The sequence below is a fragment of the Lichenostomus cassidix genome, chromosome 12, assembly GCF_008360975.1.
Source record: "Lichenostomus cassidix isolate B80296 chromosome 12, HeHo_3.0, whole genome shotgun sequence".
Lineage (NCBI taxonomy): Eukaryota > Metazoa > Chordata > Aves > Passeriformes > Meliphagidae > Lichenostomus > Lichenostomus cassidix.
This window is the reverse complement of record NC_139493.1, coordinates 18,565,202-18,635,756: the sequence shown is the minus strand read 5'-3', so window position 1 is coordinate 18,635,756 and position 70,555 is coordinate 18,565,202. Positions and strand designations below refer to the sequence as shown.

General features: G+C 45.8%; 4 protein-coding genes across 5 annotated transcripts in view; 3 read left to right on the top strand and 1 right to left on the bottom strand.

Moving 5' to 3' along the window:
• Window positions 1-1,067, top strand: part of LOC146431904 (uncharacterized) — a 32,150-nt gene extending 31,083 nt beyond the window's left edge. The window contains exon 7 of the mRNA XM_085073128.1: window positions 218-1,067. The gene's annotated coding sequence lies outside the window, so the exon portion shown is untranslated. The remainder of the gene's footprint in view (window positions 1-217) is intronic.
• The window catches only part of LOC146431903 (uncharacterized), a 70,080-nt gene extending 55,355 nt beyond the window's left edge, over window positions 1-14,725 (bottom strand). Inside the window, exons 1-6 of the mRNA XM_085073196.1 lie at window positions 14,522-14,725; window positions 12,524-12,595; window positions 12,364-12,435; window positions 11,616-11,723; window positions 10,906-10,977; window positions 10,188-10,259 (exon numbers count right to left, since the gene is read on the bottom strand). Of these exons, the coding sequence (XP_084929322.1) occupies window positions 10,188-10,259; window positions 10,906-10,977; window positions 11,616-11,723; window positions 12,364-12,435; window positions 12,524-12,595; window positions 14,522-14,618 (493 nt within the window). The 5' untranslated portion in view covers window positions 14,619-14,725. The remainder of the gene's footprint in view (window positions 1-10,187; window positions 10,260-10,905; window positions 10,978-11,615; window positions 11,724-12,363; window positions 12,436-12,523; window positions 12,596-14,521) is intronic.
• The window catches only part of LOC146431902 (uncharacterized), an 83,396-nt gene extending 57,499 nt beyond the window's left edge, over window positions 1-25,897 (top strand). The window contains exons 1-6 of one of the 2 annotated variants that reach the window (XM_085073125.1): window positions 21,332-21,509; window positions 21,868-22,002; window positions 22,542-22,640; window positions 23,055-23,159; window positions 23,773-23,947; window positions 24,472-25,869. In XM_085073125.1, the coding sequence (XP_084929251.1) occupies window positions 21,413-21,509; window positions 21,868-22,002; window positions 22,542-22,640; window positions 23,055-23,159; window positions 23,773-23,947; window positions 24,472-24,706 (846 nt within the window). In that variant the 5' untranslated portion in view covers window positions 21,332-21,412 and the 3' untranslated portion in view covers window positions 24,707-25,869. Of the gene's footprint in view, window positions 1-21,331; window positions 21,510-21,867; window positions 22,003-22,541; window positions 22,641-23,054; window positions 23,160-23,772; window positions 23,948-24,471 lie in introns of those variants that run through there. The other variant, XM_085073126.1, reaches the window with a different exon arrangement.
• A 7,641-nt stretch (window positions 25,898-33,538) lies between these two features.
• Window positions 33,539-69,916, top strand: EFCC1 (EF-hand and coiled-coil domain containing 1). The gene is made up of 3 exons (XM_085073096.1): window positions 33,539-34,267; window positions 35,570-35,980; window positions 69,796-69,916. Exons 1-2 carry the CDS (start codon window positions 33,623-33,625, stop codon window positions 35,978-35,980), a joined length of 1,056 nt encoding a protein of 351 aa, XP_084929222.1. The 5' UTR covers window positions 33,539-33,622; the 3' UTR covers window positions 69,796-69,916.
• The last annotated feature ends 639 nt before the right edge of the window (window positions 69,917-70,555 follow it).

The window sequence follows — 70,555 nt, the reverse complement described above, 5'->3', positions numbered from 1 at the left end:
ATTCAAACAAGGAGCAGAGCAGTTGAACAGAGTCTCTTCATAACTAAAGCAAACTGCCAGCTTGTTTGTTTGGTTTCTTTTCCTGCTCTGGACAGGAATATAAAGTCTATCAGTAGCAAATACTCCTGTAAAGTAACTGAGAGAAATTAGGGATTTGGTCTGTTTGCTCACTAACCCCTGAGTTCCTAAGAGCTGTAGCTCCCTGTTCTCTTTGCAGACAGAGCTGGCTATGCTTGGCAATCATGTGTCTGGCCTGATAACACACCAGGTCCCACATGAGCTTGAACACCCCATCCTGGAAGAACCGAGTTCAGTGATAAATCTGGTACAACTTTATGGCATGACAGCAGAATAAGGCAAAATAAAGGTTTGAATTTGTACCACAAAATACCATTTCAACCACTTTACATTGTTCTGTGTGTAATGGAGATAGTAACTACAAGTTTCCTATTCATGCACAATTTGCTTTCTGAGAGCACTCAGTGCTCAAAGTCATAGGGGTTTTTAGGCCTGAGATCACTTCAAAAACAAAACCAACCCTAATGTGCAATGCTTGTGCTTCATAAACGTTTATGATACAAATCACAAGCTGATTCCTACTGTTAAATGAAAAAAAAGCCAAAATAACGAAATCCAAAGTGTGACCAACAAAACAGGCAAACAAAACAGCAACCAAGAAAGAAATAAAAAATGCAAAAAACCCCACAAATCCAGGAAAACATCTAAAAACCAGGTGAAGGAGGCGGTGATTCAAGAGAGACGAATGGGCAGAGGCACTACAGCATAAGGAAGTGCAGATAACAGGAAGCAATGGCGTTAAACTAGCCAGCGAAGCTGAGATACTGTCCTCACCCTTCTGAAATGAATCTGACAAAAAATAGGCAGAAAACAAATGATGATGATTGTGATACTGGGAACTCTGCATGTTTAGCTTCAATATATACATTGTGTGTAAGTTCTATATTCCTTGTTAAGGCACATCGTCTGGCAAGGGTGTTTTTCTGAAAGAAAAGCACTGCAGTGGAAAAGGAGGCCAGCTTGGAAAATATTAAAAGCAAGAGCTAAAAATACAGTACTTTTTTTTTTTTTAATATGTTGTTTGGTTGTTTTGCTGTTTGTTCATGGGTTTTTTGTCTGTCTTTGAAAGCAGCCCCTCAGATGTTAATGCACGCAACGAGTTCTTTGTAAAGGGCTGTCTTTGCAAAAAAGTGCCAGTTTTGTGATGCAAGACAGAAACAGCTTCCTCTGGGCTACAGCTGGAAGGCTTGAAAATGTGTTCAAGAAACTTGTGATATGACAGAGTCTGATTAATACAATTTAATGTCATGAAGTGCAAGATGTAAGTTGTCTAATAAAATATTCAGAGTATTTCTATGCCAAGCAGCAGAAAAGGGCTGTGCATTGGAATGACAGGAAACAAGCACAGAGTGCATGATGGACAAGCTTTCCAGCCAAACCAAACCAGAAGCACAGAGAGCACAAAGGACACACTGAGGAGGCCCAGCAGCTTGTTGCTGAGGGCTCATTTCATACAAGGACTGGCACGCAGAATATCAAATAAATTAAAAATAAAAGGGCAGGGGGAGGTGGCAGTGAGGTAGCCTGAAAGGTTCAACTCTGCTTTTGTCACCAACATTCTCCTAGTTCCTGTGTTTATTTTTCTAGAGAATTTGCACTCAACAGAGCTTCAGTCCCTTTGATCAAATCAGTCTTAAGGGCAGCTCTTTGCTGGGTCAGTCATTTAGATGCGAGCGCTGACTGGGGTCCAGCCAACAAAAGAACATTAGGTGCAGGCCACCCATATAGCTTTTCATATTAATGAGCACAAAGCCTTTAGTTTTGCAAACTGAGGGACGTTGGGGGGATTTTTGATCCAGCAGGCTGATGTACAAGGCTCTGGATCTATACAGCACTCCGGTAAAGAGAGGAACACATGTGGGGACAATCCCGGCTGTAGCAGTGCCCCCACCCCCACATTAGGGACACCACAATTGCTTTTAGAGCTCCTAAACCAGCTGGTGAAAAACTGTTCTTCTTTTCTCTGCACACTGAAAGGCAAGTTGAACAGAAAATCTGTCCCTTCTTTCATTATCTCTGAGCACCAAAGCAAAGAACTAAAAAAAAAAATTAAAAATTTTTGTTAAAAAATCATTTTGTGCCCAGGCTGATATTTTAAAGAGCTTTATAAGATTGATTCAGCCACTGCTATCAACACTAATTTTAACAAATATTTTTACTTGCAAAAATATTGTGCTGAATTAAGAATGGCACATGTTGTGTGCCTTTCACAAAGCATGGGGTGGCTGCTGCCATGCAAAGGTGGGTGCAGGGTCAGACCCTTTACCTTCAGAACTGGTCCTGCCTTCTTGGAGGGACAGAGATTCATCTGTCAGAATCCCTTGGATCTTCCGGAGCTGCACCCTGGCTCTTGGCTTACCTGTGGATAACTGGGCTGCTGTGGGGCACCACAGAACTTTCAGCTTGGTACCAACACATAGGGACTGCAGAATGTAAGCAACATCTTCATGGGGCCAGCAACAGCCTGGGAAGGAAAAAACAGCATCAGAAACGTGTGAGATGGAAAAGTTTTGGCTGTTTGAGCTAAAAAATGTAGACTAAAAATCTCTATGGCAAAGAACAACCTTTTTCACGAGGATTCCAGCAGAATAAATGACATAGGTGTTGGAATACCAGCCAGTGCCCACAGCAAAGACAATTCCCTGTCCTGTGGGCTCCATACACCACACGTGGACATGGCACTATCCTGACTGCTTCCCAAAGCACTTCTCTGCAAGAAGCACTGGAGAACCACACAAGGCAAGAGTTCTGTAAGTGCCAGATAGTTTTGCAGCAGAAAAGTTGTAAAATATGAAGGATTCTAGCAACCACAATAAATCAAATATTCATGGCTTGTAATATTCCAGTGAATCTCTAAGTTACTTCTGGGCAAACACAAACACAGGGCAAACTTTCCCAAGTATCGTTTCATAACAAAATTTCAGATTGTCTGTTATTGTTTGTGGGAGAACATGAGGTTACAAGCTGCCCAGCTTAAGAAGACAAGGAGAATCTACACCTCCCTGTCATATTTTTCTACTGACAAAGAAATTAAGACCAAGAATTTGGGTACATGGAGGGGTAAAATTGAAATATGGATGAGGTCTTACCTCCTAGGACACTTAATTTGCTAGAGTACAAACAGTTTTGCTGTGCATGGCTCTCCTTGCTAAACCTCTTTGTTTTCAAACTCCCTTCCTCCATGGCAGAACTGAGTAAGTTCCATATGTCAGAGCTTTAGGTTAAAAGCTTTGTGATGAGTTAATTTTAATGGATCCATTACCAGTCTGTTGGGCTGTTGTCATGAGGAGCTCAGGTTGCTTCTTGTTAAGATCAAAAGCAATGTGCCATTTGTCCCAGCTCCATCTGTCCTGTGACAGCACTGGCTCCACGTGAGCTCACAGAGTGTTTTCCTGCCATTTCTAAATGAAAATTGAACCTCTTAGAGAAGCCAGGCCAAAATCACCAGAGACCAGTCACAAAAAACAAGTTAGCCAGTTTGCTGGGTACTGATCTAACAGCTACCATCTTCCCAAAGTCCAGACTACACTAAACAAGACTCTTTTCCTCTGTAAGAAGCAATTCAGTTTGCTGTGTTTGATACACATGCAGAAGAACAAAAAGCCAGTTGGTGAGCAAACTGCTGATGCTCCCACAGGGGAATTCAGGTTCGTGTTCTGTCACCTTTCCCTGCAGTAATATAAAGGGTCTGACACACTTTCCTGTATTTCATACCCAGCTGTTAAACTCGCAGATGAACCTGAACCTTCTCACTTGTCCAGGTCATTCCCCTCCTCTGCACAACGAGGCTGAGAACACAGAGCCACAAAACCCAAGCAGGTAATTACCTTTCCCCAGTGGTCAGAACACTAAGAGCTTTACAGCGTCTCAAGGGTCATCTTAAAGAACAGTGCTTTGGGAAAGCAGGAGCTGTCCTGGTGCTTCTGCAAATACAATCAGTTGTATTAAACTCTCAGGGTCAAAAGGCCAGATGTCCCCAGGAAGCAGGTGAGAGGAGCAGCATGGCACGAATATTGACCATCACAATTAGAAAATACAGTTCAGCTTCTTGTGGTTCTCTGACCAGCCACTGCTGAGATACCAGTTACATTTCTCAGACAAAACTATCGTTCCTGAGCTATGAATTAATTCTTGCTGTCTCTTGGTAGCCCAGTATTTCCACTGATGTGTCACACATCGCCTGCTGCTCCTTTTTCAGTTTGTCAGTGTTTGATCCTGTGCTGCCTCACACTCCTCCCTCTTTTTTGTCCCTTCTTTGTTGTGTGATTTTATAAATGCAAGCATCAGGAACAATTACGTAAGATTGTCTCCTTTTCTAGCTTCAGGTAATACTTTTATCCACAGACTGAGATTGAAAAAGGAAATACTTAGGAGTTCAACTTCCTTCACTTTTTCCAAGACAGTACCCTTAAACAGGAACACAGATTTCTACATATGTGATAAAATCTCTTTGTATTAAAAGATGTACTGAAAAGAAACATTCAGAACTATCTGCACAAAGCACAGGATGGCTAAAGTCCTTACCTAAGCCATAACTCCAAATCCCAATTCAGGCTCCCAGGAAACAGGCAGGATACCCTTTATGTGATGTCCATATTAACAGGAAAAGGTTTAGTTATGAATTCTCCCGGAGGCAACAGACTAAGTGCCATGGTGGTGGCTCCAGGGAATGCAGGCCTTTGGCATAGCAAGAGCAGAAAGCACAATTTTCACATAAGCTGGGCTCACATGGACCTCCACAAGCACCTGAATTCTGGATGCCAGGCCAAAGGACAGTGCAGGAGCTATGGAGAAGAAAGATAACAAGGAAAATAGGAACTAACCCCCCCCAAAAATTAAGTCATTAGATAATTACAAATGCTTTAACTCCTCCTGAGCTTCATCAAAAGAAAGGTGGTCAGCAGGACGAGGGAAGTGATAGTCCCCCTCTACTCTGCCCTCGTGAAACCCCACCTGGAGCACAGCACCCCGTTTTGGGGTTCCCAACACAAAAAAGACATGTAGCTGTTGGAGCAAATCCAGAGCAGGGATATGAAAGTGCTTTGAGGGCTGGACCCCTCTGCTCTGGAGCCAGGCTGGGAGAGCTGGGAGTGTCCAGCCTGGGGAAGAGAAGGCTCTGGGGAGACCTGATGGCACTGTTTCACTCTGCTCACTTTCCCTGGTACCAAATAATCACCAAAAGGAAAATGAGAGCAAATGAAGTTTCAGAGTGAGGAGATGCTCAAGGGAACTCCACAGCTGTGACTTAAGACTGTGATCATCTCTGCTGAGGGCAGCAGATCCCCAGGAATTACATTCCTCAACCTCTTGTAGACCCTACAGATAAGACATCAACATTTTACTAGTTTACAAAACTTTTATCACGATCAAATCATCACAGCAATGTTACTGTGGCAAAACTACACAACCTTCCTGAAACATCTCTTTATTAAGAGATTCAGGTTAGTTCACGTGTACTGGCAGTTAACAGCAATAGTTCAGCAGTTTAAAAAACCTATTAAGAATATTCTAGGAATGTTGCTGTCTCTAGATTTAGTTGCCAGTTAATGATTACTTGCTGATTTTCTCTAGCCTCTAGCTGGGAAGGCATTAAAGGAAACTCCCTCCATGCACTGTGGCCTAGTGCATGACCGACATTTGTGTTGAATGCTCACCTTGTGTCTGCTTTTGTTGCCTTGTCTCTGCTTTATGTCTCATTTGGATCCATTTCCATTCCCAATGCCATTCCTGAAAATGCTCAGCTCACGTGGGACTGCTTTTCATTCACTAAACTTGGCCTGAAAAGATGGGTGTCAACACAAACCCAGTTCTAAATACACGACAGCTCTTGAGCACCACACACACTGCACCCATGCACCTCACTCCACTCCAGCCCCTCTACACCGACTGAGCTTGTATTGGGATGGCAAAAATTAAATTGGACTTTGTGCTTATGGATCACATGCGTTAGTTTTTCTACAACTGATATCCCTTTCCTGGCTAATTCTAGCAGAAATAAAGGTATCAATAAGCAGCAGTTTCTGTTGAGCACACATGAAACCACTGACTCTGTCTCAGCCAATAAAGATGCTTCTACTGATGTTCTCTCTGATTTTACATCCATGAATACTAGGACGTATAGTAGTCCTTCTTGCAGCTTTACTTCTCTCTAGTGGAAAAATAATCCCCTGCACTCAAAGTTATCCCAGCCATTCCAAACCCTCCACTTCCACTGCAGAAACCTGAACTGCAGCTGGCCTGGCCCAGTAGCTGACCTGCTGATTTAGTTTTGAGGGGGTTTTAGACACAAGATACTACAATAAAATTTCACAAGTAAACTATTAAGTATCTAAAATAGGCAGTATTATCTTATTTTTACTTCCAATATCACCAGCACATAGCTTAAGGAAGAAAGCCATCATAGAAGGAAAAAAGGACTTTGAAAGATATCACAGTGATGACCATCAGTCATTTTCCAACTTTCCAGCTCAAAGTCAATCTAAAAAAGCCAGCATATTTCTAGCAAGAAAGCAAGAAATCACAGTTCATCTCTGCTTCTAAACCCAAGCTGCTCGTATCAAAGATTTATGGTATCATTTTCCAGCTTTCAACAGATGAGTCATAATTTACAAATAAACAAACAAAATATCATGCATAGAAATTTTTTCATAGATTAGTAAGATAGATAGATTGATAGATAGACAAGGCAGATAGAGAGATATGGATGCACTTGCCTGTATAACTTTGTATAGAAAGGGACGGGAAAGTGAGACGTTATGTTCTTTCACACATGGCAAACAATCTTTTTTCCGGGAGAATCAGCTTCCTTCTTCAATGACCACCAGGATGCCTGAAGACAGCACCAAGAAGGCTCTCTGACACCAATGGCCTGCGTGTGCAGCACTTCAAGAAAGTAATGCCTGCCTCTTAATACTACAGTGATGTTAAGGAGGTTTGTACCCAATTTTTGGTGACAAGATGAATGACCTGAAGCCATTTACTGTAAAATTGCTGCACAAGCACCATGGAAAATCACAGCCAAAAGAAGGAAGGAACCAAGGTGTCCAACAACCATGGCCCAAGCTGCCAGAGAGCCCCCTTTAAGCCTGGCTGCACTGCCGCCCCAACGAGCACCAAAAGCAAAGGGCTCTACTGAGAAGAAGCAAATCTAACTCACTGCCAGCATATAAATTTAAAGGGTGAAAAATTAGAAAACCCTGCACAGTCAGCCTGGATTCCCAAGGAGAAGCATTGGAAGGCTCTGCCGCTCAACACTTGCCCAGCGTGTTCACAGAGGTAACTGGTATCTACGCTGTGCCCTCTGAACGAGCAGAGCCAGCCTCCCTTCAGTGAGAGAAGCCATGGCCTCAGCCGTGCCCCCGGCTGCCTCCTGTGCCCCAGCAAAGGGCCTTGGCTGAAAATGTTGGAGTGTTTGGCTGCAGCACAGGCCCAGGGTGTAGCGAGGCCCTTGTTGTGCCTCCCAGCGCTGCTCGGCGGCCCCATGGGGCCCCACGGCCACAGCCCTTCCCCGCCGGGGCCCTCAGCAGCCCAGCCCAGCCTGGGCCCTGCAGCCCCGACTGGCCCCACGCGATGGGCTCTGCCCACTGTGCCCGCTGTGCCCGCAGGCCTGGCCCAAGGCTTTGCAGGATGCTTCCTCTCTGCTTTGCACAACCTCAGCCCAGAGCGTCCCCTTAGCTGTGGGGGCGGCTTAGCTGTGCTGAGAAGACTAAAAAACCCCCTGAAAGTTAATTCTCCCGTGCAATTCCCGAGCAATCCCTGCACACTTCAGCAGAGACCCCAAAGTAGCTATGTGGGCCTCACAAGGTCCAGGCCCAGATGATCCCACCAAAAGAAATGTGCCTGAGCCCAGGCACCCCCAGCATGGGCTCCCCCAGCCCCTCGGGGCCCCGCTGCTGGTTCCAGCAGCCCCATGCCTGGCTCCTGCCCACCCACACCATGGGCATCCACGGATGCTCCCGGACATGGAGCTCAGGCAGTGCTGGTGCTGTGTGGGCTTTGCTGGCAGTACCACCCGGACACTGGTGTGAAAACTCCAACTCTTTATTTGAACATAAAACATGGCCCAACATACTGGGGAAGATGTGGGGGCCCACCTTCAGTCCTGGCCAGAGACGAGGGGGCTCTGGGGCAGAGGGTCTCGGTTTGATAGCATGGGCAATGGGGTGATGTCAGCAGCGGGGTTTAGCTGAGGCAGGGCATCTGGGTACAGACGTGAAGAGCTGTGATGACAGGACAAGTTTCCCTGGACTGAGCTGTTTGGTTGCTCTTGTGAGTGTGCAGAGCGGTGCCTGTGAAGAGAGGAGGTGGCTGAGGCCCCCAGTGCAGCTGGGACACAGGGAGCCTCCTGCACAGCAGGGCCCAGAGCTGGCAAGGCTCCCCAGCATGGCTGGAGCTGCTGGCACACCTTGGCCCAGGTGGACAGCTGCCCCTCAAGGCCCCAGCTAGCAGGGGATGGCTCCGGGCAGGGTCCCTGGCCAGCAGTGGCCCCAGAGCACGTCTGCCTTTCAAGGGCAATCTTGTCCCCGCTCTTTCTCCTCCCCACTTTGCTTTGCCTCTGCCCAGTGCTCCTGGGGCTGCTCTTGGCCTGGCAGCCTCAGTTGGAGCCAGCACTGGCTTCAGCCCAAGCAGGCTCCCCAGGAAAAGGCCCAGCAATGAAGAGGCCAATTAGAGCACTGGACAGCAGCAGAACCCTCAGCAGAGTTATTTGGACAACTCGCCACAGCTCCACAGCAGCCTCACTGGGAATGTTTCTTAGTTTGAGCAGCCTTTAAAGGAAGCTGTTTGAGGGAGAGATCAGCAAAACACTCACGATTTTCTCTTCCAGCAATACCAGATTCCGACGGAGCACAATATGAAGAAAGCTGCACCACCAACCAGGATGCCCATCAACTTAAGCAAACAATATGTTCCCCAGCAGAAAACTTTTCTCATGCTTTTCCGGATAATGTGAGCACTTGTTGTGGTGCTAGCTGTGTCTGCAGGAGCAATGTGGATGGTGAGCCTGAGCTGCACACTGCTGCTGAGCTGGCAGCATGCTGGCTATGGCCAGGACACACTCTGTTTCCCCCAGTGCTTGGGCCTACAGGCCCTCTCAGGACACACTGGAGCCCTGCACTCCCCATCTCCATTTTCCTCAGCATTGGACACCCTCTGCAGCCCCTCCCAGGTTTCAGGACCCATCTGCCACTGAGGGACCCCAGCAGGGCTGCTCACTTCCTGAGTACCCTAAACCTGCTTGGGATAATGCTTCTACTCTGTGCCAATCGTCTCCAGGCAGTATTTGTCTAAGGTATGGATAAGGACAAGCAAAATGTTCAGGGTTTTGGAACAGCTCCAGGACCCTCCCTCCTCCAAATACCCTCCAATCCTGATCTACCCCAAGATGGAAATTTGCAGGGGATCTCAGGGTCAGCATTGCCCTTGGTGCAGTTTGGACACCCTGTCAGCTGATGCCAAATGCCTTCCTGCACAGGCTGGGGAGAAGCTGCAGCCAGACCAGGCTGGGAAACAGCCCTGCAGGATGTGAAAATGGCAGCAGGGCAGCAAGGCTGCAATGGATCCCTTCCTGCTGTGCTGGGCACAGTGTCCAGATGTGCACCGAAAGGCCCTGGCTGCTGAGTGTCAGGAGAAGGCTGAGGGAAATGCACCCACCATGCTGTGTCTGCAGTTCAGTCAGGACTTGGTCCAGATGTTTGGATGCCTCCAAGGATTCCTTATGTCCTATAGGTTTGTTCTTCCCTCGTGGAGGACCTTGAGAGAAAGTATTTGCATTTCCCATTAATGGATCACACCAAAGCAGTACTCAGCCTGTGGGCTTGGCAGAGACACACTACTCACCCCTGTAATGGGAGCTGGGCTCAGGCTCAGCATCCAGCACAGGAGCTGGAAAAGTCCTCTCTGCAGACACACCTGTAACTCAACAGCCAGAGAAGCTTCTGTCAGCTCTGCTGATGTGCATGGGCAGCACTGAGCTGCAGGAGCAGTGAGGGGATCCCGCAGGGCAAGGGCACACACATGCAGGGCTCTGTCCTGGCACCTGCAGCGATGCCCCACTGGCCAACTTTGAGCTCTGAGCTTGCAGCTCTCCCAGGGGAAAGGCCTTGACCTACCCTCACCATCTCCCAGAGGCTCAGTCATGGACATGGGTTGGGAATCCAGATCATCTTCATCAACAGGCTCAGCTGCAAACAAAGGCAGGACAGAACAGCTCCCATGACACTGCTCAAGATTCTCCATCAGGCTGGAGTGGCAGCGAGTGCAACTCAGCAATGGGATCCCTCCTTGGCACTCCCTCACCCCTGCCTGCCACTCAGGAGCAGAGGCAGAGGCACCACATGCCTGCAATGGCCCCACACTGGGATGGAAGGAGCCCCTTGCAGGGCAGGCAGGGCACAAAGGACTGCCGGGAGCTGCCAGCTGCTCCAAACTCCACCCCAGCCAGAGCCAGGGCTTGGCAGCAGCAGCAGGAACACCTCAGGCTCCCTGGAGCCATCAAAGGAGCCACATAAGGCACAGAGCCCTGAGGCACATCCCTGGGCCCAGAACCTTCCCTCTCTGCTCTTCTCTGTGCCTGCACAGAGCACGCGGAAGGAGCAGCTGGCATTTCGCACGGGAAGAAGACTGACAGCTAAATGCTCCTTCCTCCCACTGACAGTGATCCTGTGGGATGACTTTTGGGGACAAGAGTAGAGATTTACAGGCCAAACTTTCCAGAAACCATCAAATTTCAGAGTATTTTATGGGAAATGGCACAAGAATATTACTCTGGATAATGATTACACAAGGACGATGATTACTCTATGAGGGGAAGGGATTGTGAGAACATACCTCCGTTAAGCTCCAAGATCCTCAAACCGTCATTCACCACCCTTTCCAAATGCTGCAAGTTACGTTCCCAATCTAGAAGAGAGCACAGATGAGAATTATTTCCATGATGTGCTGGGATCCCTTTCTGCCTTAGGTCACTGGGCACTGCAAGGGGGTTGGGTAAGGCTGTGGGAGCCAGATGTCAATGGACATGGCCAAAGCTGCAGAGGGGCCTGGGAAGCTCTTTGCTGGCTCCTGGCAACTGTTTACCCTCCTTCCAGGGCCAGTGAGACATCCCTGGAGGGGCAGCTGGATCAGCTCGGGGTCCCTGGGAGCTCTCTCACTCCCACAGAGGGAAAAGCCCTGGAGAAAAACTGTAGGTGGCAGGGCCACAACTATCCATCCCTTCCTCCATCTCTCCCTCCCTATCCCAGACAGCTCCCACAGCCCAGGGGGACAGAGTCAGGGTCCCCTGGGACACACTGCAGCCCTGCTCTCCCCCTCTGCCTTTTCCCCACCATTGGCACCCCTTGCCGTCACTCCCAGGTTTCAGGACATGTCACTGACAGAGAGACCCCAGCAGGACTTCTCAGTACCTGACACCCCTGAGCCCTCTCGGGATAATTTGTCTGTGCTGTGCCTGTCTGCTCCGGGCTGTGCCTGCGCTGCCAAGCAGCAGAGATGGCAGCTCAAGCCTCAGCAGGGCTCAGGCCCAGAGACACAGCAATTACCTCCTGTGGCTGTGCCTGGCATCGCCTCCCTTCCTTCAGCAGAGGCTGCCAATGAGCCACTGCTTCCTCTGGGAAACTTCACCTTCAGCATAGTCTCTCTGTCCATCTCTTAAGAAAGGAAGAGGCACAGCTGGATCAGATGGGACTGTTCCCCACTGGGAAGGTGGCATCATCAGAAGGAAATACTTCTCAAAATCATGGATAAAGTTCAGGAAGTCACCCAGGCGCAGCAGAGCTGTGCCAGGGCCCTGTCTCCTCCCAAGAACAGCCACTCCTGTTCTACTCAGAGACCGGGAAGTTGAAGGGGATCTCAGGGTCTGCAGGGCCCATGGGGCAGTTTGGACACCCTGACAGCTGATGCCAAATGCTTTCCTGCAGAGGCTGGGGAGAAGCTGCAGCCAGGCCAGGCTGGGAAACAGCCCTGCAGGGTGTGAAAGCAGGAGTGGAAAAGCAAGGCTGCAATGGATCCCTTCCTGCTATGCTGGGCACAGAGTGTCCAGATGTGCAGGAAGAGGCCCTGGCTGCTGAATCTCAGGAGAAGGCTGACGGAAATGCACCCACCACAGCATTTCTCCAGATCACTCAGCATCTTGTCTATATGTTTGGATGCCTCCAGGGACTTACTGTCTCCTGTAGGTTTGTTCCTCCTTCTTGGAGGACCTTGAGAGAAAGTATTTGCATTTTCCCATTAATGGATCACACCAAAGCAGTGCTCAGCCTGTGCGCTCAGCAGGGACACACTACTCACCCCTGCGACGGGAGCCAGGCTTGCGCGCAGCATCCAGCCCAGGAGCTGGAAAAGTCCTCCCTGCAGACACACCTGTAACACAACAGCCAGAGAAGCTCCTGGCACCGGGTTCTTGCCAGGTTGCCAATGATTATTCTCTGAGGGGAAGTTGAGAATTTACCTGCAGGAGGCTCTAGGGGATGCAAATCTTCATGAAGCCAAGCTGCTGGAGATGTCTTCCCAGCACCCTCATCTAGAAGAGAGCACAGATGAGAACTATTTCCATGGTGTGCTGGGATCCCCTTCTGCCTTAGGGCACTGGGCACTGCAAGGGGGTTGGGTAAGGCTGTGGGAGCCAGATGTCAATGGATATGGCCAAAGCTACGGAGGGGCCTGGGGTGCTCTGGGCTGGCTCCTGTACACTTTGCTCTGTTTGTAGGGCCTGTGAAACATCCCTGGAAGGGCAGCTGCTCCAGCCCCGGGCCCCTCAGGGCTCTCTCGCTCATGCAGCAGAAAATCCACCCTCCCTCCATCTCTCCCTCTCTATCCCAGACAGCTCCCACAGCCCAGGGAGATGGAGTCAGGCCCCTGAGGACACACTGCAGCCCTGCTCTCCCCCTCTGCCTTTTCCCCACCATGGGCACCCCTTGCAGTCACTCCCAGGTTTCAGGATGAGTCTCCCACACAGGGACCCCAGCAGGACTGCTCAGTAGCCGAGTCCCCTGAGCCCTCTTGGGATAATTCATCTGTGCTGTGCCTGTCTGCTCCGGGCTGTGCCTGCGCTGCCAAGCAGCAGAGATGGCAGCTCAAGCCTCAGCAGGGCTCAGGCCCAGAGGCCCAGCAATTACCTCCTGTGGCTGTGCCTGGCATCGCCTCCCTTCCTTCAGCAGAGGCTGCCAATGAGCCACTGCTTCCTCCGGGAAACTTCGCCTTCAGCACCGCCTCTCCATCCACCTCTGGAGAAAGGAAGAGGCACAGCTCGATCTGATGGAACGATTCCCCATAGGGGAGGTGGCATCTTCAGGAGGCAATACTTTTCAAAATTATGGATAAAGCTCAGGAAGTCATCCAAATTTCGGGAGCTAGGCCAGGGCCCTCCCCTCCCTCCTGGTGTCTGATCTGCCCAGACACCAGGAAATTGCAGGGGATCTCAGGATCTGCAGTGCCTGTGGGGCAGTTTGGACACCCTGTCAGCTGGTGCCAAATGCCTTCCTGCACAGGCTGGGGAGAAGCTGCAGCCAGGCCAGGCTGGGAAACAGCCCTGCAGGGCGTGAAAGCAGCAGTGGAAAAGCAAGGCTGCAATGGATCCCTTCCTGCTATGCTGGGCACAGAGTGTCCAGATGTGCAGGAAAAGGCCCTGGCTGCTGAGTCTGAGGAGAAGGCTGAGGGAAATGCACCCACCACAGCATTTCTCCAGATGACTCAGCATCTGGTCTATGTGTTTGGATGCCTCCAGGGACTTACTGTCTCCTGTAGGTTTTTTCCTCCTTCTTGGAGGACTTTGAGAGAAAGTATTTGCATCTTCCCATTAGTGGATCACACCAAAGCAGTGCTCAGCCTGTGCGCTCAGCAGGGACACACTACTCACCCCTGCGACGGGAGACAGGCTGGTGCGCAGCAACCAGCAAAGGAGCTGGAAAAGTCCTCCCTGCAGACACACCTGTAACACAACAGCCAGAGAAACTCCTGGCACCTGGTTCTTGCCAAGTTGCCAATGATTATTCTCTGAGGGGATGTTGAGAACTTACCTGCAGGAGCCTCTAGGGGCTGCAAATCTTCATGAAGCCAAGCTGCTGGAGATATCTTCCCAGCACCCTCACCTAGAAGAGAGCACAGATGAGAACTATTTCCATGGTGTGCTGGGATCCCCTTCTGCCTAAGGGCACTGGGCACTGCAAGGGGGTTGTGTAATGCTGTGGGAGCCAGATGTCAATGGATATGGCCAAAGCTGCACAGGGGTTTGGGGAGTCCTGAGATGGTTCCTGTCCACTGTCCACCCTCTTTGCAGGCCCTGTGTTACATCCCTGGGGAGGAAACTGGACCAGCCCAGGACCCCTCGGGGCTCTCTCAGTCCCGCAGAGGAATCCCTCACTAAACCCCTGGGGAAAAGCATTCCCAACACGTTCCAGGGAGAAGAGGCCTCTGTCCCAGGAAAGGGGGAGGCAGGCCGCTGGCTCACCTGCTCTCCACGCTCCCACCGGAGCAGCCTGGGCAGCCCTGGCATGCAGGGCCACTGCCAGGAGGAGCAGGAGGAAAAGGCGCAGAGCAAGGGCCATGGTGCCTTGCCCTCAGCCAGTCCCACAGCTCTTGCTGCCACCACTGTCCTGACACCGCTGTATCAATGTCAGCACCGCTGCTGCCACCGCCACTGCTGCTGCAACAGTTGTGGTCAAGGACTGACTGGTCGGTCGTTGTGGTGCTGTGCAACCACAGGGCTCTGTGGAACCATGGGGTGCTGTGACCTCTGTGACCTCATGGCCCTGCTGTGACTGGAAGGCTGGGGACCAGAAAGACCGGAAGGATTGTGTGGGAACGGATATCAAGAGCTGCCCTCCCAGTGAGGAGAGAATGTTTTGTAGGCAGCTCCATCCAATCTAGTTATTTTCACAAGAGCTGATTTACATGACATTGGACAAGTGAGACATGTCATGGTTCTTCCTGCAATATTAATGTCAAGTCCAAAATTCAACTCACGTTGGTGTTTCCCACTATTGCAGGCGGCACCAGCCCTGCTATGCTGACACTAAGTGTGTGCTGTGCACTCAGTGCTGGCGTGTGGCCCATATTTAAATAGTGAAGGACTTGGTGTCATAATTTATAAAAGTAATGCAATGCAGGCCATCAGGGCAGCTGCATAAATGTGAGCACCATGGGCTTGTGATCTGTCACTGCCTGCTCCATCCAAATGATGTGCCCTTGGTACCTGCACAAGGCGTAGCCAATACCTCCAAGGAATTAATGCATTGCTATAGTGGACTTCCATGAGATTCAAACAAAAAGGTTGGGTGTCCTTATATCGCAATTTAGGCTACAAGTTCCCTTGATAGATGCAGTAACATTTGCATGGAGGCATCCATGGGCTTCCAGTGACTGAGATGGTAAAGACAAGGAATAGAGAAATACTATAATTGGAATGAGATAACAAACACCATTGCAGGGAAGGGAATGTATTAAATATCAAGCAGTGAATATGTAACTTCTTATTTTTGAGACCACTTGCTGTTTCTAGACTGTCTGTCTATCCCCCTTCCTGAATTACAGGGGACCCAATCCCTCTGCATGCTTTAGGGGAGACCTAAACCCATTTCACATCTTATGGGTGTCCCCAGCCACACCAAACCCCCACTGTGTGCCTCATGAGAGAAACCAGACCCCTGATCAACTTACAGGGGTCCCTCAGCCCTTGCACACCTTCGGACATATTCGACAAACTCCCTGCACATATTGGACAAACTCCCTGCACAACTTAGGGGTGTCCCCAGCCCCCTACACAGCACAGAAGTGACCCAAACCCCCTGCATGCCTTTAGAGGGACTCAAACATGACAGTTGAGGAGCAGCAACCGAGTTGCACCATATTCCCAGTGTGTGTTCACCAAACATCCCTGAGGGAACAGATGAAGCCTGGGGGGCAAATCCCCATCCACTCATGAGGGATCCTGGGGTGCAACAGGCCCAGCCTCTGTCGGGCTCTGAGCTCATCTCTTGGGCTGTGAAGGGCTTCCAGATGATGCACAGTTCAGTCCCATACCATCCCATTTTTTCCAAGGCAAGCACTTACTGATGGCTTCCCTCTTTTCCTGGGCAGGCCATTGGAGGAGGTCCAGGCCCAGATGATCCCACTGAAAGAAACGTGCCTGAGCCCAGGCACCCCCAGCATGGGCTCCCCCAGCCCCTCGGGGCCCCGCTGCTGGTCCCAGCAGCCCCCTGCCTGGCTCCTGCCTGCCCACACCATGGGCATCCACGGCTGCTCCCGGACATGGAGCTCAGGCAGTGCTGGTGCCGTGTGGGCTTTGCTGGCAGTACCACCCAGACACTGGTGTGACAGCTCTGTCCCTCTTTATTCATACGGAAGAGCTTATCTGGGAAGCTCTCAGTCAAGGTTCACTTGAGCATTTCCAAATAATTTCCTGGTGGAAATGGATGGCCAAGCTTGCCATTACCACAAGCAAAAAGCGTGTTCCCTCATAGAAACCTTTCCAATTCCCATCTCTTCATTGGGAACACATGTTGTGGTGCCAGCTGCATCTCTGTGAGCAACGTGGATCGTGAGCCCGAGCTGCGCACTGCTGCTGAGCTGGCAGCACCTTGGCTACGGCCAGGACGCTCTCTGTTTCCCCCAGTGCTGCGGCCTGCAGGCACCTTGCCGCTCCTTGGCACAGGCTGTGGCACCCAACAAAGCCCACAAGGCCGGGAGGAGAGCCTGCGGGGAGCACAGCTGCTTGGGCAGTCGCTCCTTCGAGGGACACGAGCCAAAGCCATCCCTGCAGCGGCTGCTGCCAGCCCCGACCCTCCCTGCCCTGCTGGGACAGCTCCCACAGCCCAAGGGGATGGACTGTGTCAAAAAGTCTACAGCCAGGAAAGAGAATGTCACAATAATTGTGCACTGCTTTTCTTCTCTGCACTTGGTCCCAGAAGCATCCATCACACTGCTCTAAAGGCCTACACATGGTCTGACAGCCCTTATGCTTTTCCAGTCTGCAGTCAGGAAGTTTGCTAAGAATCCACCAATAAATTCCACATTACCTCTGTGAATTGCACACTACAGTTTCCTTCGTTTATTCCAAATACCTGGAGGTTCCTGTATATAGTAACGGTCTTGAGGATCTGTGATTCTTCGCAGTGATTTCCTTTTTTATTGAGACAAATGGAACAACCTTATTGTTTTTGGTTTTAGCAGGTCCAGTTTTTTCTGAGCATGATGGTTTACTTACAAAACTGTGGGTAAATTTCTTTTTATTTAGATTTATTTGTTCCCCAAGCAATTGTTTTGACAATCTGCCATTCACTTCTTAGTTCCATATATGAAAATTTTTGACTCTGTTTTTATAGGAGTATAAAGATCTCAGAAAGCTTTATTTTTAATTTTGATCACATTCTCTCTCCCCGCTCCCAACTGTTACTAAGATCCTTTTTGTAACATCCCTGAGGATAGGTAGAGTTATTTGGGAAATGCTTGGTTAACCTGAGAAATGGATTATTGTTTTTAGTGCTATAAACATACATTGCTTCAAGCTTCACAGCCGCAGTCCTGATTTGTTGCTCGCTGCATGGATGCTTGTCTCTATTAAAACAATGTTTGTGAGGCAGCTGAAGAGCTTGGACCTCAGAGATTAAAATTCCTGGGATGAGCAGGAGGAGGAAGAAAGGATGTTGAAAAGATTTAACACTGAGAATAAAGGGAAGATGTTGCACATACTAATATATCTGGGAGGAAATGCTGTAGATTGAATATGATAATCTGGAGACATATTCAGCACCAGGAAGCCATCGTGGTGAGAAACTGTGGGGGCAGCAATCAGGGAGGGGTGGACTTTGTGTCCCAATCCTGTGACAGCAGTCACACTCAGAGATGACTGGATGATGGGCAGTTCTTGTAGTTGATGTCACCAACGATAAAATGTTTGTTACATTAAACGAGTGTCATCATATTGTGTGGAAGAATATCACATATCTATCTACATGTATTGAACCACAGTTATTTCATTATTAAATGAATAAAACATCTCAAAACATCATCAAGTGCCTCAATTTTCAAACTGCTGTTATTAGAAATTCCACCTATAAAGCCAAAACAGAGACCAGGCTTTGTGACTATGGATGGAAAGATTTCTTGGGCATACATTGTATTTCTCTGAGCTGCCTATAAAAACCTACCACCAATTCTGGCATGGTATTGTAAGGACTCTTTAGGGTTGAAAGTGCTCTTCACAAGCAAAGAATGTTGCTGTGGTATGTCCTGTGCTACTGCTGCAATGTATAACTGGCATCTGAAGAAAGGGACAACAAAATCATTCATTCAGGAGGTTTAAAACTGTGGCTCATCTCTGTTAATCAGCCCTTTTTAAAAATTGTTTTTGATGAATATTCATTTTTCAGAGGCAACAGTATGTCAAACCCTCAAAAATCAAAGCAGATGTACAGAAAAATTTGTACATAAGTTTTTGTGGTACAAGATGTTCTATTTTATGCATCTCTTCAGGTACGTACTTGGGATCCTACTCAACAGAGAAGGACCATGTATCCTGCTGATATAATGTTTTTATTCCTTTTACATTTATATTCTGGCCGTTGAGTTCTTTTAGATTTTTTTTTGAAAGAAATTGTTTTGGTGCAATCACTTGCATGACAGAGCTTTATATTTTTGTCTTCCCTACTTCTTAAATAACTTCAGATCTTTTTAATGTTTTCCAAACTGCAACATGTAAAAAACAAACATATTCTAAAAGCAGTTAGATTTCTTCTGAAGCAGAAGGCAGTTGCTGGTCCTTCAGTTAATTCAACTTCAGAATAAACTGAGAAAACAGATAGTAATGTGAGAATTCTGATATGGAGCAGACAAAACAGCCACCACAAATGGTAAATTCTGGCTGGAATTAGATTTGAAAAAGTTGATATGGAATTAGATATAGAATTCCATTAATATTTATAGAATTCAAGGTTAAAAGAAGGATAAAAGGAGTTATGGGATCTGTGCTTTAGTTGTGTCCTCATGGTCTGCCATGAGCATTCCAGGTCTCTTCAGCTGCTAAGAAAACTTTCCTTTGCAGTTTCCTTAGCCTGTAGTGTGAAAGAGGGATGATGATGGTCCTTTTCTACCACTTGCAGTGCTCCAGGGATGAGGTGATGGATATTTGCAGGAGACTTGGCTGTGCAGTGATGGCATTTGTAAAACACTTAGGGCCAGGTTGGAGCTGAAGCAACTATTGCAACCACAAAATTACCAAGCTCTTGGTTTGAATCACTTGCCTCACGTTTTGTTTCCCATTACAGTCCTGCTTTATTTCCTGGGTTGGGTGATTGGGTTAATGAGAAGCCACAGCCCCAGGAAGGGGTGATTTGCTCTCTCTGCTGTGGAACTCAGTGGTTAAAGGCCCTGTGAAAGGTGGGAGGAGATGATAAGCACTGTGACAGTGGACACTGGGGCATATTTTAATTCACCTGTGCTGAACAAGAACCAGCCCAGCATCACAGGGTTGCAGCACATGGGGCCCCCAGCACTATAAAACTTGCAAGGGAACAGCAACAGCTTAAAAAACTACACTTTCAGACTCCAGGTGGACAAATACCCTTCAAATCTTCTTATACTTCACCAGTATAGATGCCTGTGAAATGCAGAGCTACTTCAAAGTAAGGTAATGCCCTGGGGTTCTACATTAAATCTTAAAAACATGGATCTCCTGCCATAAGCCAGTAACAAATAAAATCCAGTTTTGAAGGCTGATTTTTAATTTCTAGTATGCCAGAAGAATGGTATTGCTACACCTGTCTTCAAATGTCACTTCATTACAGAAAAACTCTCTAGAGTGCCAGACACCAGGACTAATTACTCAACACTTTGCCTCACAATGTATCAGCCTTAATTACAGTGAGAGGTAGGTCTTAATTACAGTCCGATTAAAGCCAGTCAGCATTGTGTGAATGGCAAGGAGAATTTGCACGTGGATAGATGAATATGCCCCACAGAAGAATGAGGTACATTTGCCTTTACTTGGAAGAAAGTAGAGACGGAGCAGTGTAATATTTGGGGTTTACCCAGCTATGAATGTGCTGAGAAGCTGTAAGAACTTACCTGTTTTACACAGCACAAGCACTGGTACAGCCAATAATGCACCCACATGAAGAGATCTCCAGGACATTCCTTATTCTTAACAAAAATTGGGCAGCAAAATGCTGGCATTTTTTCTTTTATCTGAACTGGAAGCCATATTCCTCTCCTGTTTCTTCTTGAGCACACTGTGTTATTTGCAGACTTCACTGTCTGGCCCATCACTAAATGGCACAACTACCAAATTACAGGTGCCAGCATTGTTACCCTAGCATTAATCCAGCACCGCTTTGATGGTGCACAGGAGCATAGAGTAGCTTGGTTTGGAAGGGACATGTAAAGGCCATCTAGTCCAAAGTCCTGCAGGAAGCAGGGACACCTTTAACTAGATCACACTGCTCAGAGCCTGAGTTTGAATATCTCCAGGGATGGATCCCCACCTCTCTGGGCAACCTGTTCCAGGATTTCAACACCCACAGTGTGAAAAATATCTTTCTTATGTCTAGTCTGAATCATATCTTTCAGATTAAAAGCATTCCCACTTGGTCTTGTCACAACAGGCCCTACTGAAAACTCTGTCCCCATCTTTTTTACAAGCCCCCCTAAGGTACTGAAAGGCAGAAATCAGGTCTCCCCTGAGCCTTCTCTTCTCTTCTGGGAGCTGAACACACCCAGCTCTCCCAGCTTGTCTCCAAAGCAGAGCGGATCCAGCCCTCGGAACATTTGGTTCCTTCTCTGGACCTGCTCCAACAGGACCATGTCCTTCCTCTGTTGGGGACCTAGGGCTGGATGCAGTACTCCAGGTGGGGTCTCACCAGAGCAGAGAAGCAGAATGACCACATTCAGCCTGCTGGGCATATTCCTTTGGATACAGCCCAGGATAAGTTTGGCAGTAAGTGCTCATGGCCAGCTCATGTCCAGCCTGCCACCCAGCAGCACCCCAAAGTCCTCCTCAGCAGGGCTGCTCTCTATCCCTTCACCCCCACAATCTGTGAGATCAGTTGGGCTCAGACTGTGTCACAGTCCTTGGACAGAGCTGTGGGGCAGGATGAGTTCCCTCCCCAAGAAGGCAGAGTCCTAGCCCTGAGGTACATTCCCACACAATCCTGTCCCGGACATGAGGTCACAGCAGGGCTCTGAGGTCACAGCAGGGCCATGAGGTCACAGAGGTCACAGAGCCCTGTGGTTGCACAGCACCACAACGACCGACCAGTCAGCGGCAGCAGCGGTGCTGACATTAGGACAGCAGTGTCAGGACAGTGGTGGCAGCAAGAGCTGTGGGACTGGCTGAGGGCAAGGCACCATGGCCCTTGCTCTGCGCCTTTTCCTCCTGCTCCTCCTGGCAGTGGCCCTGCATGCCAGGGCTGCCCAGGCTGCTCCAGTGGGAGCGTGGAGAGCAGGTGAGCCAGCAGCCTGCCTCCCCCTTTCCTGGGACAGAGGCCTCTTCTCCATGGAATGTGTTGCGAATGCTTTTACCCAGGGCATTAGTAAGGGTTTAGTGAGGGTTTCCTCTGTGAAAGTGAGAGAGTCCCGAGGGGCCTTGGGCTGGAGAAGCTGCCCCTCCAGGGATGTTGCACAGTCCCTGCAAAGAGGGTGGACAGTTGCCAGGAGCCATCCCAGAACTCCCCAAACCCCTGTGCAGCTTTGGCCATGTCCATTGACATCTGGCTCCCACAGCCTTACTCAAACCCCCTTGCAATGCCCATAAAGCAGATCCAGCATATCATGGAAATGGTTCTCATTTATGCTTCCTTCTAGATGAGATTGCTGGCAATGCTATTCCAGGAACTTGGATGAATGATGGTTTAGATCAATGGGACTTACTGGAAGCAAGTTCTCAGTATCCCTTTCCTAACAGAAGAATCGCTGTCAACATGGCAAGAGCTTATTCAGGTGCTGCATTGCTTAAAGTGATCTCAGGGTTGATGGATTCTGGAAATCTTGCTCTGCTCCCTTCTCGAGCCCTGAGTGATCCCGCAGGATCGCTGTCAGTGGGAGGAAGGAGCATTTAGCTGTCAGTCTTCTTCCCGTGCGAAATGCCAGTTGCTTTTTCCGTGTGCTCTGTGTAGCCACTGAGAAGAGCAGAGAGGGAAGGTTCTGGGCCCAGGGATGTGCCCCGGGGCTCTGTGCCTTGCACAGCTCCTTTGATGGCCCCAGGGAGCCTGAGGTGTTCCTGCTGCTGCTGCCAAGCCCTGGCTCTGGCTGGGGCGGAGTTTGGAGCGGCTGGCAGCTCCCGGCAGTCCTTTGTGCTCTGCCTGCCCTGCAAGGGGCTCCTTCCATCCCAGTGTGGGGCCACTGCAGGCACGTGGTGCCTCTGCCTGAGCTCCTGAGTGGAAGGCAGAGGTGAGGGAGTGCCAAGGAGGGATCCCATTGCTGAGTTGCACTCACTGCCAATCCAGCCTGAAAGAAAAATGGAACTACATTCCATTAAGGTCCTCCAAGATGGAAGAACAAAGACATAGAAGACAAGAAATCCCTGGAGGCTGCCAAACATCTGGACAAGATGCTGAGTGACCTGGAGAAACACCGTGGTGGGTGCATTTCCCTCAGCCTTCTCCTGAAACTCTGCAGCCAGGGCCTTTTGCTGCACATCTGGACACTCTGTGCCCAGCACAGCAGGAAGGGATCCATTGCAGCCTCGCTGCCCCACTGCTGCTTTCACACCCTTCAGGGCTGTTTCCCAGCCTGGTCTGGCTGCAGCTTCTCCCCAGCCTCTGCAGGAAGGTATTTGGCACCGGCTGACAGGGTGTCCAAACTGCACCAAGGGCAATGCTGACCCTGAGATCCCCTGCAATTTCCCAGTCTCTGGGTAGATCAGGTGTCGGGGCTGTTTGGAGAACAGGATGGCCCTGGCCCGGCTCCACAAGCCTTGCCTCCTGATGAGGCCACTTCCTCAAATTGGGAATCGTTCCATCTGATCCAGCTGTGCCTCTTCCTTTCTCCAGAGATGGACCAAAAGGCTGTGCAGATGATGGCATTTCCCAGAGAAAGCAATCTCTCCCAGCCAGCCCCTGATGCAGAAGAGGTGATGCCCAGCGTGTCCACAGAAGGTAATCGCTTTGACAAGCTCAGCCCTCAGTAGGGCTGTGTGGCAGCAGCTCTTCCCCCAGCAGCAGCCAAAGCTGGAGATGCCTTGGCTTTGAGGCCTCTGGAGCAAATTCCACAGCCCATGGCAAACGGGACTTGTGCACCAATGTCCCTCCTGCTGCAGCTGCCTCCTCGAGCTGCCCTGAGTGCCCAGAGGCCCAAGGCACAGGAGCAGCCCTGAGCAGGATCCCTAGGGCGAGCCCAGGGCCAGAGCAGTCGCTGGTTCCCACACTGGGCAGGGTCAGCCCTGTGTCCTGCGAGGGCCTGACTCTGTCCCCTTGGGCTGTGGGAGCTGTCCCAGCAGGGCAGGGAGGGTCGGGGCTGGCAGCAGCCGCTGCAGGGATGGCTTTGGCTCGTGTCCCTCGAAGGAGCGACTGCCCAAGCAGCTGTGCTCCCCGCAGGCTCTCCTCCCGGCCTTGTGGGCTTTGTTGGGTGCCACAGCCTGTGCCAAGGGGCGGCAAGGTGCCTGCAGGGCGCAGCACTGGGGGAAACAGAGAGCGTCCTGGCTGTAGCCAAGGCGCTGCCAGCTCAGCAGCAGTGCGCAGCTCGGGCTCATGATCCACGTTGCTCCCGCAGAGGTCCTCGGCAAGTCCCTGACAAATCCCCAGGATACAGCAACCGTCCCAAGAGTTTTCTGCCCCCAGGACGTGCGCAAGTCCTGCATGATAGGCACAGTCGTGACACTTTTCACTGTGCCACTTGCCATGGTGCTGTGCTATGTGGGCTTCCGGTGGTGGAGGCGCAAGAAACGGTAAGTTGTTGATCTCCATCCCCCAGCTTCCTTTAAAGGCTGCTCAGACTCAGGAAACATTCCCAGTGAGGCTGCCATGGACTTGTGGCAAGTCAGTGGGTGTCCAAATAGCTCTGCTGAGGGTTCTGCTGCTGTCCAGTGCTTTAGTTGGCCTCTTCATTGCTGGGCCTTGCCCTGGGGAGCCTGCTTGGCCTGAAGGCAGTGCTGTCTCCAACTGAGGCTGCCAGGCCAAGAGCAGCCCCAGGAGCACTGGGTAGAGGCAAAGCAAGGTGGGGAGGAGAAAGAGTTGGGGACAAGATTGCCCTTGAAAGGCAGATGTGCTCTGGGGTCACTGCTGGCCAGGGACCCTGCCCAGAGCCATCCCCTGCTCGCTGGGGCCTTGAGGGGCAGCTGTCCACCTGGGCCAAGTTGTGCCAGCAGCTCCAGCCATGCTGGGGAGCCTTGCCAGCTCTGGGCCCTGCTGTGCAGGAGGCTCCCTGTGTCCCAGCTGCACTGGGGGCCTCAGCCACCTCCTCTCTCCACAGTCGCCCTGCTACAGCTCCATCATCCGCACCAGGAAACCGTGACTCTCCGTCGCCCCTAGGGAGAACCAAGACAGTGCGTTTTGACTCCTCTGAGCCGCAGCAGTCGCCCAGAACAGCAGAGCAGCAGCGCTCTATTCCTCCCCCACGTCCCCCCAGCCCAACAGTGAAGCGGAAGCTCTCCGACCTCCCCCCACCTCCTCCCCTACCCAGCCGGCCACCCTGGGCCTCCGGCTAGGACTGAAACTGGGCCAGCCAGCCAGGGCAAGGCATGGGCCACCAACAGCTTTGGGAAGCTACTCTTCCCTCAAAAGGGAAGACTAGATGTGTTGCCCATAAGCCCATAAGAGTCAGTTTTCATACTGCTGTACCTTCCACAGGAAGGGCTGAAGACTCTTTCCATGCCCTGTCTTTGCTGCTTTGATTTTCATGCAGCTGGGTGCTGGCTGAATCTCTTCAAAGAACTTTATTTGCTATAGCACTGCATGTTTTACCCCACCTATCGGGGGGAAAAAAAATAAAAAAATTATTCAGTTTAGACTTCATTTTTACTGTAGTTGGGCTACCCAATTCTGAGCAACTAATTCTCCACGGCACCTCTTCCTTTTTCCCTACTATCTATAAAAATTTCATCTGGACATGAAAATCACCAGAATTACTAAGATTTGCCTCAATGCCCAGAGAGGAATCTAGCACAAAATATTCTCCCTGTGTACTGTACAATAAGACATATTGAGAAGAAAATACTGTGGTATTGAGGCTTGTGGAACTCCCAGAATACTGAGCCTGCAGAGGAGGCAAACAGCTCTGGCAGGGCCTGAGGGGACTTCTCCTCACAGGCTCTTCTGAAAATGTGTCACTTCAGGAGGGAAAGCTTTTAAACCTCTGTCTTACCTTCTTCCTCTGCTAAAATGTAAGGCTTCTCTGGAGAACATACTGAACTACAAGTAAATATCCATTCCTTAACAGCTACTCAGGTGCTCAGCTTATCTTAAAGAGCAAAACCGAATGTGGTCCGAAATTTCTCATCCAAGCTTATTTACAGAGAAACCCCACCATATGAGAGCAAATATTTATTAGCATAAGTTCAATCAGGAGCCCAACCCTGCATCAAGCAGCATTTAAAATGAACTTGAAACCTCTTTTCTCGCGTATCAGCTGGATTGGTTTTCTCCTTTTTTTGGTCCCAGAGAGAATATTAGAATGATCTGAAAGCATTAAATGTTATCAGAGATAACATTTCAGGGGCAATGAATGCTCTCTGCAATGACCAAAGGGTAACAGGCATTTCAGTGTGACAACAGAAAAAGGATGGATTGGACACAGATGAGTGGTGAATATGAAATGCTCATCCCAGTGCCCAACCCTGCAGTTCTTACCCAGGTTCAACTACTGTGATGGTCAATAAAGTACCTGGAATTCCCCCCTTGAGCCTCCCCTCCTGCAGCCTCACATTCAGTGTTTGCAATTCCCAGGGCACTGGGAATGTGTCCTGTTCTCAGACAACTTCCATAAAGCAGGGAAAGGCTGGATGTTCCTGGTCCTGCTCTACCAACACCCCTGTGCCACAGCAGAATTGAACCTCATCTGTTCAACAGCCACCACCTCCTCCTGAAACGACAGTACCACCTCTAAACTACCCAAACCAGAACTAGCCAAGCTGACTATATAGGGCAAAACCCACTTTTATTTTCATTATTAGGCCGTGACTGATTCGTAAGCACCAACATCATCAACTTTAACACCTGTGACTACCAAGCAGTCAGGAAAGGTGTTCAGTCCCTAGTGAAAATCATCCAGTGATAAAAGGCTTTCATGTCTCACTCCCACTTTCCAGAGCAATCCACCCAGGAAAATTCAAATCAGCTGACATCTTTTCTAACATTACCTCTTGAAACCAGTCAGGAGGGCCACACAAACTGATGATGCAACAGAGGAAGGGTTCTTAGGAAGGTTTTGCATCAGGGGCTTTCCTGCAGGCAGGGCAAGGACAGATAGTGAGACTGTGAACGTGCAGGGCACAGTGGGGGAGCCTCCAGTTCCAGGGAACCTTTGTCAGATGGGAGGAACTTGCTACTTTAACCCTCTGGGGTCAGATGTCCACCTCTACCAAGCAACTCTAGGTTTTCAGTCCCCAAAGTGCTTTCAGAACAGATGGTGTTCAAGTCATCTTCCTCCACCTTCTCTTCTTCCACCATCTTTGAATTCTTCTGCTCTTGCTTTGCCACCTTGGTAGAGTTAGGCAATGCACTCGAAGGCTACAGAACAGGACAAACAGCTTTATTTTAGTGCTCTGGTAAAAATCACTAATAGAACCAAAGCAGAAGCAAGGATGGATGGCATAAGGAGGTCCAAAAATTCACATTTCAAAAATGTTTTCAAAGTACATAACTCGCATACCCAAGGGGCTCATTTTTGGATGTAAGGACAATCCACACAGAAGCCTTCAAGACACAGAGCAGGGTGGCACTGCATTGATGCATTCAGCAAACACCAACTCAGAACAGTGAAAAGGTCTATTTGCAGCCAAAGCAACACCTACCCAAATTACATCCATGCTTTTATGAAGCATTTGAATGTGCAAATTGAGTAGGTGTTGCCACATAAACCTATGATTAAAACAACAACAATAAATGCAATCACATTCCCCTTTAAACATTTGCAATGTTGTTTTACCCATTGGATAAATTTGCCTTTGTTGCCTTAAACATGGCAGAGTGGGCAATGGGATGAGACAAGGATTGTCTACAACTGGCAGTATGGAATTATTATGCCCGCAGCTAATAAATCAAGAAAACATCTAAACATGTCCACTCTTCAGTAGTTTGGAGAGCACAATCACACAAATGACTCAGCAGAAATAAGAAGCAGCCAGACAGAAACAGAGATGTTTTTTTGGAGGCAATAACATTGGATTATCTACACACCAAACCATGGAGTAATAAACTGCAGTGTGAATTCAGGAGAGTGGACTTTGGCTTCTTTAGGGACCTACTCACTAGAGTCCCCATGGGATAGAGCCCTGCAGGGAAGAGGGGCCCAAGAATGGTGGCTAATATTCAAGGATCACCTCCTCCAAGCTCAGGAGGGATACATCCTGACAAGGAGGGAATCAGGCAAAAATGCCAGGGGGCCTCCATGGATGGATAAGGAGCTGCTGAGTGAACTCACAGAAAAATAAGAAGCTTACAGAAGGTAGAAGCAAGAACAGGAGACCTGGGAGGAATACAGGGACATTGTATGGGAAGATAGGGATAAGGCTACAGGGAAACAAAGGCCCAATTGGAACTGAGTTTGGCCAGGGATGTCAAAGACCACAGGAAGGACTTCTGTGGGTATGTTGCAAACAGAAGAAAGACTAGGGATAATGTGGGCCCTTTCTGGAAGGAAACAGGAGACCTGGCTACGCTGGATATGGAGAAGGTTGGGGTTTTCAAGGCTTCCAAGCCTTAAAGTTCAACAGCAAGTGCTCCAGCCATGCTGGCCATGTTGGGAAAGGCAAATGCAGGGACTGGGAGAATGAAGACTCTGAGCCCACTGCAGGAGAGGATCAGGTCTGAACCCATCTGAGGAACCTCAATGTGCTCAAGTCCACGGGACCCAATGGGATTCATCTGCAGGTCCAGAGGGAGCTGCAAAGCAAGTTGATAAGCCACTGTCTATCAATTTTTTTAAATTGTGGCAGCTAGGTGAAGTACCCAATGACTGGAAAAAGGGATATATAACCCCCATTTTTATAAAGGAGAAAGTGGAAGACTTGGGGAACTACAGGTCAGTGTACCCCCTGAGCCAGGCAAGATCATGGAGCAGATTCTCCTGGAAATTATTCTAAGGCACATGGAAAACAAAGAGATTATTAGTTTTACTAAGGGCAAATCATGCCTGATAAATTTGGTGACCTTCTTTAATGGGGCTCCAACACTGGGGGATGGGGCAGAGCAGCTGGCATTGTCTGCCTGGGCTTGTGCAAAGCGTTTGACACTGTCCCACACACCATCCTTGTCCCTAAATTGGAGAGACACAGATTTGATGGTTGGTAGGGTGGGGAGGTCCTGGCACAGGGTGCCCAGAGAAGCTGTGGCTGCCCCTGGATCCCTGGAAGTGTCCAAGGCTAGGTTGGACAGGGCTTGGAGCAACCTGGGATGGTGGAAGGTATCCCTGCCCACGGCAGGGAGTAGAACTGGATGATCTCTAAGGTCCTTTCCAATCCAGATTGTTCTGGGATTCTATGAATTCACACACATGAGTTACCCCCAACCTCCTTTTTAAAGACTCAGATTGCCTAAACTACACCTAACATTCTACGTAAGCCCAGCTTCCCCTTTTTTAGGCAAACCCATTATGGGATTAGTTCAACAATTACATACCAAATAATTAAATATTTTGTCCTCTTACACAAACCACACATCCTGCTTTTCATGTGAACAGTTCAGTGTTTAAGTCACTTTAGTCCATTTAGTTTGACAATATTTCACACAAGGCGGGGTGAAAAAGGGTGGAGTGATCCATTTCCCATATTTTGGTTCTCTTTGGTTTCCCACATGATTATGTCTCACAAGCCATCATTAGGAGCTTAGGCTGACATCTCAACTGTCTGCAGAAAAGCAGCTGCATGGAGATTAAAATGCCAATGGGACAAAAACACTTTGCTGATGGATAAAAGTTTCAACATTCCAGGGTGTATTCCATTAACAAAATGCACAGATACCTGTGTGCCATTCCCACACCTGCTGCTACCTTCAGCCCTGGGGGTTGGTAAATCTCTTTCAGACAGACGTAGTGAGAGCTTCTGAATTTTTCACGTAAACCTGAAAAGCACATAAAAGCCCAGAAGGATCCAAACCATTGATCATTGATTGGAAATGATCCAATCATTTCATTTGGTGCTCCTTTCACACCTATGCTATTTTAATACCCAAATCCTGACTGCCAGTCTTCCACTTCAGCCCTCAGATCACAGGAGCTGGAGATTCACCTGCTGGGCACCTGCCAGACCAGGCTGCATCCAAACTTCTGTTTTAAACACAACAGAGAGGAAATAAAAGGTTTGGACAGTCTGTCACACCTTCCTGCATGCTCACCCTTCCTTTCCCTTCCCCAAGGCCTTGCTGGAACTGCAGCCCAGGAATGAGACCTGGCTTGGCATCAAGGACATTTTCCATTCTTTTTGCTGAAGCTGTACCACTGTGAATGGAGTCTGAGATTTGCTGAACCCAATAGGAAAAGAGAGTCTTGAGATCTGCCATGGTTTATTGAAAGCACATGAAGAGTCCCAGCAAGCAGTGAACAGAACACACAAGCCCTGCTCGATGGCAGAACCCAAACCGCCAGGCCAGGAGCTCACTCACAGCTCCTCTCACTCAAAGGCTTGGGCTGTCAATCCTCAACAATTCCAAAAAACCTCAGAATTATGAGTAGAGGACACCCACATTCGTTGTGTCCTGTAAATCCATGCAGTGCTGTGTCCAAATGCCATTTTGGGGACTGTGTACCAACTTGCCCATAATGAAACTGATTCTGATTTTCCAGGGATTTCTGGCTCTAGATGTCATGGGAACAGACAGAAAACAGGTCTCTAAACCAAGGCTGAAGTCTCTATCATTCTCCTTGCATTGCCTCCTTACAGTCACTGTACACCCATTCCTTCACTTGTACACAGAAATTTAGTAATCTCTGGTATTTGGGAATATCCAGGAGAAAAAATGTGCCCTAAAAAGGCTAAATCTAAATCAATCACATTTATCCCAAGAATATAGTACAACTTACAGCAGAAATAAAGATGGCATCAATGTTGTGGAAAGAAAATACTTTCCTGAAGTAATTTAGACACACACTCTCAACAGGAGTCAAAACCTGGTAGCAAAGGCTCAGGTTGTGTCTGCTCCCTACAGCCTGCACAGGAACTGCTGCCAAACTCATCAGCCAGAGACACAGAAAGCAGGAGCAGCACTGACTGAAGCACTACAAGCCAAATTCTCGTCTCACTCCTCCTATTGTGAATTTCCAATTTCCCTCTCCATTTACTCCAAAATTTGTTCATAAAAAAGAAATATTTATCCCATGAGCACCACTAAATAAAGTTGAAAACAGTAGATTTGTCTTTTCCAATTACTGTAGGAGAGCCTTATTCCAGATGCTGAATAACTAAGAAATGTCAAACACAACACCTGGTTACTGAGAGCTGCAGCTGTTTCCTCTGCGAGCTACGTAACACATAATTTCTTCTCTTTAAATAGTTTATGCCAAGAGCAAGACCACAATCTAACCAGGAATCCCACTCAGGATAAAAACCAAGTTGCAGTTAGGTCAGGTCTTTTGTTCACCCCTCTGGTTTCCCATCAGCTCCACAGCAAGAGGGGCTGCAGGGACATACAGGGACTCCCTAAACATACAGAATATTTTCACAGCCTTTTGCAGGTTTGTCAGCAGTGCCCCCACACTCCCTGGTGCACAGCTAAGCTCTTACTGAATGAGAAAACACTGCTGGCAGGAGCAGAACTCCAGGGCAGATGGGGACAGTGGATTCCACTTCTCCTTTGTCTCTCTGCACACATGGAGCTGTCCCAACACACAAAGAAGACAACACCCAACGTTTTTGGAGTTAAGAGTAACTTCAGGAACATGCCAAGAACAATACTGCACCACTAATATTGTTTTAACTCATCTTGGAAGTTCTTTGTGAAAGCAACTGTTTTCAGAACCAACAATTTTTAAAGGATTGATAACATCACAGTATGACTTTATTGGAAAGGGTTTGGAAAACAAATTTTAGGTGCTTAGCACCACATTTTCACTTTTCTCCTTGACAGTAGGGAGTCTTGAAGAAATTTTTTTTTCTTTTTTTTTACTGTAATGAAGTGACCTTTCTGGGAAGAGGAGCCAACCCCGCAGTTCTGGCTGGCTCTGTGCCCTGACCCAAACCTGGCCACACAAATGAGACCAGACTACTAAAATCCTGCAATGTCAGACTTAAGTGTAAACTGTGCTGATCCTCAGTGAACCTATGAACCAAGGAATAAAACATAAGTATAGTTAACTTAAGCTCAAGACATCATTTCTATAAATGTAGTTTATATCTCTTAACTAACCCCACAGCTACCTATTGCGGTGCAATTTAAAACACTATTCCATCAATGAGTTGGCAAACAAGCTAAAGTCTGAGCATGGCACCTTTGAGCCTGTTAAAATAAAAATATCCAGTTAAGTAATTTCAAAAGCAGTATTTTAATATACTTCTAATTTCCAGCTATTCCCACAGCACTGTAGAAAGAGCAATTGCACTCAAATCCTTCTTTCCCATCAGCTCTTTCTACAACTGGGATCCTTCAAGACCGTTTCATGCTCAAGTGTGCTTTCAGAACTGGGAAAAACTTAGTAAACATAAAGTCTTTGAATGCTTAATAAAATGCTGCCATCTCTCTAGGCAGGTTTAGAGAGTAAGTCAATGAACAGGCAAACCTTGTTTGGGTCAGGAGTAAAATCATAGTTCAATAGATAAATATGGCTATGAGTGTGAATAAGGAATTTATACACATCCAGCTCATCTCATCCCTCCTCAAGTCAACCAAAAATATAAGTTACAAGTTATAAATTGTTTTGAATGAGAGGAAAAGGGGACAAACACACTTTAAAAGTACAAGAATACATTAAAACACCCACCCAGAAAAAAAATCCCTGACGTAAGTCCAAGAGCTGGACAGAAGATTCCTAATGGCTGCACAATTACAAACCACACCAACTACCATTTCAGATACCAAATACGCCCAGGATCACTGGTGGATAAAAGGCCTTATTCTCAGGCCTTGAGAATAGGAAGGCTGATCCTTTGGAGCATTGGGTACCCTAGGGGAACCCATGTCCTGTAATATAAAACCCAAAAGTAAAGATCTTCAACCAGCCAGCCTTCTATCACACCACCTAGCATGGAACCAATCAGAGATGTGATTTTTAGTAAAAAGGAAGGTCACCAGCCTCCAGAAGGGTGCTGCTGCTTGATGACACTCAGCACTCACAAGTCAGGCAACACTGCCATGCAGCTGTGAGAAGTGACAGTGACAGCAGTGTCTGGGCCTGAGGGCACAGGTAGAGCACACCTGCCTTGAACAAGCTCAGGTGGGACCTGGGCACATCTCCTGCCCAGGAGCCCCATTTGCACCTTCACTGAGTCCCTGTCCTTCCCTGAGGGATGCTGGAGCTGTACCTGCCTCATGTCCTTGCCCAGGCTGCTGGACACACCATGAACACTGCATTCTTCCCACCAGCCCTGTCCTGGCCCTGTCTGCCACTGCTCTCGACAGGACTCCTTGAATGGCCCCAGACCCAGCTCCTCACCGTGCCTTGCCTGGGCTGGTGACAGAACCTGTCTGCACCACTCGATTTTGCCACCCTGTTCAGACCTCGGGCACGGCCACGGTCCCCTCTGCTGCCACCGTCCTCTCTGGTGCCACGGTCCCCTCTGATGCCACCGTCCTCTCTGGTGCCACGGTCCCCTCTGCTGCCACCGTTCCCTCTGGCTCGTGGCATGTCCCTGCTGGTGGAGGAGCCCTGCTCCTGCTGCTCCCTGCGTTCAACAACGCCGGTCCTACTCCCCAGCCAAAGAGAGTCGAAAATCAGCGCTTGGGGGCAGCTCAGGGTTTGAACGAGTTTAGCACTTACTCACCCCTATCACAGACAAAACCTACATACCAACACCATAAAGTCACCTCATCTACAGAGGTGAGGAAGCCTGAGCGAACAGAAGGATGATCGAATTTTAAGCACATTGGGTTTTAATTTAGTGGAAGCACTAACTTGTTCACAAGCCTTGCTTGTCAAACTGGACTGGGCGCTGCTGTTGTCTTGCTCATGTCAAAGAGGAACCAGAGAGAGATTAGTTAAGAAATTAGAAACAAACTCGGGGCTCAGGCTTGGCAGACAAACGAAGCAGGGTGGCACCTGCCCGCTTCGCCCGAATCCCTTTTCCTGACAGACAAAGGCGAACGCGGTCCCGCCGCGGGGCGAGCCCGGCGCTCGGCGGAGCAGTGCTGGAGCAGCCTTGGAGCAGCGGCAGCCCCGCCCCGCCCGTCCCGCCCCGCCGCGGGTGCAGCCGGAGCCGAGCGCTCGGGCGGGAGGGAGCTCAGGATGCTCGGGCAGCGCCGCGGGACGGGCGGGAGCGATGGAGCCGCCTGAGGGCTGGGACCCCTACGGCCGGCCGGCCCGCCGCACGCAGTGGCTGGTGAGCGCCCTCGCCTACCACTACGGGCTGGACCGCGGCGTGGAGAACGAGATCGTCGTGCTGGCCACCGGCCTGGACCAGTACCTGCAGGAGATCTTCCACCACCTGGACTGCGCCGGGGCGGGCCGCATCCCCGGCGAGGACTTCCGCACGCTGTGCCAGGTGCTGGGGCTGGAGGAGGCGGCGGACCCCGAGGAGCTGCCGGGGCTGTGGGACGGGCTGTCCGCCGAGCTCACCTTCCGCCAGTTCCACGCGCGGCTCTGCGGCCACTTCAGCACCCGGGCGGGCGGCGCGGGGCCGCGGCTGCCGCTGGGCCGGGAGAGCGAGCACATCGAGACGCAGATCCGCCTGCGCAGCCCCCGCCGCCGCCGCCGCGCTCACCCCGCCGGCCGCGGAGCCGCGGGCAGCGCCGAGCGCCGGCAGCCGGGGCCCTGCTCCCGAGAGTGCTACGAGGAGATCGTGGCGCTGGAGCAGGCCGAGGACCGCATCGCCAAGCTGGAAGAGGAGAACGGCAGCCTGCGGGAGTTGGTGGAGGACATGCGGGCCGCCCTGCAGAGCAGCGACGCGCGGTGCCTGGCGCTGCAGGTGAGTGCGGGGCTGCTGCTGCTCCGGCCTGCCGGGTGCCGCTCGGTGTGCCCCGAGTGATCGGGAAAGGTGCTGCTCTCGCAAAGTCAGTGGTAATAACCCCTTCCACATCCGGACTGAGACCGAGGTTGCTCGTTCAGCCTCGGCATTAACTTTTTTGCAAAGTTTGGTTACATGGAGGTTTTAAGGAGAAATGTTGTATCTTCACCCATGTGCCATTATATATAGTTGTGGGATAGGCTGATGAACACATTGCTAAAAGTGCAGAGGAGTTCAACTTTACAAACCTAAATCTAGTTGCTGCTGCTTCTTCTGTTGCACGTGCAGTCAGGATGTGCTGATACCATGCACTGCATAGGCACCATTGCAGGGGTTTTCCTGAAGTAAGAAAGAACTTTTGGGTTCTTACCTGCACAAGCACATGAAGTGCCTCAGTTGTAGGTGCCTCAGAAACATCAGAAGTATGTTTCCTTCAGAGCGTGCTCACAGGAGTTCAGAGTTGGAGCCAGTTCTGCAGGCAGGCTGATGAATAGTCTCTCGCTCCTCTGCAGGGCCCCATTAATTCTGGGGCTGGTTTCTGCTGGTTCTGCTGTACTGGCTCGAGTGAAACACATACCCACTTAACAGCAGTTAAATTACTCTGGCATGAAATAGTGTGGAACAGGCAGAGCAGTGAAGGGCAGCGTTCTCCAGTTGTTCTGGCAGGTCTGATCAGGTCTGATTTGATACTAACAGCACTCAGAACTCTGCCCCACGTGTGACACTTCCACTTGCAGTAGCTGGCTGTACCTCTTCACAACGGCCAGCCAGGCTGGTAAAACCCACCTTTATAATTTTCATCTGAAAAGGGAAAGAAAATCAGAAGCAAACATGATGTCCCCAGTCAGAGGTCCCAGGAAGAATCAAAAGGACAAAGAGGAGAACTCCAGAGCACCCCTGGCTGCTCCCTGCTCTGTTCTTCTGAACACAACTTCATTGGAAATATCTTTCTCAGCACACTACTTGACTTCTGAGTACACACCATAGTAATGACATCAAAGCTATACAGAAACTTGTGCAATAACATAATAATAAGTAGTTTGAAGATTAAATGTATAGCTAGGTATTAAAAACTGCTTTCCAGAGATTGTTTCCTTGTCTCTGTATTTGGCAAAGATTAAGTAGCTTTAGTTGCTGATCAACTACATGTGATTTGAAAAAACCCCAACAAAATACAATCCAGCCATTTTCAGTCTGAATTAAAACATCAGTTGCTTCAAAACACCTCAAGTTCTCCCTGCTTTCTGCTCCTGGTCATTACAGGTGGGACTGAGGAAGAGCCATGCCAGCCATAAAGAGGAGGGAACCTGCTTCATAGGGAGTAAGAGACCATTAACACCCAACCACTCCCAGACTGAGTGCCTGCAAAGTGTCCTGAAGGAAATGGAGCTACTCCGGAGCTCCAGGGATGGGCAGATTGAAGAAGCAATCAGGTTCAATCAGGAGCTGGAGAGGGAGCTGAAGAGCTCCCAGGAAGCTCTGGTCAGTCTGGAAGACTGCAATCGTAACCTGAAGAGGGAGCAGGCAGAGATGAGGAGGAAGGTGGAAGAGGCCAGACACGCTGTCCTCAACAGTCTTGGCAAAGTGAAGGAGCTGGAAGTGAAAGCTAACGAGGTGCCACATCTGCAAATGTACATTCAGCAGCTGGAATCACAACTGCAACATTACAGGTAAGTTAGAATCTGTCAAAAAATGCCTATAAAATCACCGTGTTGGAACACAAGTTAGTTTGAGAACCACTGGTTGTGGTTTATTAAATATGTTCAAACACATTTTGTAAAATCTAGCCAGAGGGAAATTAGAAGCTGCTTGTCCATTTTCTTGGATTTCCTCTTATGAGTCCCTATCCATAAGAGAACTGGGAGCCTTCAGTGGAAGGCAGGCCAAGAAAGGGTGCTGATCTACAGAGAGCTGAAGTTACTCCTCAAATACACAACAGAACTCGACATGGTAATGCTTCAAGAAAGCCCCAAAATGAATTCCTGACAGTCCTTCAGAAACCATTTCCAATACACTTCTTTTTTTCACTGCATTTCCTGGTCATTAGGTCCCATCCACAGCCAGCTGTGATCAGATGGCTGATACTACCCTTCATAAAAAAATCTCTTCATCATGTCCTAGGAACTGGGGAAAAGCACACAAGGACAACTTCTGGTTTTGAACTTGCAGTGACTTCATTGCTTCTTCACTGACCAAGTAGGTAATATTCCAGAAGAAAGAAGCTGAAATGTTCCTAAACCCACAAAATAATACAGTGGGAATCTCAAACAAAAAATACATTGCCCAACTAAACCCCGCTTTTGTAATAGCATGAAGAAATCTTTCCAGAAGCCAGAAAGTTGGTCACAAATTTAATAGTTCACTGCTTTTGTTGGTTTTTATCTCAGCTGAAACTTGGACTCATGGATGGTTATTAAGTGTTAGGTATTTCTGCCCAAGTTTCAGAGTGACCTATGGAATAAAATCTAGTTTATGTTTTCACTGATTCAAAGCAAAGCCAGTATTTATAGATTTTTTTTTTACTAATGTTACTAAATCTAGTATTTTAATAAATTACATCTTCTGAAGTCCTTTTCTCTTCCTAAACTCACACTTCCTCTGTTTGCTCATAAGAAGAATTCATAGTAAGTTATTTGTGGCATCATAGCTATTGTACTGTTTTATGAAGTGAGGAAATTCTAAAAATAACCATTTTATCCAGTGTCTTTCTGTAAGCATTGTGTATGTTAAAACTTGCATGTTGCAGAAGATCAAAGAAGATAAAAGCATTTATTTAAACATCTATAGGATTTAAAAAACACTGCAAGGGCACATAATGTTCAAGGTGACTGTCAGGGGTCTCTGGATGAATGACCCAACTCCTGGTGCTAAAAGGGATCACACAACTTGTCAGGTCTATCATGTTCTCCTTGGCATGAGCACCAGAGATTTAAGATGAGTTCCTGTCCTGTGGAATTGTTTGTCCAAAGTATGATGAAGGATAAAAAAGATCAGCTTGAAACAGGTTAAAGGCAATAAGGAATGTCCACTGGCCTTGCAGAGCAGGAACTTTATAGGTTACATCAAAACAAATTGTGTGAGTTTAAAAATGTAAATTATATGTTCCTTGTAAGATAACCTTCATTTGTAACACTTATTTTTAAATTTCATGCTAATTTAAAATGAGTGTAAAGCTCAGGAATGGTGCTGGACTGACCATTTGGGAACTACACCCTTTTTTTAACCCCATGGCACATTTAGCAGAGGCCCAGGTCAGCTCCCACCCTCTGAGAGTCTCTGTTGGCCATAAAGCACTTCCACCTCCCTGTCCATGTGATGAGCTCTTGGTGTAAACAGTTTAACTCACAGATGCAGAATGATGATGGTGACTTGCATGCCTGTGGTCATATTCCATAGCATATGGAATTCCAGCATTCCACACATTCCCCAGTGTGGCACAAAGCTTCCCAAGCTGGCAGAAAATAGTTAATGAGCAGTGCAGAGCTGGGTGTTAGGGTGGTGAAAGGGTTCAGCAGCAGCGTGGCTGCCTGTCCCACACAGCCTCGGCTGTCCCAGCTTGTCCCTGTTCCTTTGCCTGCTCACTCTGGTGCTGAGGCAGCACAGACTCCTCCTGCTCAGGGAGAATCCCCTTCTCCTGATGTGCAGGAGTCCAGATCCATGGGTGGAGCTCGGGTGAGCTCTGTGAGTGCTTGGTGAGGGGAAGAGATGGCGTGGCTGAGGCAGGGAGAGGGAGGGACAGCTGGGAACTCATAGGGTTCTGACTGTCACTTGGCAAGGGTGTCACTTGTCCTGTTGAAGTCAGGCTGTTTCAGCTGGTGTCACTTGACCTGTTAAACTCAGGCTGTGTTTCAGTTGGTGTCACTTGTCCTGGTAAAGTCAGGCTGTGTTTCAGTTACTGTCACTTGCCCTGTTGAAGTCAGGCTGTTTCAGCTGGTATCACTTGTCCTGTTAAAGTCAGGCTGTGTTTCAGCTGGTGTCACTTGTCCTGTTAAAGTCAGGATGTGTTTCAGTTGGTTTCACGTGTCCTATTAAAGCCAGGCTATGTTTCAGTCACTACTCCAGTGAGCAGTTTTCTCCTTTTTCAAGTGCCACACAGGGTTTGTGAGCAGGACCTAGATTTGGCAAGAGCTAATGCTGCTAGGTGGTGGTGGAGAGGAGTGGGTGGGGATTTGGGTGTACTACAGAAAGCATTTACAATTGCAGATGTGTCTCCTGAGAATTCACCTGAACTGGCTTGGTGAGCCACAGGTTCCCTCCAGCTAAAGTCAAACTTCTTCCAGAGAGGATCATACTCGGGAATGAGTCCAATCTGTGAGCTTTACACACTGCTCCTGTTCATAGTTTCATATTTACAAAGGAAATGTCTTTTAGGTCTAGATTTTAAATGCTCTTTCCGCACCTAAATCCCTCTTCTAGACCTTCATCTGATACCTACTTGCTATCATTTAGATCTGGAATCACAACCATGACCTTTAAGTTACAATCCCTAATGCAGGAAACAACATGGTTTGCACTTATTCAAGGAAGTGTTTAACTACCTGCAAATGTTGTCCTAAATTGGAGTATGTAATTATAATCACCTATTCCTCATTTCACATTCCTGCAAATTTGTAAGACTTAATGAGTACACAGGTTCCTGTACTGTGGTTTGAAATGTCCCTGTCACATCATTAAGTTCCCAAACCAAATGGTTGACCAAATGATTCATAGTTCTTGTCTTCAGATGCTCATCCTAATCTTCCTACTCTGATGAATGTGTCAGGTTTCTGTCCCCTTTCCTCCCCATGAGATGTCTGGATTAATCCCTGTCAAGTTAGTGAGTCAGCTCAGGTACTTTAAAGATAAATTTCAAGAAATTCCTTACTGAAAAGCATGAGTTCAATTAATTTCGGAGGAAGAAACTGTCACAAGAAATTGTATATTTATCATGGTATTATATAAAAAGTGTGTAATTCCCAATGCCTGATTACAGGAGAGTTTAGGAAGTCAGACAAGTCCCATTTTTATGCAGGAAGTTATTCCCAGAGGACAAATCATTAATCACTATTCCCTAAGCTCCCTTTTTTTTTTCCCAGTAAGATTTTTTCCAGCACAAAGTGACACCATCCATATATTCTAATATAGTCTTATGATTTCTAAGCATTGTTTATAAAAATACCACATATAAAAGTGTTACTACAGTAAAAATGTCACATCTGCTGCTTCTTCTTATCCATTGAGCCATTTACCCTGTCAGAAAAGGAAATTAGATTGGTTTGACATGAATTGTTCTTGCCAAATATAAGTTGGCTCTGTTTTCTATAATACACTGGAGGTGGCTTGGAAATTGATTACTTAATAAAGTGTACATGCTCTTTTTCTCTTTAATAGCATTGGAAGGAATAAAGCAATTTAACAACCATTTTTTGATCCCAGTGTAAAGGTCATTTAGAATTTAAATAAACTTTATAATAGAGATGTTCACAGAGGATTTATGTTGCTGCATTAGTCAGCAGCACAGTAATTACATAGGTCAGTGAAAGAGGTCATAAAATACCAAAAATGCTTCCCATATGCATGGTCTGTCTCCCAAATTACTTAATTATCCATCAGCATTTATATGTGTTAATGAGTAGGAATCCTTTTGGCATGGAATGCAGAGAGGCTTGTTTCAGCCTCTCATATTCTCCTGTAAATATGAAGATTGAGGCCTCTAGGATCATTTTCTCCATTTATTTATTTCAGCAGTGTCAATTTGTCTAAAAAGTTATGCTGTAGGTTATCTTTTACTGGAAGCAGTTCAGTTTTAATTCTTTCAGGAGGCAGTGCCCTGATCTTTTCAATAATTTCTCAGGTTATCACTCACTCTTTCTCAGTAAAATATAACTTTCTCAGTAAAATATAACGAGATGGACCAAACAGGTCCAAATCAATAATCCAAAACCAGGAGAGGAATATGGAAATATTCCTAGCTGACACAGGATCAGCTCCATTAAGTGAAGAAAGAGAATCCCTAGGAAGGAAACACTAATGAACAAAACAAGGTGTCTATAGTAGGTAATTTCCAATCAGAATGATAATATTTTATATTTAGGCACCCTAGAACTGTTCTTCTATTTTAAAAATTAGACAATAAAAAAAATCTGAACAATTTCTGATTGACTACTGTCATCAGTACCAACACCTTGCTGTTGTGAGGTGAAGGGCATCTTGGCAATGCCCAGGTGGCACAGAGTTTGAGTGGAGGCTGTGGGTGTGCATGCGCATTTGCCACACCAAAGGCTGGACAGAGCTACAGGTGATAAAGACACCCTTGGGCAGGAGCAGGGGCTGATGGCAGTCAGCAGGAATGGTGGCAGCCAGGGAACTGAGCTCACAGAGAGCAAAATGAAATGTTGCTTTGCAGAGCCTCATCTGTAAAAACACTCAGATTCTTCTGGATGAACTGATGTCATTTTGTTTTCTAACTTTGCCTGCAGCTGATATTATTTTCTGCTAAAGAGTGTGAGAAGTTTTGTATTGCAGAGAAGTCTGCCAAAAACCACAGAGCTCCAGGTTTTTGAAGAAGTTAGCAGGAGCAGGTGAATATGATCCCATCATATGAAACTTTTAGACTACTTGTGAGTCTCTAGCCATAGAAAAATCATAAGCTAAGCAGGCAAATCAAATTACTCTCATTGGGAATACTTTAAAGGAACATTCTGATTTCACAAAAAGGGAAAATGGAAGGTATTGTTATATATGGTACTGAGAACTGTACAGAGCAATTTAAATACATTAATTTGGCATTGTAGGAAATGTATAGCATCTCTTTCTGTGGAAGGGCTACTTTTATTTCAAAAGCAAGTCTTTCAAAGCTTCCCATAATAATAGCAAATCCATCACATAATTGCACTTATCCCCAAGGAACTTGTGTGCTGTGACACTGGAAGTTTCACCTCTTCCCTGGCCTTTTTCCATGCTGGGCTTACTTACACAGTGTTTATTCTTGGGAGGCTTCCCTGGTTTCTCAGTAAATCCTCCTTTTATGTGGCTGGCTGTGTTTGCTGTGTGGGGAGTGAATCAGTGGGAGCACAATGGGAGTGCCACACACAGGGACAGCTCCTCTGCCCTGTCCCAGCTCTGGTTTTGGCCCTGCAGGAGCTGTCCTTCAGCAGCCCCTGGCACTGAGGGACAGGGATTTTATAATGTTCTGATAATTCTGGATCAACCCAGTTGGGCTGCAATGTGATTCTTCAAACTATTGCATATAGTTTAAGAGGTATGAGATTAATGCTTTTACTGATTTTTCTAGGCCTTTTTTTAACAAGACAGGCAGTTAGGTGATGCATGTGGTGGGTGCATGATGAATACACAGGATAGGCAACCTGTAGTCACCAACTTTATTTTGCTACTCTTTGTTGGTTTTTGCTTATGACAGCAATCAGCCAGAGGGCTTCTCCTGGTGATTACCAAAATCTCAGGTTCTGTCCCTCCTTAAGTCACATTTTAAATCATCAGATTTTACAATCAACATCTGTTGTTTTGAAGCCTTTTTTCTTGTCGGTCCCATGCCTCTGGACAGTGCCTGTATTTATCAGTGTTCTGGAAGACAGAACAAGAAATTATCGGCAGTATTTTGATATCAGCACTGCTTTGGGCAGCATCCCCTGCTGGGGCTGGAGGGATGGAAGTGCCCTGCAAGCTCCAGGGCAGCACAGGGACAGCACCACAGCCCTGGGGCAGCACAGGGACAGCACCAGAGCCCAAGGAAGAGGAGTTGGCTCTGTCATCCTGAACCCAGCGAGCAGCTGCCTCTGACAGCTGCCTCCTCCGCCCTTCTGTGCCTGATTTGAATCATGCTAACCCCTCCCACACCAGAGGGAATCTCTTTTTTCCAAGGGGATGTGCAGTCAGTGTTTCTGCAGCTTTTCTTCCCTGAATTAGTGCCTGGAAATTCAGACAGCAGCTTGGTGACAGCTGTGCAACTCCCTCCTTCATCTGCCTACCCTGCCTTTGTACAGTACTAGACTCTCTTACTGCACAAACTTTCTAGGTGACCAACATATTACCTGGCCTGTCTTGTGCCCCAAAAAGGAAAGATTGATTTCATACACAACCATAGCTTTAAAGAAAAGACTTACTCCCCCACCCTTTTCAAACCCAATGACTGGAGTGCCCATGAGAGGCTGTGCCTCTTGGAAGCAAACCCAGTCCAGAGTCACTGACTGGTGTTACTGCAAGAAGGAGCACCAGACATGGTCCAGGACCATGCCCAGCCCTCAGCCATACCCCTCAGGCTTTCTGGGGTGCAGCAGCTGTCCGTATCCTTGCGCCCTTGTGCTGCTCCTGTGCAGTTTGTAGACCTTGGAATTGCATTGGCCTGGACATCATCCCTCTGCAGGTCCTGATCCCACTGCATGCACAGCAAACCCAGTGAGTCAGGGTTATTCTGGGATGGAGGTACCAGCTGGAGAAGGCTCTGTGCAGTTCTCTTGACCCAAATCTCAGCTCACATCAGCAGAGCAGAGCTGCCTGAAAACAACCATAATTGCTCACCAAGAAAAACACACCTGCAAGCCCAGAGCCTGCAGCCTCCTGTCACACTGAGCATCCCAGCTCAGCAGGAGCCTCCCACCCTTCCCTGTGTCCTACACAGCCACACTCTGGGGTTTCCCTTGTTTCCTAAGCAAACCTGACATGTTTGTAGCCAAATCTGTGCACAAGGGCACCTGCAAGAAAGGACCTTTGCCGCAGTGCTGTGGTTCCCACCTCACTCCAGGGTCTCAGGACACACTGAGCTGCTCCCACACCCAGACCTGCTGAACCCATCAGAGCATTTCCTTGCTTATAGGAGGAGCAAGAACACACTGGGCAATTACTGCATGGAAGTTGGCCAGATCTCCCTAGCAGGTGCTTTGAAGAACCAGCAGGATTTTTTAAATTTACATTTTCTTCAGGCCAGTTTTTTTCAGACAAATTAATAATATATGACCTCAAAGTGTAACCTGTGTCTGGAACTTGGGGCTTTTATCCTCCCTGCATGTCTTAGATCAACAATAATCTGAATTAAAACTACCAGGGGTGAGATTGTGAGAGGACCAGGGTATTGACAAGTGCTTCAGTCAGGCACTTGCACACAAATTTTGTGTAAAGTACTTAACAACTCCAGTGAGACCCTCTAGAGATAAAATAAATCAACCCCCTGTATATCAGACAGGTTTAGTGAATTTTAGTGTATGTTACTTTTCTGTCAATTCACGTGAGTTACTTTAAAAATCAAACAGTGCTGATCACCTACACTTAGGAACAAGCAGAGAATTCTGCATTCTTTTAAGCTTCTTCTTATTCTGCTGAAGGACTAAAATGGAAGAAATTTTATTAGTTATTTTCGTTATAAAACTTGAAAATTACTTCATGAAGAGGAGAAGTTCTACTAAAGCAGTAAGGAGGGATTATTTACTCTTTGCTCTTCATCTCACTTTCCTTCAGAATACAAAACAGACAAGGTAATTTGTAATACAGAGGCTGAAAAACCACATTTTCAAAGAGATTAAACTAATTTGTTTTGCTAAAATAGTCTGGTCTCAGAATACAGAAGGATTAGTGATCTGCAGGGGAGGAGGCTTTATCTCTTCAAAACATCCCAAAACAATGATGTAACAAAACCAAAACCCAAATCAAACAAAAAGCCCTTTAAATTTATGTACCAGAAGAAAAAAACCAAAAACCCAAAAAACCATGGCATCATGAAATCTGGACCTGTCCACTCCAACCTGCCCTTTGATTTGTAGGTGAGATGTTCTGTTTCAGCATCTGGCTCCACCCAGGCGTTGAACAGATTTGGCCACCCAGGGAAAGGCATGACAGATGCACAGGCATCATTCCATTTCATCCCTAACTTCAATTCTCAAAAAGTCCTTCCAGGTAAAAACTAGCACTAAATTGTCTGGAAACCTGGGGAAATACCTAGGAAGTTAATTAACTGACTCTCTGGGAACATGCAGATGCAGAGCCAAGCTGAGTTCTTCAGCCCCATCCTCAGGACAGCACAGCCAAGATCCAAAGATGTTAAACACCCTGGTGTTCCCTAGGACACTGCCAGGAGCAGGGGCAGCCAGGGGTTGCCAGTCAAGCAGCATTTAAAACTCCCTGGACTCTGAGGGGCTTGGGGGTGAGCTAATAAATACCACTGATGTGAGGAAATACAGAATGGATGATTTCTATACTTCCAGGGACAGTTCCTCAGCAGCCCTGCAAATATTTGTTCTGTATGGGACTCCTGCTGCACCACTGCCCATGTTTGCTGTGCTGTTCCCTTCCCTTCATTCTCCTGGGTATCCTTTCAGCTTTATCAGGATTCAAATCCAGGCTGGTATTTGCCTCTCTCATGCCTGGCTGGGGTGTCTCTGTGATACTCAGCACGTTTCCCTGGGTTTGCCTGGGAATCTGAACCTCAGCTATTCACAACTGCAGCCCCTGAAAAAACCTAAGGAAAACTGCAGTCACATCCTAAGGAAAATGATGCCCTCAAACCAGAAAAAAAATTGTCCTGCACCATAAATAAAACTTGGATTAAATGGATATGATTTTACAGATTTCTGTCCTGAGATAATCCCAAACTGGGAATTCAAAGACAGACTGAGGTTGTGGGGGAAGAAGGAAGGCAGGAGGAGGAGATGGCCAAAGTATCTGCTTCAGTCCTTTATTATGGAAAAGAGATATCCAGGGATATCTTTTATCTAGGTATCCAGGATACCTAGTTCCACCTCCCCTAGGGCAGGGAATCTTTAAGATCACCTGAAGATGTAAAGATTAATTTTAAGGTCCCTTCCAACCCAAACTACTCTCTAGTTCTATGATATTTTCACAATTCCAGATGTGAAACCTATCTGTGTGCTCAAGTCAAGCAAAGCTGAAAGCTGTAAAGTACATCAAGAGACTGGCTTTAGTTCAGACACCATTTCTTATCTTTGGAAAAAAGGGAATTTTTATTCACTTTTATAACTTTCCATAATACCCATCTGAAAAATTGTCAAATTCTGATGAAAATGAATAGATTTCATCTTTTTGTGTCCTTAAGGAATCACAAAGTTACAGCTCAACTTCAGAGACTGAAAACATAAAGCATGGACTGAAATCTAACCATTATTGCAGGTATCTGTATCCCAGGAGCTGCCTGTGTTCTGTTCACCATCCCACATAGGAATGTGCTTTGTAAAAAAAGAAATAGTTGGCCAGTAAATGCCAGCTGCAAATTCCGAGCACAAGGCATCATTCGAAAGTTTATTCTGGAACAGAATAAAGGCATCACTGGAAAGTTTATTCTGTGGAACAAACAACTTCAGCCTTCACAGCATCATTCTTAAAACCATTTCTTAAAACTTATTTGTAAAACTTATTCTTAAAACTTACTGAAAACTTCTTAAAACTAACTGAAATCTAAGGTGCAGAGTCTGTGATTGACTGCGGACTGCAGTCCCTCCTTGTTCGAGGAGAAAAGTATTCCCTGAAGGGTGCTTGGGCTCTGAGTGCTAATTGCCATCACAGCACACATCATCCATTTCAGAGGTGCCAAGTGTTGGGAGTCACATTTCAGCGGGAAGAACCCAAACCTTTCAATAAATCTGCGAAATAAAAATCAGGCCCTGTGCTTTATTTGGTGAAGGGTCCCTGCTCTCAGCAGAACGTTTCAGGGAGGGTTCATGGTGTCACATTAATCATAACACTGAAAAATCTGGCGCTCCCTGCACATCTGCTCTGCTTTACTCTCTGTACTTGACCCCATTGCTCGTCCTTGGCATGAGCTCACAGAACATTAAAGTGTTTGGGGCTGCACAGGGTGAGGGCAGCCAAGTTTAAAGCACAGCAGTGTCAGGTTGAAGCCAAGCTCTGAGTGCAGTATTTTCACACTCCTGGAGCTGGTGGGTCTAAGGGGCACTGCTTGGTAGAAAATTACCCGAATATGAGCAATCAGAGCAAAGCCAATTCTTGTGAAAATTGCAGAAGAGGAGGTTTTGCTACCCATTTCTGTGCCAGCAAATGGGCAAGGGTGGCATTTCCAACAGGACAGGTGGGGGCTCACCTGTGTTTGGTGAGGCATCACCTTGAATGACATTAATAAATCAAATTTCAAAGTACCACTTCAAGATACAGAAAAGAAATTAAATACTTCACGTTGGTTTCATGTGAAAGAGGCAGTTTCCTTAGTCACAAAATATTTTTTGCTCAGATTTCTAATTCAACCAAACAAAAAAACAAAAGAGAAAAAAATATTTGAACTGTTATAAGCAAAAGTTAGGAGGAAGCTGGTCCTTAGTCTGAAAGGTCTGTGTTTCCATTGATGAATGTACCCGGTTCTGCTTAATTTCCAATGCTGTCCACATTCACCAGGGAGAATTCCTTCAGCAGAGTAAAAAGAATAAGAAAACCAAAAATAAGAACATTCTTAGTTTATATTGTCAGTAAAGCTGTGTCTGTGCTGCTGGAGCCCTGGCTGCAATGGGATGGGTTTTTCAGAAGTCTTCCAGCTGTTAAATATTCCTACCTCTGGCAGAATATTCCTGGGTAAATACACTGACTTTGAATAGACAGTGTAGCCAGGGGTTGGTGTCTCTGAGAGAAGTTGTGATTAATCTCTCTGCAGCAGAATTATGCACCAGGTTTATTCCTATGCTGTCAATCTTACACTTGCTACTTTTCTCCCTTTCCCCTCCTTCCCTGCCTGCTTTGCTCTCTTTGGTTTGGGGATTTTAGTTCATCATGATTTACTGTTTCCAAAGGATGCTTCAACTGCATTTACAAATAGGAAACTTGAAAATTGAGTAAGTTTAAAGCTTTTTAGGTGAGTACTGTGCAGAATATGAATGATCTAAGCTTTGATTTCACATCAAAAACCCATCATTAAGGATCTAAGATCCTGAGAGTTTAGACCTGAACTGGTTATAAATTTGAGGGGCTGTCAATCCCTAAGGCTTGGCACTTGTTTTAAAGTACTAAAAGTGATTTATGGTTAAATTGCAGTTCTCCAGCCTCACCAGTTAAGGCCCTGCTGCTGCAAACAGCAGTATCTTGTATCAAACAAAAGTCTTTTCTTCTAGTTAGGGTGCACCTTGCTTATAATCCAAATTCCCTCTATATTAAATGATGTTGTTTTCAGAGCAGAAAAGTATTGATGCTGGAAAGGCAGCGATTATTTCTTCCCCTCCCAAGCAGAGGGAGTTTTCCTGTGTCAGGTTCCCACGGATCAGCTAAATTCATGGCTCTGTGTTTCCGGAGCCAACATGACTCACGGAGCACAAACCACCAGGAAGTCATTGATGCTTTGCTGCCTCATGTCCTCAAGCCGAACCTTTAATTCCATTAATCCACATTTACCTGTCATTATACCCAGGAAACAAGCAGCAAATCAGCCCTGAGCAGAGCAGAGCCCACAGGACCCCCTGAGCGCTCGGGTTTGTCTGCTCAGGGCCTGAGGGCAGCGCTGGGCCCGCGGCTCTCCTGCTCTGAAGAGGGAAAATTGTGGGGAGCAGGAGGGGCAGAGGGAGCTCTGCTCCTTACCATGACAAAGGAGCTGTCAAAGCATCACTGCTTTCATCCTTCCTCCCTCCAGCCCTTCGCTGACCCGGGAGTGGGAGCTGAAATCAAAGCGTGCAGGGAGTGATGGAGCTGCACAGAACAACCGCGGGGCTGGGATGGGGCAGAGGCCAGGCTGGCACAGCTCAGTTTGGGGTAAATTCAGCTCCTGGGGCAGAGGCCAGGCTGGCACAGCTCAGGGTAAATTCAGCTCCAGGGGCACAGGCCAGGCTGGCACTGCTCAGGGTAAATTCAGCTCCAGGGGCAGAGGCCAGGCTGGCACAGCTCAGGGTAAATTCAGCTCCTGGGGCACAGGCCAGGCGGGCACAGCTCAGTTTGGGGTAAATTCAGCTCCTGGGGCAGAGGCTGCAGCCTGCAAAGCAAAAATCCCTCCTTTTTCTAGCCCTGATCGTGCCGGGGAGGCTCCTGTGTGGACATGTCCCTGTGCTCATCACAGCAGCACAGGGCTGTCCTTGTCATGGGGACCTGAATGTTCTCAGGCAGCCTGCAGGAATGCTCAAATCAAGGGTAAATGCTGGCACAAGCATGGCTAATTTTAATGAAGTTCTGCGTTGGAGGGAGAGTGGTGTAGCAGCTCACAATGGGCAAGATGAATGTGAACTGGGAGAGCTGCTGAAATACAGAAAGTAAACCACGTCCTGCATTGTTTTAAAATCATCCATCAGTTCAACATATAGAGACCTGAGTTGACTTTCAGGGGTTTATTGTTTGTGGTGGAGTTAAGCAAGCCAATGCTTTTGAATTTTGGTTTGTATTTTAACCAAGCTTAGAATGAAGCAACTTGTCAGTGTCAAAAGTCCTCCCAGGACCTTGGGAAGAAACACTGCCTTGCCAAGCTTCACAAAAAATGCATTATTTTTTCCAGTTCTTTGTAAGTGAAACTGTAAACCTGTGATCTGGCCCAGAATATAATTTATAAAGTGCCAGGTCAGAGGTGAGTGCTATAAAACAGGTGTAAAAAAGCTTATGTGGCTTACATTGTGTATCCTTAAATTTAAAGGACTTCCCCACCCTCCTCAATTAAACAAATTCCTACTGCACACACTGGTAATGTACTTAGTGGATGACATGCATTGTAAATGCATTCTAGATTTTATATTTTAAAAGATTCATCTCTGCTTTAAAAGCTGTGCCCTGTCTGCTGTTAAACCCCAGGATATATCAGGTTGTTTCTGTCTCATTAAACACTGCAGAAGGGAGCATCATTCTGGGGTGAGTCTGAACTAATCTCTGGAACTAAAAGCAGTGAAGTTCCAGCTCAGTAATTTGATTCATGTCTCCACTTAAAGTGCCTTTGAATCACAAAGCTTGGGTTCAGATCAGAATATCCACTGAGGGGAAGCTGGATACCTAACTTTGGCTTTATCCTAATTTCAGCCATGACTGGCAGTCTGGAAACGTGTATTGTTTGAGCTGCGTTTTATTTGGAAAAATATGCTTTATTCCACATGGTAAGGAAAGCTACAATATTGTGATTATCACTTGATTTTTACTTAAAATCATACTGAAAATAAAAATTGAAAAATCTCTCAGTCAAGATGTGAAAAACCAGGATCATCTGTGAAGAACTGCAGAATGATCTTAGGACACTGAGGGATGGGATGGTGACAGGTACCACATAAATTAAATCAGTTTCATTTTTGGAGGTAAAAAACCAAAACCAGCCTCAAACAACCCTTCCATCTTCAGTGACACAGATACAGTAATGAACTCAGAGTTTATTGCAACTGCTGAAGAATGATATCTTTGAGCTTTATAACTCCAAGAATGTATCTATTCAGTTATTAAGCTGCAGGGAGGAAAGCAAATATAATATTAAAATGTATTACAAAGGGAATAGAGAACAATACAAGGAAGATAATTATGCACATTCCCAGAACACCTCTATCAGAACAAGGAAACTCACAATCCTTTCACCTAAACCAATTAAACTGGAAGAAGCACTGAAAAGGCAACAAATGTGAAAAAAAGCGTGGAAATTATTTTAGCTACTTTCAGATGTGAAAGAGAGATAGCTGAGGAGAGATGTGAAATGGGTTTGTAAAATGTTCATCCCAAAGATGAATGGGGAAGAATTTTCAGTCTCTCAGCACAGAAACTGTGAGTCAGCTCATGAACAAGAGGCAGGTTCAAAGCAGAGAGAAAATAAAGTGATTTTTATTGAAGGTGCCCCACGAGCTGTGGGACACCTTCCTGCACAGGGCTGAGCTCAAGGACACCTTACACAGATTGGGAAAGTACCTAAAATGCCAATTAAAAAAACACTTGGCAAAATCTTAGAAAGAGGACATCTCCACCTGAGTCACCATGGAAATTACTGAAATGCTGCAGTGAAAGGCCAGGGGAGGACTAAGGATGCACCCAAAACATGAAGAGCAGGGGAAATTGATCTGTAGGGATTGTCTTTGAGCCTTTAATAGACATAAAATGACAAAAGAAGGGTTTGATTTCAGCAGGGTCTCTAACATCACCTTGGCTTCATCTGCAGGAGTCCAAGGTCACAGCTCTGAGAACAAAGCTCACCTCACCTTTAGTCTTAGTCTCAGGGGAGCCATGCCCTAAGCTGAGCCCTGACCATAGCTTTGGAAGTTTTCCCTTCACATCAATTTCCCCTTTGAAAAAGCAATTTTTATGACCGCAGAAGGCAGCTCTTACCCACATCAGTTACTGGTCCTGCAATCACCTTTAAGATGAACTACTAACTTAGAGATGCTGTTTAATCCTTTTGTAACCTCTCATTCAGATGCACAAATACCACTGATACCTGGAGATTAGTAAGATTTCAAATGGATTAACTATTTCTCTGGTAAAAAGAATTTATGAGTTACAGTGATGGATTTTAGCTAGAATTTGGGGAAATCTCTGACTCTCAGCTTTAGCCCAAACTTCCCCCTTAGCAACCTCTCAGAGGATTTCTTGCACACCCCTCACAAGCTTCTCCTTGGGGGACACAATGAGTAGGATACAGGATTAGATGGCTGAAGAGTCCAGCCAAGATCTGGTGTGACAAACCCCTGCACAAGTCCCTGCCTTTAGGTCAGGCTTTCCCTTTCTGGCCGTGTCCTGACTGGATGCCTATTGTCCAGTCTCCAATCACTTAATTCCTGTGCATTCAGAGCCCAGGAGCTCCTGCTGGGCTGGGAACCAGCACAGCCATTCAATGGAGATGTCAGCCTTTGTGGGAGAGACAGCCACACCAATATTGCCAGGAGCCTTTTCAGCCCTGCGTGCCTACAGCCACATTTAATCTGAAAAGCCAGGCTTAGTGTTTCTGACATGCTGGCACAGCAAATATTTCCCCTCATAATTGAAAAAGATCATTTGTAAGGGTGTTGGTCCAGAGGTTCTCAGCATAGCCTGGGGGCAAGCAGAGCATTTTCAGAATTCAGTGTTTATCACAAATAAAATATATATTTTGATATTTGCATTCATTTGGCCTCCATGCTGTTTGCAGCTGGCTGTCTCAGACATACACTGGGATTTCTCTGTTCACATTGCCTCACTTTGCTCCAAGCTGCTTGATGTGTGCAAATACATCCAATATTAAAGATTCTGCTCAATGATCTCTGTGGTATCATTCACCAGGTGAGGCACATCCAAGTGCCTCACCTCTCTCTGCACATAAAGCAGGTCTGACTTGCTTTTCACACCCTGTTGGGACTGTCAGGCAGAGAAAATGCTGTTCTGTATCCCTGGAAAGAGGGATTTTTCTCATTTCAGTCCAGGTAGTCTTGAGATAGAACTACAACATTTTATCTCATTGAAAAAAAGAATGGAGTATTAATGGGGAATCCTGTCTTCCTTCAGAACTCCTCCAAGGATATAAGAACAGCCTGACTCCACAAATGGAGAGGAAGCAGACAGGAGAGCTGTGCTGTAAAACACAAAGCTCAGGCAGATGGAACAGAAGGAATTTTTACCTGCATGGCACTCTCAGCCCTTGAATTATTCACTTCAAACAGGAGCAAAGCCCTCACTCCAAACTCACCCCACCAGCCCTGCTTAGGAATACAAGGAGCTGCATTTTCAGCAGTGCCCCTGCTCCCACAGCAGTGGGATTTTATTCTACATATTCTACAACTACTCAAACTGTACTATCAGGTTTATTTCAATCATTGTAACAACTCATGTCACCAGAAAAATATGGTGGTTTACATGAGAAGATAATTCTGTGTAACAGATCTTATTACTTTGTACTGTCCAACCCTGGTCAGGGACTTACAAATATTTTCAACCTGACATTCAAGTTTGTTTTTCAGAAATCTCTTATCATAGAGGTTACACTGTCCTTGCCAGAACCAAATATTTAAAACACAGGCTGTATCCTGAATATTTTAGTCCTAGATAAATGTCTATATGATAAAGGAGCATGATGAAATTTTCCGGTTAGATTATTAAGAAAAATCTCATTTAAAATCTGTTCACATCAATGTATGTCTTGGAGAAGGCTATGTGCTGTGAATTCTAGAGAACTCCATTGTGAATATCAAATACACACAACTTTAAATGCAAACACTGATTTGGAAGAGTTACACTTGGACTAGATGATGACTGTCAGTCCTTTCCCACTGAACTGTTCTATCCTACAAGGAGAACTCATCAGGTTTTTAAACATTGCATTGTAGTTTTCCTCTTCAGGAAATTCAGCTTTTAAAAATAAACCACGTTTTATCCGATTTCAAAGTTGCAGGTCTAATCCCCACCAGGGAATGGGATAAGTTTTCCTTTATGGACTGTTTTGAACTTTTAACTTAAGGAACTTTTTTTCCATTGTCATTGATGCTGTGCTGGCAAAAAAATACAAATACATAACAGCACATGCTGCTCTACTAAAATTTATGTGTGTTTTTGGTAGGTTTTATATATGATGCTAAAATCAATCCTTAGAGCACTTTCCAGGTGGTCAGAGACCCATGAGGAATGAGAAAGAATTTGATTAAAGCAACCTAAATGTGGATTCCAGAGTGATTGCTCAGGAAATGAGCCCCTACACCAGCTGAGCTCATCTGAGGTCTGCACTGGCAGACTGTAAGATTTTATTTGGGTTTTATACATCTTGTAGGAGAAATGACAAATGTGTTGCCTCAAAATGATGTTACTGTGATTTCAGCAGTTTTTATAGAGGCTGGAGGATCCCTTGGGGACATCAGGGGTAGTTTGGAGAGGGGACAATCACTGCTGCTAGCTGCAGCTCTTGGCAGTAGGAGACAAGGAGGTCTCACATCTCCATCAGCCACATCAGCCTCGGGAAGGGAGGAAATCCAGAGGGTCCATGGAAGATGCACCTCCCAGGAGCATACAGTCATTCGAATTATTGTTTAAAACTAAACAGACAGAACCTAAAAAATCTAAGAGTTGCAGGCACTGAATCCTTGGAAGGCTTGAAATGGTTACACAGGAAATATCTTTCAGGTGGCATCTCATGGATGTTGAGATTTTTCTACATTTCCTTCTGCAATAATGTAGTGACAGGAGAAGTCAATGAGAGCAGCTACATCATAGCTGTAGTCCAAAATCCAATTTTCCTCACAGAAACCAACACCAACAAACCCCAACTAATCCCACTCTTGGAACAAAGGCTATTTGCAAACAAATTTAGTCTGCCCAGATGTGTATTTCCAATTCACTGTGATGTAACCATGGACAGAGCTTGGAAATAGTAAAGACAATTTCTATTTTTAATCCCCTAAAAGACCTTCGGAACCTTTTGATTGCTCACTCTGGTGTGCAAAGAGAGGCAACAGTGAAGGGAAATGGACACTCCACACAATTTAATCACAACAGGATTGTCCTCAATGGGGAGCAATAATGCTGTCAAAATTAATAATATGCTTCTGGGAAATGGAGAAACTGTAAATACTCAGAGAAGATGCCACATGTCTATAAGGATGAGCTTTTTATGTCAATTAAAATATCACAGAAGTCCATCTGCATCGTGTGTGTGTAAATTTCAAAATACTGATTGTTGGGACCTGGGAAAAAATTGCTCTGTGCCTTTATTGAAGCAAAAAATTGCTCTTTGCTTCATTGAAGCACCACCGTAGCTCCCTGTCAGACACAGGACAGTGGGCAAGGTGAAACTCCAGGCATATTGTTCCTAATTTCTTCTTGTAGCCATTTGAAGATCAATACATTTTTGCAAGCCTTACATTTAGTTTGGATTTCTGTAGCTTGTTGTTATATGGAATAGAGATGTAACATCATGAATTGTACTCAAAGCAGGCTCTGAGAGGCTTAAATCAAGGCCCTGATATCATTTTCTCTATATCAAATTTGAGTTCTACATGATGAAGCTCCATCTTGGGGGATTATTTCTGTTTGAGAAGGTTCAGAAATTTGATCACAATTTTTATTCCAGGAGCAGCTGAAAATCCCAATAATAATTGGCTCCTCGTTCAGCTTTATAAACAACCTCTTCTTCAGGTCACTTCTAAAATTCAAACCACTCCTTCAGAAACCTGTCTTTGCTATTTTGGGGTGCATTAAAAACTGGCCCGAGGTGAATGTCACATCATTCTGGGGCTCTCTGTAAACATTTAATAATTCAATTTACTGACACACAAGCTGGTATCTGACAGGAGAGTGGGCAAACAAGGACACCTTTGTGATCAGGGTGTTCATGAATGCTGCAAATGCTCCATTTAGGGAGTGATTCCATCCCTTTATAGCCATGTCAATGGATTTAGGATTGCACAGGGAGATCTCAGCCCTCCTGCAACTTAGTCTGACAGGGAGATCTCAGCCCTCCTGCAACTTAGTCTGACTTTTTTGCTTTTTACATAGGCATTGGGAAAGACAGGAAAAAAATCCATTTCTTTGAGATAGCAGCTCTAGCAGAGTGGAGATAAAACCCTGTTTGATCTGCCAGGTTTTGAGCCTAAAGAATACATCAGGATTCATTTACAATTTGCTTAGCACAGAAGTGTCAATCCCACCCTGAGTTATCAAGAAAGTCACACTGATATTAACACCTGTAAGTCACAGAAATCCTGCCCACACCAGTGGGCTCTCTCTCATGTTGAGATTTTTCTACATTTTCTTCTGCAATTATGTAGTGATATGAGAAGTCAATGAGAGCAGCTCCAGCATAGCTGTAGTCCAAAATCCAGTTTTCCTCACAGAAACCAACAGTAACAAAACCCAACTAATCCCACTCTTGGAACAAAGGCAAACAAATTTAATTTGCAAATAGCCTTTTTAGATGAGGTGCAACCTCATCATTTCATGAGCAATGGTGTCACTGTGGACTCTCCTCCCTGGTTTTGAAAACCAAATTGCAGAAATAACAGAGCCCAGAATTTCAAATGGGATGGCTCTGCTGAGTTAGCAAGGAAAGGAAGGCTCAGGGAACAATCCTGGAATTGTCTCCATCTGTGTCCATGAGTTACCCCAACCAGCAGCACAGGAGGGGAGCAGCTCTTGTTGAACAGCCCAGCTCCCAGTCCCACATCCAGCCATCAACTGCATCAGGAAATGCAGAATATTCAACTGAATAACAGCACACTGTCCATGTCAAATTGCACACGGCCAGAAAAACGCATTTCCTAGAATCCTGCTCAAGCCTGGTGGGAAAATGCAGCAACATCTCCCAGAATCCCATTGTCTGGGAATTTATTTTGGAATAAAGGCAGGCCTGGAAGCTCTGCTGCAGCCCAAGGTTTTGCTAAACTCTTGCCTAAACATCAGGACATGCTCTGGAGTCACCTCTGATCCTGCATGGTTTAAGGGGTACTGGGAACTTATACCTTGTGTTTCTTCTGCACTGCTATGGACCCAGGAGCCTAAATTCCCATTATTCTGAGAAGTGTGTTGGAATACCAATGCTTGGAGCAGGTGCCAGCAGTGTCACCAGGAGATGCTCTCTGCCCATCTCTGGTGCTCACACCTGGAGGCTGCTGGAGCCACTGGGACATGATATGCTTGAGAAGTCATCTGAAACAGATCTGCATGTGGAATATCCTTTCTTCCTGTTCCTAATGATGTGTTTGGGTTTTAACTGGAGATCTGGGAACGATCTGGCATTTTAAACAAATGCTTCTGCTAGAAAATCAAATTTCTGCACCAGTTAGGTTTTTTTTGCTGGCTTTGACCCTTCATCAGATTTGGAGCCTGTCACATCTCAAACCAGCATTAATAGTGGCCCTCACATTTGAAATGAAAGTCCTTTCTATTCCCAGTAGGAAAAGAGCCCTGAAAATAGCAGTATTTTTCCTCACTCCCCCAGTTCTGGGCAGGATCAATGCAGTTCAATGAGCCTTTGCTAATGCAAAGCAGACCTGTGCATGCTCATGGGATGCTGTCATTAATCCTTGGAGGACATAAACCTACAGCTGGCTCCATTTACTGCCAGCAGCTTTTTTAATGACCCTCCAGATATATGATGCTTAATGTACTCCTGCCCTGCTCTGAGGAATTTACAATGCAAAAGGCAGGCAGAGCATGGTAAATCCCACCTTTAGCTGTTCCTGCCAGGCTGAGCAGTGCAGGGTGTGGAAATCCACTCTCAGAGCCTCTCTCAGCTCCAGCACATCACAGGGCAGCAAACATTCATGCAGGGAAAGATTGCACTGATTGCTTGGACTCACAGTAATCAGGAGCTTTTAAAGAACCATAAATAATGGTTTGGAGGGAGAAGAGGACTCTGCTGATGAATCTCAGGCTTAACACTGCAACAATATTGCACTTTGCACAGACTGTATTGATTTTTTGTATTTGATTTTTTTCCCCATTTAGTTGCTTAAAGTGTCTACAAAAAACAAAACTAAGAAATATCTCCATTTACTCCAAAGCCTCTGCTGTTGGTTTGTTTAGTCTCTCTCAGATGAAACAGTCTCTTGACAAACATCAGTGCTTTCAATAGTTGTAGCTCAAGCAACAAACCAACCCCAGCAGCTTTCTCGTGGGGCTGAGCTAAAAGGAGCCCAGAGCTCTGCAGCACATCTCTGCTGTTTCTGTGCTGTGACCTCAAAGGGACTCTCACATCCCCAAAGCCTTCTGCACTCGCTCTGATGGAAACTTCAAACAGTACAATGTGAAATGTTTCCATGAAATTCCGAGGTGTTGCTGCTATGGCTTTAGAAATCAGACCAGCAGCACTGCCAGCTGAGCAGAGTGGATAAAGGAGAGTTTGTTTCAGATGCTTTTGCATTGTGAGGATTTTAACTTTTGTTTCAAATATCTCTTGAAACACAATGTGTCTAATTGCTAAAGGCTAGCAGTGCAATTCAGAAACATCCTCTGCTTTCATTTCTTATCATTTTCTGTATTAGAAATGAGCACAGAATGTATTATCCCTAAGTTTTCAAATGCAAACAACACACTGTGAAGGCCATATCCATCTTCTTCTTTCTGAATGAACTGTAGAAAGTGACAGTAAAAGTAAAGTCAAATTTCCTTTGAAGGATTTATAAATTTAAGAGTTTCTCCCTCAAAAATTGTCATCCCACATACTATATCCCCTTTTTTGATGGGCATGTGCCACTACCTCACACTCCATAGCCTAAGAAGCTTCCCAATGCAGCCAGCTATGAACTGGAACATTTTTCTAGTGTGACTGTACTTGCTTTTAAGGTGGAGAATTACAAATTCCCCCTCCCTTTTCAGTGCTCACAGTAAAATCTACAACCATTCCGTAATATTTGGAACTTTGGGGGAGTTTGAAGATGGATCAGAAAGGATCAGTGCCAAACTTCTGGGAGGTTTTAATTGACAAATATTTCTGCGTGTCAGATTTTACCCAACTTTATCTGGACCTGTCTTTCCTTTCGAATGCATAAATCTAAGGATTTGAAACTGAATTATAGAATGTCAAAAAGCTGAGGGAAAAAATTAAATCTCATATTGGGGGCAAGAAGAATGGGATCAGCATTAGAAAGTTTGGGATGCCATCCAAGACTGAGACAGATGGGAAGTTTTCCAAAAGTGTTGCCCAGGGCAGTCAAGTGAAAATAGAAAATGCAGTGTAAAAACCTGGTTGCAGAAATTTCAATGTTGGTCACCTACTGTCAACTACAATGAAAAGCTAAATATATTTTATAAACACCTGAGGTTTTTAATTCTACCACAGCCCTGTGATGTTAAATTTAATCATTGTTTTTACATCAGATAATACAACTAGAATCACCTAGTGCTTCAAACAACCGCATTTATTTTAAGTCTTCCTCCTGGTGCTGGTTACAGAAAGCTTCTGAGAACTGCTTCCTGTTTTTCATGCAGATTTCCCTCTTTTCCTGTGGAAATCTATTGAGGAAGCTCAATGAAAACAAGAGGAAGTATCTGTTTCTAAATACCTGTGGGAGTGTCCAGAGGAATGGGGATATTGCATGGAGAGGCTCCAATAATGGGGGAAAATCTGCAATTAAGCATTGACTTAAAAAAAAAAAAAAAAGAAAGAAGCAAAGAGCCAAAGCATTTTGTTAGAATAATATTGACTGGGAAAAGATGAATCCTGTTTACCCAACTTCTCCATGAGGAATTTTCCTACTAACCATGTCCATCTCTCTCCTTCACCTCATTTATTAGCTCTGCCCTGCAGCCTGTGATGGCCACATAACCCCAGCCAGGGTCCAGGGGGTAAAACAGTAGCACTGAGCCATGTAGGATTAAAGATTTTACCTCCAGAATGTTCCTTTTGAATAGCCTAATGTTAGTACATCCTGTAATACCTTAAATACACACCTGCCAAAACAGAATCACTCTCAAAATTGAGTTTTGCATCATCTCATTACATTTAAGGTCACTCTGGTGTGCTTTGGACATGAAGTTTTTACACTGTGGAGGTAGAAAATCCAAAACGAAAGTAGAAAGTTCATTTAACATATTTCAACGTAATTTAGTGTCTGTTTCTGGTTTCTGACAGAAGCTGGGTGATATTTCCTCCCCAAACTCTGCAGTTCAGCTGCATGGCTGAGCCTTTCAAAGGAAAACTGAGCCTCAGGCACTGTTACAGGGTGGAAGGTGCTTTTGTTCCAGTTTTTCACACCCCTGTTAAATAATCTATATGCAATTTCCAGGGCAGCACCTGCTTGCTCAATCAAGGTTCTTGCTTGTTCGGTTAAAATAGCTGAAGAAAACCAGGGGTGAGTGTGGGGAAGGGAGGAGAAATGGGAGTTATTTTAATAAAATCCACCTGCTCCTTTGTCCTGCCAAAAGAAGCCCTTTTGTCAGTTACAGTTCTTTGCAAGCTCCTGTCAGGATTTAATTTACCTTTTATTGATTGATTTTATTGATATTTTATTCTTGTGCTAATTATTCTCTATTCTTCAGTCCTTTTCTTATCTTTTTTCCCAACTAGGGTCTTTCCAGCACACACTGAGCCTTTGTTAGCTCCTTTATCTTCTGGTTTCTGCAAAATGTCCTTGTGGTCCATGAGTTCTGCACTTTTTGTATCCAATCTCAACAATACATCTCTCTCTCCCAGACCTTGCTCATCGAAGCACATCAAGGTTAGCACAGCAAAACTTCAAGTTTCAGTGATTTTCCCAAGCTGTATTCCCACAATTGCTACTTAAAACAAACTTTGCTAAATGCTGACTGGAAGAGATTTAAGACTATCACATTGCATGCAATTAATGTACTGGTTACTATTAATTAAAAGTTAATTTAAATCATGAACTAAAAAATTTGAAAAGTTACAGCATTTCCAACAACATTTCAAAAACTGAGAAACCTTCAAGATCTGAGCAATGTTTCAGTAATTTTGGCCACACATTCCAGCTAATGCTAATACGCCCACAATTGCATTTTCAGGCTGTTTTTGCTGGCCTGCTGTGTGCCCAAGCTGCACTTCTTCCATGTATTTTAGTGTGTGTTTATCCCCACAGTCTAATTGCTTAATCATTTTAGCTTAGAGTACCTTGAAATGCTGCGTTTGGTCTACTGGAGGTCATCCATAAACTTAGAGCTACACACATTCATACAGCAACCCATATTTATGGCATCTCTTTTTTCAGAGACAGAAACAGGTTGCTCATACCCATGTTTTCCCTCCACTTAATATCTGTATTAATTTATGATGAGTTTCTGCAAGTGTTCAGTGGTGTTGCACATGGCCATCGTGCAGATTCCAGGTGATTCCACCTGATAGAAGAGAGGGGAGAACTTCCAAGAGGAGCACTAAAGTTTGCCTAAGCCCCTTATGAATCATGATTTTATGCTATTAAACCATCATGGGAATAAATACAGTCTAATCATATTACAGAAGCTGGAAAACAGCCTATAAAGCAAAAGCTTGGGGAAAGCTGTAAATGAACTTGTGTAACCCATAAGCTGAACTTGGATGGAACGAACTATTTGAAAAGGGTAATACTGAAATCTTTATTCAGCAAAACATTTAAGGAGGTGTGTAATCTTATTTATGTAAGGACTGCAACCAATACAGTGAAGCTAAACTCTAATTAAGCTGGGTTATGTCAGTGAGATGCCATAAGTGGCTAAAATTATGCACCTGCTTAAGTGTTCTGCTGCAGTACGGAAGATTCTGTGTAGAGTTTGAGCTTAGATAAGTTTGAGTGAATTTGGTGATAAATCCAATGCAAACCTGCTAGGACTGAGGTTCAGAGAAACAGGAGGTGCTGCTGAGACAAGCAGAGATGCAGCCATGGAGAAGGGAGATGAGGCACAGTGCTGAACACTACTGGAAATCAGTTCCTACACACAGGGAGCAGCTAAATCTGCCATGTCACACTCTTGCCGTTGGCTTCTTGACCTCCCAAAAATGTGTCTTGTTCAACCACGTGACCAACAAAAGACAAAGTAGAAGTTGCTATTACTGCTGTCAAAACACAACTAGGATCCTAATAAATGCAGAATCACTGGGCAGCGTTTTCTGGTCTCTATGAAATGGCAAGTAACTACTAAATATTTGCAAAGGAAAATAATTGACCCTGAGATTGGCTCAGTTGGTCAGAGCATTGCTGCTAATAGTGGTTGTGGGTTTGACCCCACTCTGGACCATTCCCTTCAGATTGATCCTTGTGAGTTCCTTTCAACTCAGAATATTCTGAGAAGTTCTGTGAATCAGTTCAGGAGTTACTTTTCACAGCCACCTACCAGAACAATACTTTGAGAAGGCAAAGGACAGGCTGCTCTCAGGAAACTTAAATCTGTTTCAAAAGACACCAAAACAGCAGGCACAGAGCTTAGATGGAAGGAACACACAGGGCTCCAGGGGATCTGGTAGAGAGCAGCACTCTCTGAAGCTGTGAGGATGTTTTCACAAACAGCAAACACACCGGGCTGAGGTCATTGCTGGTGCTTCCTGAGCCAGGATCTGAGGCGGTGGAAGCTGCGCCTTCCCCATGTTCCCAGCAGGGAAAGTGGGCACCTCTGACACCTCAGGGCTCCCAGAGCCTCCTGCTCCTCTGCTCAGCACCATCCCCAGCACAGCTCTCCTGTGGGAGCACTGGGAACCTGCAGGGCCAACAGCCCTTTGGACAACTGCCTAAGGAATATCCCACCTGGATGCAAAACTGGTGCTGCCAGCTCCTCCCCTCACACAGTCCTGCTGGATTCTCCCAAATGCTCAGGAAGACCTGCTCAGAAATAACTCCCAGCCAGCTGAAGGCACTCTGTGCTGTTAAATGAGCCATCTTCCTCTTCTGTCACTCCAAATCCATGAGGCTCTAAATCTGTGAGGTGCTGGAATAAATCCCAAAGGAATTGACGCACCAGTAAGGAGGTGCTCTCCGAGTCTGTGCCACACTCAGTGAGAGCTGCAGTTCTGCAGACATCAAACACAGCTTGGCACATTTTGAAGCTTTCAGAGCTGAATTCAGTAGGATCCTCACCCTGCTGCTGAGTACCCCCTGACTCTGTTAGGAAGAACACTTCTCTCTCTGGGAGGCATTAAAAGGCTCCCTGGACATTTGATTTTTACTGACACACAGGAGATAAGAGAGAGATTCCTGGGGATTAAACAGCACACGTCTACGTGAGGGAACACACGAGGCTGTGGGTGGTTACACAGCTATGGCAGAAGGAAATGATCCACAGATCACAGCTCTGCTTTCTCTGCTTCTGTGCTTTATGTCAAGTGCCTTGGGTAGAGCTGTCAGTGCTTAGAATGCCACAATATTTTAGTTATTAGTTGTTGATTGTAGGCTTTCAAGCATATTTCTGTAAACTCCACTGGGAGAGACAGAATTCTAAAAATCTAAGTTTGAAAAGCAGGAAGGACAAACAGACTGTTTCCAGGCAATTCTGGCAGGGGTGTGTGGAGGTGTGTCTGTGTTTGCTCCCACATGCCTCTGCTGCTATTCCCTATGGACTGGGCTAAAGGCAGATCCCCAAAAATGGCCACAGAGAGATTTTTCACCAGTTTTTCACCAGTTTAGCATAAGCCCCAAAGTCCACATGTAGAGTCCTGTGGGCTTTTGGAATAATTCTGGTACTGCCAACTTGACACAAACTTCAGTTATACCAAATTAATTGTTCCACTGTGGAAGGAAGGGAAATTCAAGAGCAGAGCTGTGTAACAGATGAGGAGGAACAATGGCTCATCACTTCCAATTCCAAGATGAGAAGGAAAATGGAATCGAGGTTTCTTTCTAAGTCAGACTTCAAAGAAAACTTGTGCAAGCTTTAGCAAAGATCTTTTGTGCTAATAATTGAATCAAGAACAAGTAAAACTTGAATTTGTCCAGCTTTATTTGGGTGTGTGTTGTGAGCATCCAAACTTCCAGTGCAAATATCAACTTTGAGCTAGCAGGAAAAGGAGTTCTTTATTCCAGTAGAAGAACATCTGGAAAGCATTTCCTTCATTTTGCCACAAAAGAATTCATCAGGGGGCAGGCATATCTGAATAATGTAATTCCAGAGTGATGTATGTTTCTGCTGGATACTGCAGTGACTATTCCCCACAAAATACCCCACAGAGCAAAGAGCTGCCTGGTCCAGCAAGGATACCCTCAAGCACTATTGTCATCCAATAGACACCTTGCTAGGTGCAGGATTTAGAAAATTTAGAAAAACACAGTAATTACTCCATCTATTTAGCCTAATTATCAAATGTCTTCCAGGGAGCAGCCTAAATTTGTTAAGAATGGTTCAACTAAAGTTTCAAGGCCAAAGGTGAAGGAAATCAAACAGTGAGACTTGGAGACTCTGAGCTGCTTTGCAGAGCTGAAAGGAATGTATTCTGTAAGTCCCAGAATGAAACCTGCCTGGGCAGTTTTAATTCAGCTTCCACAGGCATTTATTGGTAAGAGATTTATGTATGTAGAGTGTGTATCCATGCATAAAAGCCCCTATTTTGTACTTAGGTGGGCCTTGCCTAATGCATTTTTATCTTAACTGATATTTAATTTAACTGCAAGTGTGGCTTTAACTCATATGTTGAAAAGGCATGATCAGGTTTTCAGTATGCTCTTCATCACAATATAATATGCCAGACTAGAAAGAGTATATATTCAAAGTATTCTGCCAGTTTTCAGTGCTCCCTCTGACTGATCTAAAGGTTCCCAATACTGATGTTTCAGAGCAAACCACACAAGTGGTCACTTCCATGATCCCATGGATCACTGCAGTTCTCACGCTCTATAGTCTCAAAGTCCATGAAAAAATAAAAACAGGACCCAGTTATTATTTGCACACAAGAAGGTAATTATGTTCAGAAAGCCTAATTAAAGTAATTTTCCTAACACTATGGACTGTCTCTGGCAGAGACATGAGCACAATCCTCTTCCTCACAGGAACAGCGAGTAGCTTTGGCTTCTGCAATAGATGAGAAAAGAACCTCCCAGCAGAAGTTTCCTTCTCTCTAAAGCTGTTGTCCAGCCACAGAAATCATTCATTCCCAGTCTTGGGGGAGGCAAAGGTCACACAGGAAAAACAGACTGGGATTTCACAAATCACAGCCACATTGTAATGTCTGTGCTCCAGGGGTTAAGGCAACCTCTGGACATCCTGTGAGTTGAGAACCTTCAAAAAACCCAAATACACTTAAAACACAAGAGTTTGCACCAGGTAACACCATCCTGACATCTGTGTTTTCCACCAAGAGGGTCAGATTCCCTCCATTCCCTGCCCAGACCAATGAAAGATGCAGCTCTTAGGGCTGTGCTTTGAATCCAATTTTAAACCTCTCTCCAGAAATAAGAGAGGAATGTGATTTTAAACACAGACAATGGAAATAGAAGTAAATGGATTTCTAAAGGTCCTTGTGTTATTCTTTTTCACCTGAAACTTAAAAGATCAGCTTAAGAAACATTTGGATTGCAGGGCCTTTGGCTCAAATGGCATGGCAGAGCAATGTGCAATGGAAGATCTTTGAATCTAAATCTGAGAGAATCAAAAATGTCCAATAGAACACCCAGGAAACACATTTCTCTAATGGTCTCTGATTTTAAGAAACAGAGCAGCAAGGAAACAGCTGACAAATGAACAATAAAGAGCTGAGCAGCTAATTTCTGAAAAAGTTTCCCTCAAACAGTCTGAGCTCAGATTGTTTTCGGAACAGGACAGTGAGGACAACAAAAGGCACATTTCCATTCTGTGACTTTATAATGTCTGTAGAAAGGTTTGTGCTGCTCAGAAGTGCTTGAAGTCACCCCAGCAGGGACAGCAAGGCCCAGTTCTGCCCCACTGCAGGATTTGCCTGCTCGTGTCCAATCTGCAGGGAGATGGAAGGATTCTGCCAGAAAACACATGGCCAGCAGTTCAATGATTTTTTTTCTAGAGGATGGTGATTTTGGCAAGAAAATGAAAATCATCAGCCAATAACAGGAAACCTGCCAGAACTATAACCATTATGGTTGTAGTTATAACTATACTTTATAACTACCCGTATAAAGCCAGGATACTTAGTCATCTTTATTACAGCCACTAAATATTCATTCTTTTAAGCATTTATCTTTAATGCCTGACAGATCAAGCTATTTAAAAGCTGAGATTAAGCATCTGGGTTGATCACAGAAATTTCATTCATAGGATTTCTGTTGGAGAGGAGCTCACAGCACCAACCAGAGGCAGATGTATTCAGGAAACCCACAGACACTCAGTGTGAAAACATATTTAATCTCAACAGTAAATTAAAAGTCATAAATAATTCAAAAATGTGCACACCTTCTAAAGTATCTAAATCCCTGCAGGGGATAAGCCAAATCTGAAACCATTCTGAGTTCCCTGAACTCTGACAGTTTAGGTAAAACAGTACAAAAATAAAAATCACACCTCATTTTGGTTAAAAACCGCAAGTCATGCACTTCAAAAATAAAATACAGCTCTGAGTATAACTACACCCAGGGCATTGTACACACTGCCACAGTGTTTGATCTGCTCCAAGTGAGTCTCTAAGAGAGACGAGTTAAAGGTCTGTGAATGGGAAGTTAATAATTCCTCAGAGTTATTTTATGATCAGTCAGGAATTATTTCAGCCCAAGATTTGCTCAGCACCAGAAGCAGGTGGGTTTTCCTGCAGCTCCATGTTTCCATAACAATACAGGAGAGCCAATTAAAAGCCAATTAGTCATGGCCATTACTTTAAGGTCCAGTTCTTTGCAAGCTCTCCCCTCTGCAGTGTCCCTGCTCTGGGGCTGCCCATTGTGCTGGGGACAAAGGCTGTGCGATCAATGGGGCTGTTTGCCTGTCTCCATGGAAGCTGTGCCACGCTCACCCCTCACTAAACCTTCCCAGGCTTCCCCCTCTGATCTCTGCCCCAAACAAATGTGCTGTTTATTCACTCTCCTTCTCATTTATGGAGACCCATTTGATGCTGTATGAATACCGATGAGGAAAGAATTAAACCTGTGTTTGAGAAGGGGTGAAGATTCCTGCTTTCAGCTCTTCTTTGAATATCAAAATCTCTGTCACTTGAAAATTAAGAGTGTGGGTTTGGCATTTAAAAAAAAACCAAAAACCTCCCAGATAAAAAAAAAAAAAATTACCCAGTGGTTAAATCACATGATGAGAAATCAGGAAATCATGGTGTTTTGTTGTTCTCCTACCAAAGAGCACCGCCTTGACTCCATCCATGGCTCCATCAGCTCCCTGAGAATGAGGATGAAATCCTGTGTACTCCAACAATGGGAACTAAGCAACCCTAAGAAATTAAACCTTCTTCACTGTTTGGTTCCATCTGCTTCAAAGACCAAAAGTCAGAGAAAATCCAGTCAGAAATCTGAAATATCCTCTGAAGTGAATATAGGATCCCATGTCAGTGGCAAAACTAAGAGAGGGAACCAGCCCCTTTCTTCCCATAGACAGCAAAGATCCATTCATATCCTTAATGCTGTTCTTGTTCTCTATGACATTTCTGATTGGAACCTTCTCCAATCCATCCCATTTTCAGTTTCTAGCTGTAGTTTAAAGGAAGGGTAAGTTTTGCCCTCGCAGCTGCACAAGCAGCGCCTTTGCCCCTCTCAGTTTCTGTGCAGCCAAAAAGATCCCCAGCTCTGCCTCCTGATCTTTGGCACCAAACTTGGCAGATTAATGCCTTCAGCTGGGTTTGGATCATGCAGATGGAACCATTTGTGTTTATAAATCCCTCTTTTGGAACTCTGTTGCAGGGACACTCCCTTCCCTGCAGGTTCTTGGTCCTGTCCTTTCCTGTCACCTTCCTTGGGCTCTGCTGTGGATAAACCACGCTGAGCTGGACTTCTGGCAAAACAAACTTCCAGTTTTGTATTTCCAACAGATGCTTGACATCAGATGTATTAGCTAATAAAATTAAAAATCCCTTGGGTTTTTTAGAGTTTCCATATCTACTCATGCTGCTGTTTGCTCTTCTTCTTCATTTTTATCTGGCTCTGAAATTCCAGCTTGCCTGGCCACGTGTTCCTTCCCACATGTTTAAAATCCCTTCCTAAACACCTTGAAATAATCTCCATGCATGGGTCAAGAAAAGAAGGCTGGATCTTCATCTGCCTTTTTATTCAGATGTAAGGGACACTAACTCATGATTTGATGCAAAGATAGAGCCTGTGCCAGAGCCAGGATGTAAGTTCTGGAGCACCTGGACCTGAAAACCCTGACAGATCAATTTCTTTCAGGTTTCCCAGATAAACATCCCCAGAGAAGACAGACAGGGCTGTCTTTAATCCATTTATTAGGCAGAGACCTAACAAAACACAGTCTGTGTGGCTCCCTTAAGTTTCTCCACGTTAAGAGAACTGACGAAGTCTCCTCCAGATAATTACTATAGTATAATTAAAGATTGTACTTCGTTTTTCACCAACTAATTATAGTTTCCCTGACAAGAACTACACAGAAGTGAGAGCTATTATTTAGGTCTGCCTTGAATATCATCAAAGTAGAGGGACTCTGCAATTCTGAATTATATAGGAAGAATTTTTTTGTCCCACCAAACTTCTTCATATTCCTCAGCCTGCACAATCCGGTGACACCAAGCTGCCAGATGGCAGAAGTGAATACCACCAGCAGATCTGTTAAACATCACAGCCCTCACCCACACCTGCTGGAAGAGTTTCTCATGATACTTGAATATCCTCCTTGTTTTATAGCTTCAAATTTTAATCGACTCCACTACTGCAGTAAATAGTCACTGAAATGTCAACATCTCTGTGTTCTGTGAACTAACTCCAGAAATCTCTAAAATCCAAACAATCTAAATTATATTGCAGCTCAAAACTGAGAGAACAATCTGCTCAAACAGTGCTCAAGGAATTGTAAAGGATTCCTATAGAGTACCAGGGAACCAGCACGTTGCAGGAAAGCAAGAAAAAAATGTACATTTGCCTGGAAAGGAATATCCCCCAGTAGCTGTCCAGAGCCCTGGAGCTCTGTGGTGCTTCCCAGAGCCCCATTCTGAATGTCCAAGCTTAACAATGCATTTTCTTTGTGCACTACTCCATAATTATTTTTTCCAGAACTGATGCCTGTCCAGGCTCCTTTCTGGGGATTGCTATTTCCCTTGGCTTTACAGTTGTTGCTAAGCTCAATAATGCCATAAACTGCAAATTAAATAAGTCATTCATTTTTAATGCAGTCAGCCCTGCTCAAGGGGGTAAAGTAAGCGCTGGCTCCTCAGCAAGGTTTAGCTCAGCTTCTTCCCTACAGATGTTTCCAACTTGTGACTTTTGTTGTCATTCAATTCATGATCTTGTTTACGTCTTACACTCCCAGGCAGTAAGGGAAGCACCATTGGTGTGGCTCTTTGGGAGCAGCTGTGGCAAACAAAGGCTCTGAGTCCTGATCCAGCCTGGCCTCAGCTGCTCTGCCCCTGCAGCCAAAGGCTCTTTCCAGCTGCAGCTGAACTTCCAGGCAGGAAATTCAAGGAAAATCTTGTAAGGAAACGCTTACAGGATTTGTACAGAAAGGTCATTTTACACAGCTTGGGTCAGCAGGACCCATTTGCTAAGTGTTTCAGCTCTCAGTTTCTGTTGAGTATTTAATGTGTTAAATAAAGGAAATATTCCATATTCACTAGATCAAAACTAATCTACGGAAGAATTTGGAGGCAACTTAATTTACTATAAAACTCTTGAATGTGGTTTGTTTTCTTTGTGGATTCTTTGTGAACAACACAACAGCTCCTACGAGTTTCTTGCTATACGACTCTAAAAATTCTTTATAGTTCTCATTTTGGTAACATTTTATGAAAATAATTTGCGTATTATGTATGTTGTGTGGAAAAGACACAACATTATATATGTTGTATGGAAAAAAACCCATGATTCTTAAAAGAAATTCAGTATCATGTGACACCTTTCAATTCCATAGACCTTATTTACTATTTTACATGTAAACAGGAATTACAGAATTAATTGTCTCTGTCAACAATATTGTGTAATTCCATTTACTTCCTCTAAAATAGCAATACTGCCTTTCCGGACATCCCTAGGTAGGAGAGCCAAACTGAATCAAAACAAATGTATTTCAATCAAAAGACAGCAGCAGCTCCAATGGATTCATCATGACTGTCACTTCACATTCCATTCTTCTTTCCAAAGTGAATATTTTATTGAATTATTAGAAAATAAATCTATGTTATTAGATTTGTTAGATTTTGTTTTATGTACAGTAAGAATTTCCATTTTACTGCACTCAGTGATTTGTACTTTCTTACATGCTTGGGTAGAACATTTTCAACTCAACTATACAAATATATTGTGAATTTTTCCTCTGGCATATGCTACTCCATTTCTTTGAGGGCTTTCCATCAGTGCTGTCCACTTGGGTTATAAATTCCTCAGTCAGCAAAATCAGTGTCCTTCATTGAACTAAATTACTGTTTCCAAAATCTATTTTGTTGGCACTTTTATGGACTTCTATTCCCCAGTTACTTTATTTGATCTGTGTCTCATCCCTTGAAAGCCATTCCTATAAAACACATGAATGTGATATTCTCTCATTCACATAAATGTGATAACCTACACATATCACATTTACGTGTTTTACACATGATAACCTATAAATGAACCTCAGAAAAAGACAATTCCAAAGGAGGCTGTCAGCAGTGCAGACACCCATGCTGAGATGCTTCTTGTCTCTAAATCCCTGGTTTCCAGATGTGCCACAACTTCTGCATCATTCTTTTTGGCTTCTCAGCCTCTGACACTGTTTTATCTCCAGTGGTCAGAGAGCTGGATGAAAACTTCCTGACATTTCTGGGTGTGAGGGATGGACTGGATGCAGGACTTTGTGCCAGCCTTGCTGGGAGCTGTGGGGAACACGATGGTCACAGCACTGCAGGGGGCAGGGAGAGGCTGTGGCCAGAGCAGACTGTTCCTCTTGGAGTTTCTGGATGTCCTTGACCTGACCTGAAAGGTACAGGTGCTGTTTAGCTCTTTTATCAAAAGGACAGCTGAAATCCACCTTCCTTTGATGGTCAGGGAATTGGGGTTGGCTCAGGGGCTCTTGGGGTTCAGCTCCATGGCCCCATTCTGCATCCACCAAAGCTGTTTGTGTGCCATGCTGGGCACATTTGACTTCCCAGATTTCCTGCAGGTCAGCGTGACTCTGGGCTCTTTTGCAGGCAGGAGCTGGAGAGGTGGCAGCGGAGCAGCCCCGAGCAGCAGGAGGCAGCAGGCATGGCAGGAGGCACACTCAGCACAGCCGTGTCCCAGCGGGATCGCCGCTCCCCCGCCGGCATCGCCCAGCTCGGTACCAACCAGCCCCAAACCCCAAACCTGCAGGGCCAGCAGCAGCACAGCTGACACACAGCTTAAAACACCACACCACAAACCAGTCCTAATGAGCCTTCAAATCCTAGACCTACATAAAATCCTATAGCCCAGCTTTCCACTCCTCACTCCCCATATAATTTTAGGTTTAATAGAAGACTGAAGTTATCACTTAGGGCTGTGATTTAAAACTGCTTTTTTCCACATGAGTCATCCCACCAAAACTTTTTTTCCTGGCTTGAAAAGTATAAAGATTTCATTTCTTTGTAAATAAAAACTCGGAACCTCAGCGAAAATAATTTCCAAGGAAACAATTTGCAGTTAATATTCTGTACAGCCATACTCCTTGGAAACATCCTGGCTGCTCCAGGACTCTGGACAGCCCAAACTGTTTAGCACATGGAGCACCAACAACTGCCATAACATTCCACACTTTGGCTTCCCTGCAGTGATTATTTTCTTTTTTGGGCCCATCCAGTTCAAAGACCACAAAAGCACTTATCTGGCAATAACTCTGAGTTAGAAGGCATCTTTACTGCAGACCAGAGAGCTGTTTGTAGTGACAAAAAATTAGATTTTAGGTGTGTGTTGAATGCAGCTGGCAAACAGCTGTTTG

What these genes read in the sequence shown, in the direction of transcription:
- EFCC1 (XM_085073096.1), top strand. Translation starts at nt 33,623, where the DNA reads ATGGAGCCGCCTGAGGGCTGGGACCCCTACGGCCGGCCGGCCCGCCGC. An exon ending in CGCGGTGCCTGGCGCTGCAG is followed by an intron (nt 34,268 to 35,569) that starts GTGAGTGCGGGG and finishes TGGTCATTACAG; the next exon opens with GTGGGACTGAGGAAGAGCCA.